Genomic DNA, 72,089 nt, shown 5'->3' with positions numbered 1-72,089 from the left:
TGAGGTTTTCTGCCCGTAAATGCTGTCATAAGGAGCAAGATCAAAATAAAACATCTGGGTATCTGGAAAGCCATTAGGCAAAGTGTAGATTCCTGAATTTAAGACAAGTGGCATATGAAATGGTAGTAACTCCAGATGTTCATATTGCTTACTTACCTTTTCTTTGCATTTTTGTTTTTGTTGTTCAGTTTTTTGTTTCTTTGTTTGTTTGCTTTTGTTTTTAATATCAGAAAAACATATTAGCTGCCAGAAGTTCATTAGTCTCTTGTATACCACCACTTGCAGACCATCACTGTAGGAGCTAAGATGGCAAATTTAATAAATGAGGAAGTCTGTTGTGGTTTATCACTGACAAAGCTAAAGTTCCATACAAACCTTATTACTCTGACTGAATTCCTTGATGTGTAAAGTTATCAACATTTTGTACCATTAATCATATTTTTAATATCTTGTATTTGTAGTAAGTTTCTTCTATATTCTTCTACAAGGCATGTGGAAGTGGTTATTTTAATTGCCAAATTACATAGAAAAGGATATCACTGCTGATTTGGTTTTGGGTTGTTTTGTTTATTTGAGGAGGAGAACCTTTGAGAGTATTTATTCAACAAGCCAAAGGCAACAGTTGTATTCTCACAGACATTTTAATAAGTAAAGTGAAAGCCATGCACACAAGCATAACAAAACAAGGAATTAATTCACCACTTCCCATGGATAGGCAGGTGTTCAGCCATCTCCAGGAAAGTGGGGCTCCATTAGGCGTAATGGTTACTTGGGAAGAAAAACACCATCACTCTGAACATGTATCCTTCCTTCCTTTTTCCCCCAGATTTATATGCTGAGCATGGCACCATATGGTATGGAATATCCTTTTGGTCAGTTGGGTTCAGCTGTCCCAGATGTGCTCCCTCCCAGCTTCTTGTGCACCCTCAGCCTGCTCACTGATGGGTTGGGGTGAGGAGCAGAAAAGGCCTTGACTCTGTGTTAAGCACTGCTCAGCAACAGGAAAAACATTCTTGTGTTATCAACATTGTTTCAAGCACAAAACCAAAATATAGCCCCATACGAGCTGCTATGAGGAAAATTAATGTTATCTATCTCAGCCGAAACCAGCACAGCTGGTTACATGACTGCTCACAAGGATAAATCACCCTTTACAGAAAGTGAATTTTTAATACATTGCATGTGAAACTGAGAATCTCTAAATACACACACACACAATTTCAGAACATCTTTGAAGCGTTTTAATTCTTACATTAAAACCAGTTCAAATATATTTATTTGTTTTGTCCGTATTCCATTGCACATTAAAATTCTTTGCCACAGACAATATTTCTTATTTTTTTTTTTTTTGCTGAAATTGAACACCCTCCAAAAATTTCTGTTTTCTTTAGTACAAACAGTGATTAAATCAAGTCCTAAGATTTCTGGAGCTTACGGTGTACAAATCCATGTAGTTATAAAGATCACCAAATCAAACCACTTAAAATTTTCAAGTCTTAATGAGGACTCTGGTGGAATCAGTGGTTTTTCAGGGTTTTAGAACATGTATGATGACTCAGATTAGTGTAATTTAGGTACATTTTAAATTGACTAAAAAAAAATTGAAAAGCAAATTTTCCCTGCATGTCATCTGCAAAACTATTGATGAGAAAAAATGAAAACTGTTTTTACAATCTCAGCTTGTACAGCTGAGTGCATTCCTTTGTCTTCTAGATGCTTAGGTTGTCAGGAACACAAAGGTACTAGCATATAAATTCTGTTGAAGTTAAGTCTATAAGCCATTTCAGAACACTTACCAAACTGGCAGGATACTCCTGTATTTTTTGCACTGTTTTTCAGGTAAACCATAACAAAAACCTTGCTGATATTAAATGGCAAAAAGTACTCTAGCTCTTAGTACCTAAGACAAAAAAGGGAAAAGAAGCCTCATATAAGAAGGCTTTTCATGGATACTCTAAACATAAAACTCATAAAAAGGACTTATAGTGGTCCTTAAGCTTGAGGAAGACAGTGAACAGTATACTTGCTTAGAGATTTTTGCAAGAATTTGGAATAGCACCTTTTAAGAACACTTTAAGGCAAATATTACCAGGGGGAAAAAAAAAAGAACAAAAACAAAACAGACCTTTTTATGTCTTCTCACAGTTCCTGTAAACAGATTCTAGCATTGACTATGTGTACAGAGGCTAACAAGCAGAAGTCAGTGAGTTTTATTTACTGAAGTTTTATCCAAGCATAAACTGTCTGGTGGGAAAGTGTTTTGCCTGACATCTCAAACAATATGAATTTTCTCTTGCTTTGACAATATAATTCTCAGTAATAGTGAAGCTGGAGTAGGTATGTTAGCAACAAAACCAACTCTTTGACTAACTTGGTGATGGCTCTCATGAAGGCTTTGTTCATGTGGCAGTACCTTTCAGTATTTAAAGAATCAGTGTGTTGTTCACTGTATGTCATGCACGTTTATATCTTGACATCTAGTTTGAAAAAGCAGCAGACAGACAGCTCACAATAAATTCATTTATGAGATTTATTTAAGTGCCATCCAACAACACTAGAGAGAGGCTTTGAGTATTCCCAGAATTTGAACAACACCCTTGAAAGACGAAAATCTGATTAAGGTACCTAGTAATAGCTGAAAAATCAATCTTGAATTCATACGTTTTCAACAAACATGCACATTTGGCATTGAATGAATTACAATTTTGCTCATTTGTTGCTTTAAGAGCAATAACACAAATTAGAAGTATTTTGAGGTTTAACAATACTGGAAGCCAGATCTGCAAGAGTGTTCATCATTCCATCAGTAAATATTGTACAAAGAGCTGCAATTACAGAAATTCTGTAAAATTACCTGTATCAAAGAGCAAACACTTTGTAGTGACTCTAGAATCAGTATGTGACTAGGATATTCTTTCAGATACCTGCCTCAAATCTTTTCTCAAGATGCAAAGGTCAAATGTTTTAGGATGTTACGTGTCATTCAATAGTATGAACCACAGACAATCTTTGTTACTCCAAATTTAAAAAAAAAAAATATTAATTTTGTAGAAGGCCTTTTGTAGAAAGTCCTTTGGCAGCACTGGACCATAATCAAGTGCTGAACTACTCAGTGAAGGCAGGAAGAAATAGTCATTCTAAATAGCAATACGATGAATCTCAGAAATGGGAACACAGGAAAATTGAACTTCTGCAATTACAACTTCCATTGACAAAAGTCACAGTGCACGCACTTATGAATGAGATATAAAAGGAATTCTTCAGATCTTTATAAATCCTGGTGAAGGGCTATGAAGTAGTAAGTGTAAATTTATTATTTTCCATTGTTTTCTGTATAGGACATTCCAATCTCTTGGAAATCTGAGCAACTAGGCAGATTCAGATCAGTATATTCCAGATGTTCTTCTGTTGAGCTCTCAGTTCTTGCATTATGGATCTAAAGAAAATAGAAATAAACATGCTGCTTAAGTTATTCTATTACTTTGTGGTTCAGGAAGAAAGCAAAATGATGAGTTATCTATCCCTTCATTCAATAATATTTCTAAGTTTTATATACTGACAGCTTCAAATAAATTATAATATATCTGCAGAGAAAAAAAATCTGGAAGTTGCATGGGGTGAAAAGGGAAACAATGCTAAGAGACAAAAATGGCTGAAAAAGGAAAAACAGTGTAGAGGGATTAACTGGGTGTTGTTCCTATGGATTTAATTTAATTCAAATAGAAGGATGTGGTTTCATCTAATTTTGAAAAGAGTTGGGCATACAAGAATCAGAAGTGGCTATGTGATTTTTATACAACATACACAGAAAAAATGCAGAAAACTGTCATACAATGAAGACAGACAATATTTTGAAGATTTGTAGAGTGCTTGTGTTAACTCTAGTGCAGTATGAGAGAATTAAGTTCCTGTTTGTCAGCAGATCCTTGACTACTCTTTAAAACATGTTGACATTAATTATTGTTTAATATTCGTGACCAAAGTGATTTTCATACATAGAACAAACTTTTGAAGGGTGCTATGAAAGTACAACTCAGTAAATATTTAGAGTATGTAATACTTCCCAAAATGAAGCTCAAATAACGGAGATTGGATTCTGTCAAGGTTTTTCACAGGACTAAATTTTCCTCCAGAAATTGAGGTAAGATTGTCTCTCTTGCTGTACATATGTTTTTGACAGTTTAATTTTTATTGATCCTTAAAAACTGCCTATTTCAATAAGGACTGATTGAGTTAGTTCATTAACCTGATGTTTTCTCTCTATAGATTAATTCTTCATATACATAGGTAAGTCTTGATCTTAAGTAATTCAATTTTGTATAAATATGAGAAAAACAGAAGTATGTATGTTCCATCAGTTAATGACTTTACTGGCTTTCAGCTAATCGTTTATGTGCATTTCACTACAAAACAGATTTGGGCACTATCTGTAAATATGTTTACTGTTAAGCCAGAAGCCTGAAACCTGTTATTTTTCCACTTCAGCAAGGGGAAAGCAAGTCCACAGGTTGCTCACAGATACACAATACTTCCAAAACTCTTGTAAAAGAAAACGCAAGGACCAGGAGGATTGCTGATTATTTGGTGAAATGCTAAGATCATCTGTTATGTACAGCTGATCCCTAAGGAACACTGACTAAGCACAGCCTATGCAGTTTGCAGTGTTTTTCTGGAAAGTTGATATGAATAATATGGTGTGAGTCTGGAGGCCTGAGACGTTCTTACTGACTGACATAAGGACTCAAAAAAGTATGTTATAAATACATATGGAACATTTTAGTATATGAGACATAGGACAGCCATTTCAGCTGAAACTAAGTCATACTAAGAATTGTAACTTAGAAGAGGAAACCAGTACTTTCAGGTACTGGTAAGCATTCTTAGCTTACTCAGGCATAAAGAAGGTGAATTGGGAGTGTATATGACTCAAATGGCTGTATTGCTCAAGAAATTTCTAGTTAAAAACACTTGTGCAATCAAAGCCCATTTATTCTAGAGAGGGTTTGGCTTGGTATTTTTCACATTTTTCCTGAATATTAAATGACTTCATGCTTCTGATGTTTAAATGTTTTCCAGTATCATTTTTTCTTAAGAGTGGATAGTGTTTGTAATGGGGGAGCGGGAGAAGTTTGTTAGTCTACCTTTACAATGATGGAGATTGTCCTGGGTTCAGCAGTAGCAGTCATTTTTCCCCTTCTGAGTAGCTGGTGCAGTGCTGTGTTTTTTTTTATCAGAGATAAATTCTGATGAGGTCTACATTTGTGACACCTGTATTGCATCAGCATCTAATAGGTAGTTATCTTTAAATGTCTTAAAGTAAACTGTTACTAAATTCTCTGTATACACACATGACAACTTTGTGAGCTAAGCCTGTGATCACAGATTAGCAGCAACTTTTCTGTCATCTGCATATTGCTGTCTGTAGCTGCTGTCACTATTTTTTGTCTTGTGTTCACTATTAATACCCCAAGTAAACCTCTCTGAAATGAAGGTCCTAAGATGAAATTTGAGTTCCACTGCTTGTACAAAATATTTTTATTTTATCCTTTGCATTAAAAATGGTGCCAGGGAAAAGGAATAGAAAACTAATAGAATTTCTATAATCTTTAGATCACAGAGTAGTGATATGGTAGAGCAAATGGGAATACTGTGAGGTAACAACAAAACAATCAAAACTTTAGAATTGTGACAAGAAAGGTGAAACATGCATTGGTGACTATGCTGTCTTCTTGGTATTGACTGTGAAAATGGGGTCTGGGGAAAGGTTATTTACAGTTCAGCAGTTCTTGGCTTGACATTTATTGGGATGCAGATATGCCTTGGCTTCCAAATTTCGTTATAAAATGTCTTTAGTACTGTCATGTAAACCCTTTTTCACAAGGGTGTCTAGGTATGCAAATGAGGCATGAAGAAAAACATCACAAAGATGAAGTGCATAGAGCTCTGAAGTGTACATCATTGTGTTTAAGGAGAAATTAGCCATCCGGGACATCTGTGTAATGGCGAAACTTTGTACTCCACCACCACACTGGAGAAGGTATCTCACACTTTGACTATCTATGATGAATCCTGTGTGACAGATTGAGATATGTACTCTAGGTAACTGTATCACTTACCTGAATATCCTCAACATTTTAATTATAGGTTGGACATCAATCTGTGAAGTAAAATAACTCAGTTTATGTAGAACTAAAATGATTCAAGTGAGTCATGTGTTTGTACCTTTAAATTTGGAGCATTCTTTGCTTAAATAGAAGGTACCCATATTCTGCTCCATGCAATGTAAATGTGAAACTGCATGAAATTCTATTAAGGTTCTAGTTAATTTAAGAAAAAATATCGTCACTTTGGTAAACCCTTTGGCTGCAAAACTGGCTGAGATTACAGTGGAAAAAAACCCTTGGGATTTCTTTTGACATATGTTGTGTACCAAAATTTTGATTGAAAAATTACAATATTGCTGTATTTTAGTAATATAGAACTGTATTTTTTTTTGTTATGATATCATAGATAATGTGTAATAAAAATAGGTTATCCTCAATGCATTTTTTATTTTTAGTTTTGCTGCTTAGGACTGTTTTGAGCTTCTTGAAATCTTTGCTACACAACTTCAGTGTGGGAGAACATGACAAATTTTCCCCTCCTGTTGAGATTTAATTTTGAGCTTAAAGAAGCAATCGATGCAATGTCTAAAATAAGGTTTCTAATTCTATTAATTTTTTTAATTTTTTTTTTAATATACTAGTGGTCTGATTACCTTACTAGATGTCAAATAAGATTTATGAATCCTCAACTAAGATCCTTAATAAGATCACTACACAGAATATTAATTCCTTTCTATGAGGAGTATTGACAAGTTGTGGAGAGCACCCTTTCTGTAGCAATTCAGGCAATGGATTCATAAAATGGATTATTATGACAGCTGCCATCTTGTTCAGAAAAAAAAATAAATCTCTGTAGCTTGAAGCTGATATTTGTAACAGATAAACATCCTCTCTGCCATGCACAGAGGAAATGGTTTGCAAGCTGCCCAGAGGGGTACACAACAGTTACATGTGCAACTTCTTTGTCTTTTATATCCGAAAATCTGAAACCTCCAAAATATTTAAATCCCTCAGCTTCTGAGAGTCTCTAAAAAAGCTAATATCCTTTTAACCATAAGAATACCATTAAAATCTTGTCATGCATAGTAACTTAGTGTCTTGTGCAGCAAGGTTTCTGAAAGGCCTTAATGTTTAAGATAAATTTCTTTTTATTGGTGAGATAACAAAATAATGAGGAACACTGTATAAAAAAGAAATGCATTGAAAAAAAAACAAAATCAAAAACAAAACAGCAGTATCCTGGCTGTTTATAGCAAAAAAACAAAAAATATTTTTGTACAGTAATGTGTGATTGCATTGTGAAAGTAATGGCAAGAATTTCAAATGGTAGCCTTCGTTAGTCCATCGAAAATTCAGTTGAAAATAAGATTACATGTTTACTGTAATTAATAACTTTTATCATCTGGTGATGCTATTGGGAATGGGGCAACAAGAGAAATTTGTTATCCACTAAGACTTCTTTGGTCTTGAAACATGGAACAGAAGGAAACATCAAAGTAAACAGGGTACAAAAATAACAATTTTGGGGTGGCAGTGATGCTATGGAATCATACAGTCTAATGAACCATGGACTTGACCTACTGATTTCAGAATATTTTTCATGTATAAACCTAGATCTTGATACTACTGAAATTAATAGAAAAAAAAACAGGTTCTGTAAGACATTTTTGTATTGAATCATCTCTGCATTCAAAAAAAAAAAGTTTTATCCAAATGAGAAACTGTGACTGTTTCAGGCTTGATTTTTGCTTCCATCATATTTCTTGAATATTCGCTTTCTGACCAGTAACAAATTTTTATTCAGAATCAATACTCTTATAATCTGTGTAGCTTTGCTACAGTGTTTTTTATATTATATCCTGATTTTGCTTTGTGTATTCCCATAAAACTGAAGAAAAAATTAAGTTATTGAACTGGTAAAGATGTGAGAAGCATGAAAAACTCACATGTGTGCTATTCGCTAACTCTAGAGCTAAAACAATTTTCACAAATATTTGATTTCCTACTATTTCATATGACTTTCTTGTGAAGAAAGTTACTAAGTGGATTGATGGTAACTCTCATGTTGTCACAGAAGATAAAGCAAACACTCTGGCATAAAGTTATCATCACATACTATTTACCTATTTTGGGATCAAAGTTACAATTAATTTAGAGGTGACTTTCCAAGATCATAGCAAAGAAATTATGTTATGATGAATGGAATGGAACTAGAGCAGGCTGCCCAACGAAGTGGGAGATGCCCCATCCCTGGAAATATTCAAGGTCTGGTTGGATGGGGCTCTGAGCAACCTGATCTAGTTGAAGATGTCCTTGCTCATTGCAGGATGGGGGGGTTGCATTATATGACCTTTAATGGTCTTTCCCAACCAAAAATATTCTATGATTCTGATTCTCTAATTCTGTGATACTGTGGTAATATAATAAGCAAAAGCCATATTGAAGTGGGAAGCAACTTATTTCTTTTTTTTCTTTTTTTACCCAAAGCTCTGTTTTACCCAAATTGCTATATATGTATATGTTTATTTCACCCTGTTTACTTTGATAATTAAAAACATTATCAGTTCATGGGGACTCAGAAAAAAAAAACAAAACAAAAACCAAAAGAACTCATTCGTAACAAATGGCAATAAAAAAAAAAATATAACATGGTACAGCAACTCTACTGGCATTTTCAACGATAATTAAAAAAACTAAAGTGCAATCAATTATTAGTTTACGTGTGTGTGTGATGAAATGTTCATGTACGTCCTAAGAAATCCAACATTTCTGTTTTCTGGCCTTTGTGATTTCTGTTGGATTTCTTTAGATTTAGCAACATGATAAAATATGTAGTTTGTATGTAACACAGAAAAATGAAACCCAGAAAAAAAATGCCATGCTCTCTCACTACTGTGATTTTTGAGTTTCAATTTCAAAACCCAGCTTTCTTATTGTATCATTTTCCACATTAACTGTATCTTTAAACCACAATGTTTATATGTACTTTAAACTTCTCAGTTTGTATACTTTTACATTAAGTAGACAGAAATAAATTTGTTAAATGAGTTTTACCTACTTTTAGGTATAGCTCATGGTCAGATAAACTGGGTTTCCTTTCCTTCGTATTATCTATGAAGGAAGCTGGAGTGAAAAGTTCAAATATGCATGTTTACCTTTGGTTAAAGTAATACCATCTTTGATCATATGAAAAAGCTCTGTAATTTCCTTTTTGCTTATGGAGCACCAGCAAGAATATGACTCTGGACACATCCCAGCATGGGGGGGAAAAAAGTGGTAAAGAGCAAAAGCTACATACTAATATAAGCCAAAAAAAATCCTAATAGGTTTGGAAATTTTATATTTAAGGAATATTGTGATCTTTCCAAATATCCCAAAGATATTTAAAAAGCTTCAAAATGAACAGTATATACAACACCACAAAAAAAAAATCTTTGCAAAGTCATATAAGATTTCTTCACAAAAAGTGGTGAGTAATCAGTATGAATTTTCTAAGATAGATAATGCCTGAGGACAGCAGCTGATTCTCTTATTGTAGTTATTTGAGAAAAGTATTAAAACCCCCTACCTTTGATGCTGCAGTCTGAAAAGTGCTTTTAACATAGACAACTTCAGAAAATGAAGCCAGTAGGCCAGGATTAAGTTATAGTTTCAGTGTTGACATGATGCATACAGAAAATGAGAAACACGCAAATAAGCAAAACCAGCCTTGCATATACATCCATATTTCTCTATATCCATCTATAGCTTATCTATATACACATTTGTATGATCTACATAATCACATCAGTGATTACTTTGGTAAGTCAGTATCCTGAGTAGCGTGTAAGTGTAACTGTCAGGTTCTGAGTATTATTTCACTCATGGAATCATAGAATCATCTAGGTTAGAAAAGACGCTTAAGATCAATGAGTCCAACAGTTAATATAACACTACCAAGTCCACCACTAATCCATGTCCCTAAATGCCATATCTACACATCTTTAACCTGCAGGCATGGTGACACAATCACTTCCTTGGGCAGCCTGTTCCAATGCTTCACAGCTTTTTTGGTGAACAAGTTTTTCCTAATATCCAACCTAAACCTCTCCTGATGCAACTTGCGGCCATTTCATCTTATCCTATCATTCGCTACTTGGGAGAAGAGACTAACACCCACCTCACTACAACCTCTTTCAGTTAGTTGTAGAGAGTGATAAAGTCTTTCCTGATCCTGCTTTTTTTAAGACCCTTTACATGATCCCCAATTTCATTAGCTGCTCCTCATAATATTTGTTCTCTATATCCTTCACTAGTTTTGTTGTCCTTCTTTGGACGCATGCCAGTACCTCAATGTCTTTCTTACAGTGAGGGGCCTGTAAGAAAAATACTGAGCACAGTATTTGAGGTGCAGCTTCCACATTGCAAAGTACAGGGAGGTGACCACTGCCCTGGTCCTGCTGGTCACACTTATAGATGCCAGGATAGTATTGGCCTTTTTGGCCACTTGAGCACGCTGTTGGCTCATATTCAGCGAGCTGTCGAGCAGCAGCCCCAAGTCCTTTTCCACCAGTCAGCTTTCCAGTCACTCTTTCCCAAGCCTGTAGCATTGCATGGAGTTGTTCTGACCCAAATACAGGACCCAGCACTTTGTCTTGTTGAACATCATGCAACTGGCCTTGGCCCATCAATCCAGCCTGCCCATATCCTTCTGCAGAGCCAACCTTACCCTGCAGCAGATCAACAGTCCTGTTCAGCTGTGTCGCCTGCAAATTTACGGAGGGTGCACTCTTACTAAGCGTCCTCTCATCCAGATTATTGATAAAGATACTGAACAGAACTGGTGCCTATACTGAGCCCTGAGGAACGCCACTTGTGACCAGCAACCAACTAGATTTAACGTAATTCTCTGCCACTTTTTCAGCTTGGATATCCAGCCAGTTTTTTATCCAGAGAAGGGTACACCCATGCAAGCCTGAACAGCCAGTTTCTCCAGGGGAATGTGGTGGGAAACACTTGGAAAGGCTTTAGTAAAGTCTTCCACAGTAGACACAATCCACAACCTTTACCTGATCCACTAAGCAGGTCAGTGTCATAGAAAGAGGATAGTCTTTCATAAAGTCATGCTGACTGGGCCTGATCTTACTCAGCAGAGCTTTTTCTATTACACTGCCTTACTTTCTAGTACTGCTACAACATGTTATAGTCTAGGGTATCTAATCTGGTAATAAATGGATATGTTTAAGGATATGACATTTTTTTTTCTTGTGCATTCTTAAAGCAAGCACCTAGTAGAAAAGGAGGAAATGGTTCTGTAAATATACTTTGGACTGGAAGTTGAGAGAACATGGAGAAGACCGATCGTCATTTCCTGAACATAAAATCTGTGTAAATGCTTTCCAGCTCCTAAGAAAATCACCTTCTACTATGGTACCCTGTGGCAAGCAAAAAAGAAATGCTCTCAGACTCAATATTTCATGGCAAGAACAGATTTCAGAGAGTTTTCCTCCAATTTAATGGGAAAATGTGGAAAATATGCACTTGCTATTTTTGTTTTAAAACAAAAAATTTTACTTAAGCTGCAAAAATAATCCATCTATTGCTTCTCCATGACTTTGTACAATTACACTGAGCTTTCAGATGTCAAATGTTATCAAAATAATAACAATAAACAATCTTATTACATATATACTTAAATATTTAAAGTTTAAATCTTTTAGGTTGCATTGTATAAATGTACATATATATATGTTACTTTGTTACATATATTGCAGTTATTTAAAAAGTGCACTGAAAGAAAACCACCTAAAATCTTTCAGATTCAAAAAACTTACTTTTTTTTCATTTCAGGACTGAGTCAGAATTTTATGATTAGCAAATAAAGGGTTTAAATAGATTTGACTAAAGAGAATATAGGCTGAAACAATACATATGGATTTGAACATTTCTCTTGTGTACCAGATGGTGTAGCCTAAGTACTATGATGGTAATTATGACAGCTTTTTCTAACATTGTGTGTAATAAAAGAACTCTTCAACATCATCAGTAATATATTCCTTACAGAAAAGAAACGGTTTTCTGTTAATGACCAACTATTATTCACATACATAAAAATAACAGCTCAGATTCATAGAATAAAATATCTTCATGCCTCCTAAAATTCCTTTAACTCAGGAATACAGAGTAATCAGTATTTATATTGCATGTTTTTAGAGGTAGTTATATTTTAATATATGTAATACATTCTAGAGTGGGGAGTGTCTTAGCCTCATTTGAATCAAAGTTGAAGTTTTTCATAACACTGGTAATGAAAATGAGAACATAGACCTGAATCACAGCTTGGATCTGAATCTTCTGGAGCTTCTATATTTGTAACTGACATTTGAGGAAAGAAATGGAAAGAAGTAGAGAAGCTTGTTTTGGATACTTCTGAGAGAGACAGTCAGGAAATCCACATTTTAAATCAGACTTCCTTTCCCTATTTCCCCTCTTTCTAAGATATGAGCAAATGATATTTCAGAAACCCAGTAACATGATTAACCAGGAAATACAATTAAATTTCTTTTTGAAGAATAACCTGAACTTTTTATCATATTTTTGGTTTTATTTCTTTGCTGTTGCTTTTATATGTTCCAAAAATTGACTTTTACAGATGAACAACTTTCTGAAAAAAATAAGGAGTAATTAAGTCTTAACATAAAAGTGTTCATAATAAATAAGAGATTTATTCATTTTGAGATGGTAGATTTTACTCAAAAATGTAGTAATAGAAGAAAGGAATGACAATTTCTAATTTGCTTATAGTTCTGCAAGTCTGCTGTGCTACAAAGCTAAAACAGGTGTTAAAAAAACCCCGGACTAGATGGTTTTGCTGTATCTTATCCCCTTCTATTTGTTTCTTCTTTTCCTTTTCCATCTCATTTTACTTGTACAATGATTGTGAGTTAAAAATGTTAATTGAAATGAGCATAACTAATGAAAAAAAAACCCCATGCTGTTCATAGGCCCACATATTTTGAACTTATAATGAACACTAAATGAACACCATGACAAAGAAAATACATTCTGAAAAAAATACATGAGGGGAAATAATTTTAATGAATTGATACTGCTATTTCAATAAACTGCTCTAGCATAATATCACAATGATTTATAAAGGAAAAAATATTTGTATCATACAAAAGCTTTTATTCTTAGGAATATGTAAACAAGCATCTTTTTGTGGCACAAATTCAGATGTCAGTAAAGCCAGCAGTAAAATAATCACGTATCCCAGGACCAATATCTATAATTCCAGTGATCACAAAATACAGACTTCATAACTAGTTATTATGACACAAAAAGTGCAAGTGTCAAATATTTTCTGAAACAATGACAATAGAAAATGAAGAACTGAATAATTGATTTTAGTTACTGATAATCATGTTTCAAATTCAGGATTCATTTATACAGGGATAGATATTTTTGTTTCCCCCAGAGTATTTATTTTATTTTTTTTTCTGCATAATGAACAACAGTGATTACGTCCACATGGCCAATTTCATCTTAATTCTTTAAAAATCATATCCAAATGACAGGAAATCAACGTAAACAGATGGCATATTTCTGGTTAGTGTATAGCATCACAATGTAAGTACTACTCACAAACACTAGGGTGGCTTGTGCTCTGAGTACTTTCACACCCTCAGCCAAGATGGTGCAACAACTGAAAAAAAAACCCAGAACCCCTCAGTTATGCCTTAGAGCTTAATTGAAGATTTCCAGTTTCCTGATGTTTACTGTGCAAGTAGTCAGCTAGATTTTCTAAAACACCTAAAGCAATAAGCACACTGCTAGTCATTAGTGCTGGCTACAGAGAAAAAAGCAAGTGTCAGAGCACTGCTGTCCCCTCTGAAATACAGTTTCACAGAAGTGACAGCTTAAATCTTGGTTAAAGAACAGTAAAATAATAAGATAACATTGAGGCATTATCTTCAAAGGGAGCTAAAGGCAGAAGTTCAGTCAGAAGAGCTGGATTACTCTGTCTTTGCCTCTGGTTTAACTCAGTTTGATTTGGAGTCCAGACTGTACTCAGAGCATACGGGAGTTCTCTTTTCACAAAGTGTTGGGATGCTGAATCTTATGCACTTTGGTCAATAAAATGAACTGAATTCCTGAGTGTCATGTTATAGTAGTAACTCACAAATCTGAAAATGAGAGGCAGCTAGCCACATCAGTGTGATACTGAGGAATTTTAATTTAAAAAACTTTAAAGTAAGAGGAAAAAAGAAATCTGTCTTGTTTGAAGGTAAGTGGTGTCTATTGGCTATTTAGTGTAAACAATGATGATAGATTTCACCATAAAATAATTTGAAATTACATGATACTTAAAAGTTACAGTAATGTTTTTTTCTTTTTTTTAGGAAAAAAGGTTACTATGTCTTAGAATCAGTAAATACTAATTTTTGACGTTTAGCTTTCCTTCCATGTCCTAGTTCTAGTGGAAATCGGAACCTATTACACTTCCTAAATTCATATGGCAGTTTTCAACACCGTGCCTGTAATGACAAATTTCAGAAGTCATGCAGGCGAATCATCTATCACTGCTCTGTCACGGGTTAATTATAGTGCTTTGTATATATTAACCAGCCTTGTCATGACCTAAAAGGTTACCTGGCCTGTGGACATATATCGATCAAGACCATGGATCCACAGGATTCTGTAGTACACAAGGACACAGAAGCTTTGTCCTTTAAATTTCTCTGCTTTGTTGCCACAAAAATCACTAAAAATTATACCTGTTATTAATAAAGTGAATATATATAACAAGGTATTACAAATTATTATTGGCAATCAATAGTAGCAGTGCGGCATAGCAGTGGCTGATTATAACAACAAACAATAATAATAGCACCCAATAATAGCAGCAATAAAGCATATATAATATCACGGGTTACAAATTTATCACTAATGAATCAAGCTTATCAATTATAGCAGATATGATAGGTTACTTATATATATACATACACATACACACCATATATATATATAAGGTAACAAGTGCATTCAACAAATTCCAGAAGGTGTCCAAACCATACCAGAAGGGAGGACAAGCATACCAGAAATGGGAGGATAAACCAGACTGACCCCAGAAGTGGGCCCAGAGTGAGACCAATAAAATGAAAGAGTCTGACTTCAAAGATGATCTGCACCACAGAGTTTGGAGTCAGGCATATGTCCCCAGGGAAAATCCAAGATCTTGCAAAAAGTTCACACAGTTTAGGAAAAGTACCTGCAGCACAAGAAGCCATCAGGGATAAAGCTCAATTTTGGATGAAAATTAAGCCATTTGTATATTATAGAGACAAGAGTGTGCAAGCATTACTGCTTCAAACAGCCAATAAATTATGTTAATTTCTGGTTTTGACCTTGAACATCCAATAGATGATGTTTTCTATGCTCTCAAACAAATTTTTATTTTTTTCTAGATTATTTTCCTGTTCTTGGAGTTAAAACAGCCAATGGCAGCTACTGATTTTTACTTCTTTAGGATGTTTTCCCCTTTTCCAGATTATTTTTCACCTTTTCAGCTGATAAGTCGCAGTTAGAGTTCCTTGTCTTTGGGCTTACCCATGATATCTTGGGATGTCTCCATTTCTGTGGTACCCAGCTGTACTTCAGTGATACCAGATGCACTTCTCAAGGATTCTTCTCATTAACAGGCTTAGTTCCCAGGTTAACAGTTCCCAGGCTGAAAGCATTTTGTCTATCAGTATTTCAGCAGACATTTTCTTCTGTTCAGTAATTTTCCCTTCATAGCCAGGTTGCCTTTATGGCTGATCACATCAGGCTTGTATGCATGTTTGTGTAGTCACATCAAAGTATCAACAATGACACTTAAGTTAGTGGTCAAAACAGTACAGCTGTCTAGCCATTCCAGGCATGCTGCAGGGATTAAGGTGTGTTTCAAAGACATGAATCTTTGGATTAATATTTAACACTTTGTCAAATCATAGCCAGGCTTCCTAAAGCACATTAAAAAAGAGATGAGTAATTTCAGCATGAATTGCATGTGCCTTTTGAGCAAATGCTCAATCTTATAGTAGAAAGCATATGTTAGGAAAATGAGAAGCAATACTGAAATAGCATCTCTTTAATTAAAAAAAATATTGTGTTGATACCTTCCAAAATCTAATTAAAGCATCAGCATTCTACAAATTATTGTAAATTAATATGAACTGGCAAGAGGGGGAAAAAGTTTCAAATATTACTATAGGACCCTGTAATTCAGTAATTGATAGTCTTCACTTCTAAAAAAAATACTAGAAAGCAGTGGAATTGCATTCCAGAACAGGTGTAATAATTTGTTACTGTTAGTCAAAGAACACACTTTTAATAAAATATCTTATTGAAAAAATATGCTGAACATATTCACTTTATCCACCTTATAAGCCTTCAATAATAGCTTTACTATGGAGCATTGTATAAACGAATGAATGCAAAGCCTTTCTGTACACCTGAAGATACAGCTTAGAAAAGATGTTCACATATGGGCTCTCACACAGATCTTAGAAAGAGGTTCTAGGTATGAATATACACAATTGGGAATCCAGGATTCTTGATAAGTTCAAAGTGTCTGCAGCATCCACTTTGATGGATCACTGTAAGAAACACTTAAACTTACAGTCTTACAAAATTACAGTATGGCTGCAAAGTAGTGTTCTGAAAGTAACTATTATGTTCAGTTATTGCTTTCTAGAACTCCTTGATACAAAACAGTAAAAAATAATAAATTCTAAAAAGCTTTGGATATGAGCTGACTGAAGAAACACAGAGAAAATGACAGGGAAGAAAAAGAATGAACAGTGACATGAGAAACATAAGAAATAGTCTTGTAGAGCTAGGTAAGAGTTTCAGTAAAAACCAACTGTTTGTTGCTTGATAATATCCTGGTAGCTTTTCGAGACACTGTAAAATTGGCGTATCTGCAGAACCAGCAAGGATATAGTAGGGATTTTCTAAGCAGTGTTTCTGGTTGTTTTTATCTCCAGGATGGTATCATGTCTTGGCAGCACTGATTATCACTTCAAAAAGTGTTTTCTCTCTTGGCCTAGTATAACACCCTGGAGGCGTTCAGTGTGGGAGAAAGGGGTCTGAGAAATACAACTAGGGGCTGAAAATCATTAATCTAGTGCTCTGTTACTAGGTTTAACCTTCATTCCTCTCAACCTGCAGAGTGTCATTTCTTCTCCTTTGTTTCTCCTAGTGACTTTATACCAAATTACACTGAGATTGAGTTAGAATACCCCAAAAGTTCTAAAATGGATTCTGTAACTCAAATTTTTCCACCTATCAGGTAAAATAATGGATGAAAATAATTGTGTTCCAGTTTTGTTTTTTATGTTAGGAAAACTACAACAGAAGGAAAACATTTCGTTTCATTTGACTAGGGCATCATTCTCATTCAAGTACTTTGCCTGTTTTTTTTGTGCCTCCACTACAAAAAACTGTAAGAAGGATTCAGAAAAATAAGACACTACGATAGTTCTGAAAAGGAAAACAGACTGTTAAAGACAGATACAAGAAGGTACTTTCTATAAACTTCTGAAAGAAAAGTCTTAACAGTGTATGTAAGTAGCTGGAGAGCATAATTTGGCTACTGTTTAGTTTCTATTAGCAGCGAAAGCAAGAAGAGAATTCTACAAAATGTGTAGTTAGAAGAAACAGCAGTTTGTTCTATAGTAATTTATCAGGAATCGTGGTATACTGCTAATAGTTGAAAAAATAATGCAGCTTCCCTCCCGTTCCCCTGAACTGTTTTATTAAAAAAAAACCAAAACACAGAATCATAAAATAATGCGGATTGATAGAAATATCTGCAGGTATCTGGTACAACACTCTGATGCTCTCATCAAAGCAGGAGTAGCTGGAAGTTATATCACATTGATTAAGGTAAAATTTAAAGTATTTCCATAGGAAGAATTTCCACAGGAAAAATTTCCACAGGAAGAATTTCCACAGCCTTCCTGGGCAGTATCAGACCCCCTTTTTTGTCATATTTTTACCCTCCTATATAATTAAAATTTCATTTACTGCAAGTTTGTTGCTTCCAGTCCATTCTCTGTGCACCTCCAGGGAGAGTACATCCCATCAGGTTGTTGAAGACAGAAGGTCTTCAATTAAATCAAAAGAAACCTGACTTCCTCAACTTCCTTGGCTCTGCCCCCACCTCCCCCTCCCCCTTCCCCCGATAGCTTGGTGACTTCCTGCTAAATTTATTCTAATTATTCAATCTTTCTCTTATAATAGGTGGGCCAAAAGTGGATGTAGTGCTCCACATGAAATGTCATGAGGTACACTCCATTGTACTATCTGGGTCATGAATGAGACTATTAAATAGCATCAGCTCCACCATCAACCCCTGAGGATGGTTAATAACTGGCCATCAGGATTCTGTACCACCAATCATAATGCTATGAACTCAGCAGTTCAGCCAATTCCACACTCAGTTAGTAGTCCATCTCTCCAAGAAGTATCTCTGCAGTGTGCCTCCAGGGATAATGCAAGGATGAGTGTTCATCTCAAAAGCCTGGCTTAAGTCTACTTTTCTTTCCTTCTCCACTGAGCCACTTGTTTCGTCACAGAAGGAAATCAGGTTGTCTGGCACAATTTACCTTTGGTAAATTATCCTGGTTTTGTCTGGGATACTGTTTGTTTGGTTTTTCTTTTTGTACAATTTTCTTGCTGGTAGTTGGTGCAGTGCTGTTTTGACTTTAGTCTGGGAACAATGCTGATATCATGCTGACATTTTAGTTGTTGCTAAACAGCACTTACCCTGATCAAGGGCTTTACAGACTCTCATGCTCTGCCAGTGAGTAGGGGCACAAGAAGCCATGAACGAACAGAGACAGGACACCTGTTCCAAACTAACCAAAGGGGTGGGTTTATCTTTTTTTTTGTGTGTTGGGATTGCTTTTTTTTTATTTTTTTTTTCATTTTGCTTCTTTGATCTCTTTTTTATTTTTCCCTTTTCATCATTATTATTAGTACCAATATTAGTATTATATTATAGTGCACATGCATGGTGCTTAGTTGCCAGCTGGGGTTAAACCACGACAGTAAATCTTGTTAGCTTCTTCCAAACACATTTTTTGCCCTTGAAATGCCTGGACATAGTTTCCAGAATAATTTAAGTTCAATTGGCCAACTTGTAGTTTTCCAAATCCTTTCTTCCCCTTCTTGAAAATGATCATGCTTTTTCACATTCCTCCCTTTCTTATTGTCAAAAATCTTCCCAGGTCACCAGTAACCCTAGTGATTGACATGAATATAGTTTGCCCACAGTTATTTGGTGTGAAACTGGTATTAAGGAAAGTCCCATGGCCTAATTCATACTGTAGATCAGATTATCTCATCAAAAGTGCCCTGTTGATCCTACCTGTCAAAAGCTATTATTGCCCTTACTCAGGAAGAGCTGAGGACTTATATCAGTGACCTGGGGGTGATCAGGTGCAATACTCTGCTCCATTAGTTCTGTTATGAAGAATACAGGGTGTCTGTGGGAGATATCTGTTAATTCTTAATCTCTCTGATTGGTAGGGCAAAGCAAAGTCTACACAAAGGGAGGCTATACTCCTAGCTTTACTGGAATATAATTGAAGCAATGGAAGATACACTATACTTCAAACTATCCAGAGAAACACAGGAATTTATAGAACTCAAAATAATATGGCAGGTATAAAACTGTCTCTAAGCCTTAAATGAAATTGATAATAGGACAACATTTCATTAGGATTTCTAGTTTCATATTAAATTAATTCAAGTGCTGTCTTATTTTTCAGGAAAGTATGCATTAACTCCCAGAAGCCGAAGGCAGGGCAATAGGAATAGGAGTAATAGGTTATGCTGTTATGGCGGAAAAAAAGAACACCAAATAATTTGATACTACTAAATGCAATTTATGGAGTGAACCATACAAGAGAAAAGCTGTGTCAAAGAAAGTTTTACAAACACATGCACACACACACACACATGCACACTTACAGTTATCTGAGACCTGTCTCAATCACCTCAGTCTGAGGACACACAACTCTCACTCCTGCCAAGACTGCCCAGCTCTGTGTAGGGCTCAGCTCTGACACCTCAAGTCCCCTGTTTCTATGCATGTTGGACAGTGACTTAACAGTATTCCTCAGCTCCCTATGATTGGGTGGTCTTTATGGGCAGAACAACACAGACTGCCAACCAAATAACTTGATATCCTGGTATACCTCTCCAGCACTTGCAGGTAATGTTCTTTTACTCCTTTCATGGGTTGATCTACCACCCATGCCAGGACTCATCACTCAGGTGGTGTCAGATTTATCTGCATTGTCATGTTTAGCCATAGTCCACTGCAGCTCTGTCATGGTTTAAGCCCAGGCTGTAAATCAGAACCACGCAGTCTACTCCCTCCAGCCCCTTACTTCCCCCCGCCCCCAGAGGGATGGGAAGGAGAATTGAAAGAATATAATTCCCACGGGTTGAGATAAGAACAGTCCAGTAACTAAGGTATAACACAAATCACTGCTGCTACTACCAATAACAATAATGATAAAGGAAATAAAAAGTGGAGAGAATACAACACCTCACCACCCACTGACTGATAGTACCCAGCCCCCAGCAGTGCACTTGCCCTTCCAGGTAGCCCTCAGTTACCTCCTGGGTATGATGTGCTGTGGTATGGAATAGCTCTTTGTCTAGTTTGGGTCAAGTGTCCTGTCTCTGCTTCCTCCAGGCTTCCCCTCTTCCCTGGCAGAGCATGAGGCTCAGAAAGTCCTTGGTCAGACTAAACACTTGAGCAGTAACTAAAAACATCAGTGTACCATGGTACGAATATACCAGAGTCCCTGAGAATCTTGCCCTGATGCTTGGGATTCTCATCTTTTGTTGAATGGACGCATTATTGCTAGGAGAGTGTTATTTTTTTTACTCTGTCTATAAACTGTCAAATTAGCTAGAGGCAGTATTTACCTTTGATGGTTGCCCTGCCAAATTTGTTGTTGGGAACTTTCAGGTTGTTGGTGAGGAAGGGTGCCTTGAAGATAGTGATTTGTGTAGAAAAAAAACACCTTAATTCTCCACATAACCTTGTACAGCACACAAAGAATTTTTCCATTTACTTCAGTTACACCATTTTCATTTTATTACAATAATCTCTCAATTTTCATGGGATATTTTATATAGTACAAAATCTCTGAGTCTCTGAGCTCCTCATGGAGCTGAAGGGGAGTATACAAGCAGAAAAATCCATTCCTGCAAGAGGTTGTTGTAGCATAATAATTTTAGAGATTGAGTTTTCTAAAAATGGGAATTTTTAAATTTCAGCTTTTCATACCAAAGTAGATCAGCATTATTAATATTGTATCTGATAAGCTTTCAGGTGATCAAAATCACTGCTAATCACTTAGAAAAACTGTAAGGAATACAAGGAGTGTTAAAGTACTTTGGCACATTTAAAACTCTTCGATCATTCCAGTAATTATTATTTTTTCAGAGGATGCTTTAGCCACAAAATACTTATAAGCAGCAAATTTTACTCACAGCTGGAAGAGTCTTACATTTATGACAGAAGGAAGAGGTTTCCAAATGATCAAAATAGAGTCAACACCAAATACTGAAAAACCTGCTTCTGTCGCAAATGTCTTGGAATCCTGGTTGCATTTTTATGTCATTACTGGCAATTTAAGGATGGCTGTCTTTCATGTAGATCAACTAACAGCCTATGTTGAAGAGCAACTGGCAGTACAAACCAAGTGAAAAAAAATTAAAATGGGGCACATAATATTGTCCCAAAATATAATCCCTCAATTCCCCCAACTTCCTTTAGTCATAAAGACTTTTTATTTTTTTAGCTAGTTACTGTGAAATTATTTTCAATACCTTTTGTGAATTTTTCCATTAATTAGTACAATCAGACTGAACGTATCTAGACCTTAAGATTCTGGTTTTTTACTGTTCACTGAAATACATTCAGTTAAAGACAGGCATCTGGAAATAACTTGGAGGAACTGCAAACACCTTGGATATCTACAATGTCTTTAGAAACAATGAAATGGAGTGAGAGAGAGAGAAATGGAATATAGAATTGGAAACAGTCTGAAACAGATAATGGGAAAAGAAGAAGGTGAAGTAAGATTTCATAGAGGAGAATAAAATAGATAATAATAACAACAAAAATGTTTATTAACGTTTAATCAGAAAAGAAATAACATGGTGTTAAGCAAGGTGGAAAATTCTGACAATTGACCTGTATTACTTGACCTACAATTCCAGTCTTCTTGTCAAGTTAAGCTAACAGAAAAATGTTAATAGGTATACAAGAAAAAAATAATGCTTGATTACAGAAAATACAGAAAGTCGGTTTTATTTTTTCTTTATTGCATGAATACATGTATAAATTATGGAAACCATTAACGAAGTTGCCTTGTATTGTCACGCATATAGGTTAATCTGTATTGTACTGCATAAAGCAACGAGCAAAGATGTAATAATTTTTTGTAAAACTTACTGACATGTCACCTCTATGTGAATGCAGGTAGTAGAGGCATCCCACATGCGTAGCATTTTGCACAGCAATTTTCAGAGAGGGGCACAGAGAAGGAGGCCATCAATTCTTCCAAGGGCAGTGCACATATTCAGAACTTTAGAATTCAACAATTTTCATAATAATTCATATAGACAACCTAAAATATATTTGCAGAATCTGATAACCAAAATTCTGGTCAACTATGATAAAAGATGATCTATTCATTTGTACGTCAATCCAGTATTTTTCCTACAGACTTTTTTTGAAAAAGAGTTTGTTTTCTGTAGAAATCATTTGAATTCTTTCTTAACGAATAGATGCAGATAATCCCTGTTTTTTTTTAACTACTTGTTATGGGTTGAGCAATAGCAGTCATTTTTTCTCCTTCTTGTAGCTGGTGCAGTGCTGTGTTTTGACTTATGGGCTGGGAACAGTTGCTTGATAGCGAGCATGTTTTGAGGGTGTGTCGTGGTTTAAACCAAGTACCCCAACTCCCGGAGAGTTAGGAAGGAAAATCCAAAGAATGTAGCCCCCACGGGTTGAGATAAGAACAGTTTAATAGCTAAGGCATAACACAATAATAATGATACAGCCAATATCAAGTGAAAAGAATACAACACCTCACCAGCCACTGACCCATAACTCACTCCACCCTGACCGGCCGAGAACCGCGTGCTCCCTCCTCCATTTTTCTCCAGAGCTCTACCCCTCCAGCTCTTTCTCTCCCCATTGCATCCTGGGCATCACGTGCTATGGTATGGAATACCTCATTGGTCAGCCTGGGTCAGGTGTCTTGTCTCTCCTTCCTTCCGGCCTCCCCTCCTCCACCTGGCTGGAGCACGTGCTCAGAAAAAACCTTAAACAAAAACACCCTCAAAACATACTTGCTATCAGCAACTGTTCCCAGCCCATAACTCAAAACACAGCACTGCACCAGCTACAAGAAGGAGAAAAATGACTGCCACAGCTGAACCCATGACAGGGTGTTTTTGTTCAAGGCCTTTTCTGAGCATGTGCTCTGCCGGGGAGGAGGGGAGGCCGGGAGGAAGGAGAGATAGGACACTTGACCCAGGCTAGCCAATGAGGTATTCCATACCATAGCATGTCATGCCCAGGATGCATACTGGGAGAGAGAGAGCTGGAAGGGTGGAGCTCTGCAGGAAAATGGAGGAGGGAGCACGCGGTGCTCGGCCGGTCAGGGTGGAGTGAGTTATGGGTCGGTGGCTGGTGGGGTGTTGTATTCTTTTCACTTGCTGTTTGCTGTATCATTATTATTTGTAGTAGTAATGGAAGTAGTGATTTGTGTTGTGCCTTAGCAATTAAACCATTCTTATCTCAACCCATGGGGGCTACATTCTTTGGATTCTCCTTCCTAACTCTCCGGAAGTTGGGGGAGCAAGGGGGTAGTGAGTGAGAGTACTGTGAGGATTTGGTTTAAACCACGACACTACTCTTCCATTTTTCTGGAAATACTGCTACACCTTTTTCTTCATATTCCATTATGTATATATTGCCAATAAGCATAGAGAAAGATTAAATATACAATTACTGGCAGACGATCTCTTTTTGTCTTTTTTTTATATCTCTTGCATTTTTCTAATTTATTAGTATGCCAAAAAAGGCACATTAATACTTTTTATTCCTATACAGTACCTGTTGATTGATTGTTCCCTTATTGCTCTTCTCCAAGGCTGTTTAAAAGGTAATAATTTCTGAACATCATAGTGGCTTTTTTTTAAAGCTGTATAAGAATAAATATGACTTCTGAAAAAAAATAAAGAAAAACTTATTTCATACTCTGGAAGCAAGTAAGAGTAAGGCAGGTAAGGTTTAAATATCAGAAAAAAGAAATCTGAAAAAAACCTCTCTGAACAGTTTAAGCAAATCAGCTCCTGCAAGAACACTAGTACAGTATAAGAACAAAACTGAACAGAAAAAAATAGGTGTATTATTATTATTCAGTGCATATTTAAACATTTTGATGAGTTAAATGTGCTGTGTAAGAATACGAAAATAAAGTAAATAGCCTATGTGATTTTGTCAATCATAATATACCTAAGATGTGGAGACAATAGCAGAAATCCCTTTAACCATAATTTTATCTTTGAGAGAATATTCAAGCACAGATTTTTGAATTCTGTCAGTGTATACTCTGCCACTTTTCAAAAAAAGCAGTTTCAATACACATATATAACAAAGTTTTGGTTTTGTCTCTGTTTTTGATTTTGGTTTGGTTTTGGCTTTGGCTTTGGTTTGTTTTGTTTGTTTGTTTGGTTTTTTTTTATAAAACATATAATATAAAAAAAACAACAAACAAACCCAGAATAAAGATTTTTTAGTATATTTGGAACTCTGCAAAATAGATGATAGAATTTTAGGAATGATTTTCATCTTTTTCTTTACAGCTTGTGCTCATTACTCCAGATGATGAGGTAAGGTTAAGTCTTTAGTCATGAAAGATTTTCTTTACTTTTCAGTGAAAGCTGAGTATGTTTTATCCATAGGCTTATGAGAAGTGTAAGGCTAGGATGAACAAACTATTTTATTATTGTTTAAAATTAATTTTATGTCTAGTTATTAGATGTTGTTTTGTAGAATATTTCTGTCGTGTAGGTGTACAAGCTCTTTGTGGACTTTTAGGTCAGGTTATGAAGGCAAAAAAATTGGAGGATAACGATGTAAAGAAAATCCAAAGAGTTTCCTGTTTCTGAATATTCAATTGAAATTCTGATTAGAAGTGCAGGACCAGAAACTTGATCAAACCAAAGAAAATTTTTATCTCAGCAGCTATACAATTGACTTCTTTCTTAATTATATATTTTTGTTCTTTATGGAATTAAGCACATGTAATTAAATTGCTTTATTTATTTTTTTAAATCTAGAAATATTTTCTTAATATTTGTTTTAATTTCCTTGTAAGATGCATCAGATTCTTACCTTCCATTGTTAATGATGTTTTGATTTCTTGACTTGAAAGCATTAACATTTCATCTACAATTTCGTAATTGTAAATGAATATGGTCCTCTGCTTCATCATTATCTTCAGATTTTAATTTACTTTTTCAAAATTCAGATATGGCGGTTGAATTGTAGATATTTAGTTTTTATTCACTTGTTTTGCTTTAAATGAAATCAGAAATATAGTTGTAATTCTATTAATGCTTTAATTGAAGTACAGTACTTTTAATAACATGAGAATGAATACTCTAATGTTCACAGTAATTGATTTTACACATCATGGTGACATGAATCATATGAAGAAACAAGTAAAATATCTTATTTGCTTTTATGAATATTTATTTGCATAATAAACTATTACATTTAGCATCTTTCTTTGTTCTTACATTACTGCCTCTTTCTGTCCATCTCCTAATATATGCGTACATACAAAGGAAATACATAAAGACAAAGTTATGCCTTTAAAAGGAAATGGTATTCCAAGGAAAGGAAATAATTATGCCTTATTTATTTATTTTACTGAGTGAAGATTACCACTGTTTATTTCAGTGCACTCCCGTGTGTCTTTGTTCTTTTGTATGTTATACAATTAGCACAGCAGGTATTACCAGGAAAATCAAACAGTCTCTAATGAGCTTAAACTATTTTTTTTTCTATTTTTACATCACTGGTGTTTAATCAGGGCTGAAATCCTGCAGGTTCTAAATACAAAGAAATGGTATCTCTGGATCAGAAATATGCACTCTACAGTTTAAGGAATTTGTTAATTCTGCTACATAAGTGTGTCTATAAGGGTCTTTTAAGGAATCATCTAGATAATAGTTATTTTCAGCACTGATGCCTAAGTACCTGATAGCTCTTTTGTCTGTTAGCACCTGCAAAAAAGATATTTGGACAGACATATTTCATACTTTTACTGATATATTTTTATCTTCAGTTATTTGGTTAAACAGTTTTTCAATTACTCAGATGTTTCATAAAGCCTGTTTCTGAAAATAGATGTGATTTTTAAACTGCATTCCTACAATAAATATATGCTCTTTACGTATTTGACTATAAAATACTAAAATGTGTACATTATCATGTTGACCAGGAAGTGAATTGATTACTAATATTTCAAAATCAATTTTGATCTGTTCACCATGGTGAGATATTATGTTACAGCTTTGTTAATGTCCTTGTTAAAGAAAAAAAATAGATCTCCAAAACATTTCAGCTGCTCCAAAAGTGAAACACCTAAGAATAAGTATATGATTATACACTAATCATTTAACAAGCTGTACGGTATGACTGTAATTTGCTACTCCGAATTTAACAAATTGCCTCCTCAAATCAAGCATCTGCTAGTGTAAGTAACAGTGATTACTAAAAAGGGATATTAGGCATCTGAGCCCATAAAAACATCAGAGAATCTTGATATACTGCAATAGAGAAAGACTGAGGTATTTTACAACTCTATTTTTAACACCTGGGAAGAATACAAATGTTTCTGAATCTTAATAGTATTGCTCTGAGTTTCATATTCTAAGATTCTGTTCTCAGTTGGTTATGTCATAAGTTTGTTAAAATTTAACAATAATCATATCTGGATGATGGTCTTAATACATACTTCTTAATTATTATAATTTCTACCAAAATATTTAGCCTTTTCTGTCACTAATGTTGAATGAAATGGGTTTTCTTTTTTACTCTTTATTCTGCTATCTCCATGTTACAGCTACTTTAGTTCCCACATGTTGTGAAGAAAAGGACTTGACATTTAACAAGGGACAGTTTTTGTGTTAAAAATAAATCCCTTCTCCCAAAAAAGTCTGTTCAAAACTGATGGGATTATGGGTTTTGCAATGCTTTTCATGTCATAGGTACAAGGCATATATTCTTCTGGCAAAAATAAGTCAAGGACAAATGGTCACCAAATCAAACAGTTCAGATTGATTAGCATCTTTGTAGTCAGCATATTGGAGGTCTTGAGCCAAGCTGTGTTCTGCTCCAGATCAGGCTTCTTAATGCTATAAAACTACTGTTCTGATTCCACATTTGAGTCCAAGTGTGAAGAAATATGTAAGCTATTGTGCGTGGGTTTACAGCACATTAAATATGATTTCTTATTTTTTTAATTTCTGGTACAAGAAAGTAAACTTCATAATTAATTTCACCAAGTGGAGTCTAAGGACTAGTCATAGGTCAATTTAACCAAGGTGTATTTTACTTTGCTGTAACAACTATCTACACTGAAGTAATTGTTTCCTGCCCTACTTCATCTTCAGTTCTGTGAATACCACTTAAAATAATGGTCTGGCCAAGAAAAATGGTTATAGTGTAGCAAGCAGTAGCCTTGATGTCAGCTGAGGTTGGGGGGTGCTATTGGGCAAAATTTGTACATTACCTGGAAGCAGGCTAAAGTACAAAAATGTATAAAAATAGTCCCTATGAGACTTGGAAGAATGAGGATGAAGGAACCCTCATTCGTTTGATGCTGGACCTTTCAACATCAAACTCTTCTTACCGTAGGCTTGGGACACACACAGCTCACTAACTTCTTGCTTGAGCAATTATGATTCAGAGGATACTGGAAGGGTGAAAATATGACTGAAGTAGGTATTAGTACATTTTCTTGTGTATGAATTTTAAGAAAATTATTAATGTGACATTTCTGTACTAATTGGGAGTAGAGAGTATAACTGGAGTGCTAATAAATTATTTTTTGCTTAGATTGCTAATACGTAGTAACAAATCCTTGGTTTATAGAAGTGGTGTTCTCCATTTTGTCAATAGCAATACCTGAGACAAAATATGAGCAAAATAAGTCTACCCTACAGAGAAACTTTCCATGCAGTTGTTTTGTTGTACTGATTTATAGCTTACATGAAAGAAGGAATTGGTTATGAACTCTGTTTATGGTTGACTAATCACATTACTGTCCTGAGTGGCAAGGTGAATTTTCCTTAAATCCTGGTTTCTGGCTGATATGAGGCAGGGAAAGATAAGTATTAGAACTGAAGATAGTAGGAGTATCTATTTATATGGAAATATTTTCATCATATTTCACAAACAAGAAATTGTCCTACCTCTGGTATAATACAAGGCAACTCTGATCAAAAAACTTGTCATATATGTAAGGAGTTATCTTGGCTAAATCACAAGCACTGTGGCATTTGCAGGTGTCTATTTCAGTTTGAGAGTTCAGTTTGCAGTATTAATTTTAGGCTTTTTGAACTGGCAGCCAATCAGTTCCCTAAGAGTATTCCCTAAGAATTCCCTAAGAGATAATCCATTAGGTAATGAATATGCTAATTTGATGACTTTTTTTTTTTTTTTTTTTTAATTCCAGATAAGATTAAAAGAGATCCTCAGCTACCTTAACTGTGATGTCTGGGTGTGCGGCTAGTTATGGGAAGTACCTAAATTCTGAGGTTATCTCAGAAGCTGGTATAGCTTGTCAATGTGAAATTCACTCCAAGAGGAGTAGCCATGATGATTTTAATTCAAATAGAATCAAATCATAGAATGGTTTGGGTTGGAAGGGACATTAAAGATCATCTTGTTCCAAACTTGGCTTGGGGTGGGCAAGAGACTGGGAGAGGATAAGCAGGGACAGATGACCCAAAATGACTGAAGGGATATTTCACACCATACAACATCATTCTTAGCAATAAAATCTGTAGTAAAGGAAGAACTGGGGAAGGGAAATTGTCTTTTAACATGGACATTGTTTCAACAGAGGCTGAACATTAGTATGTTTGTGAGAGGGGACAAGTGATTTCTTTTGCTTTGCTGGTCTGTTTTCCCTTCATCTATTAAACTGTCTTTTATCACAATGCAGATTCTTGGAGTGAGACAGGGAGAGCAGAAGGGAATGCCTGTTATGGGTGTTTGGCTGCTGGCTGGAGTCAACCCACCACAAGCAGAAATACATTTCTTCAATCCTTTCCCATCAATTTACTTACTTTCTAAAAAAAATTCCAAAAGAAGTGGAGTCATCACACTTGCTTAATTTGATCAGAAAACTATCAGTGCTAAAAAAAATAGAACTTTTATTTTTATTAATTTAGTTTTCATCACCCTACATTGTTTCTAGAATAGTAATCTCTACCTTAAAGACAAACACAACAAAAGAAAAGCCAGCTTGAAGTGCAGATTCACAAATAAATAAATGACTTCCAGTATAATGATTTCAGGATTTTTATTTTCATTTTGGCAGGGTAATAACTTATGAAAAAGGTGATAAACACCAATATTAACAAAATATGTTCTGGTTTGGCACCTATTACCCCAAACAGCATAATAGGGACATTTCCTTACATAGAATTCCACATTCTCTCAGGCCTCTTTCTTTTCCTCTGTAATGAGGCAAACCAGCTGGAGCTTTCGGATTTCTGAAGGAAAGAAAAAAAAGGCATTGCAAGTGACATAAATGACATTCAGCAGCATTATATTGTTACGAATATGTGGCATGCAGGAGCAGTTTTGTTCACATGCTGTGCAACCATTACAGAGAGCTGTTAGCAGGGTATGCTAGAGAGCTAGCTGTAGCATTTTTTGAGATAGCAGCTCCTCTGAGTATAAGTTATGATTGTGAAATGACTTTTCTGTGCTTAGACTGAGCAGGTCTCAGAGCAAATTTATAGGTGTTATTCTTGTAGTGGCTAGGTGACAAATTACCAGAACTGAAAACTGAAGCTTTCCCTTAGGAAAATAAATCAGTGTGTTAACAAATTGCAGATACCCTCTTGAGAAAATTAGTTACGCTATCAAAGAGAAATTGCACTGTGTTTAGGAGGCTCCGAAGCTCTTTCTGTGGTTTTCACATAACAATATTTTGTTTAGTGTCAGAATTCAAGTCACAAAAAGATGTAACAAAGGAAATCAGTAATTCCAGCTGTACTGGTAGAAAAAAATTTTAAAGATGGTTCATACAGTTTAAGTTTTTTGTTGTTTCTTAATAACTTCAGTGTGTTAGGGCTTTTTGGGGTGTTTTCAAGTTTGTTTTCTTGTCTCTTTGTTCATTTGTTTTTAACATCAGCAGGAGTGGGATTCAGCACCAGGTTTCAGATACCCAAAAAAAGGTGCAAAAGTAAGTGCATATAAATAAACCGTGCTTCTAAATTGCCATTGTGAGCAATGGAAATCTTCATGTCATGTCATACATGCCTGCATTAAGACATCTGAGGTATCTTCATACCAAAATTGGCACTGGAGTCCAGTCTTTAGGAAACTGCTCTAAGGCCATTTTAACAAATTATGGTATTTAACTGCTAACCATAAAGCTCTTGATAAACTGCAGGCTGTACAACACCTCTGGTTGAATCTAGCAGCTATAACACTAGACTTTCTGAAGACCTGGCTTTTTATGGGAAAAAGTTAAAAACCAAACAAACCTCCACCCTGACAAACTAAACACCCCCCCAAACAAACTCCAGCAGATGACATCCAAACAGGATACTCCACAATATCTTTCTCTGAAAGATTCCACAAAGTTCTGAAAGTGGCATTAGACACCTATAGTTAGCAGGAGAATCCTCCCCACTGGCCTTTGTAATCAGCAAAATTTTTGTTACTACATGCATTAAAAAATACTGGGCTCATCAGATTTTAAGCTCTGAAATAATTGGGTAACCTCTTTAACCCAATAGAGCTGTCTACAGAAATAGGTACTGCAAAGGACAATCGACCCCATGCAACAATAAATGACCAGCAGAATGAATCAGCCTCTGGACTAATTTAGAGTTACTCAAAAAAAGCCTTGTAATATAATCTAAAAATAGACCAATTTCTCCTGACTTCTAACATTCAGTAAGAATGTCCTGTTGCCATGGCTCACCTTTTTCAAAATCAGTAACTTCAATGTCTGCAGAAAAGTACTGCATTTAGAAGACTTTGAATCCTCATAGCCTCAACTAATACAGTCACTACTGCTTTCTGAGGACTAGTCCTTCTTTAACTAGCAGATTTAGAAAACGTTCCTAATGTAAATAACGAGTATTTTCTGGTTGGTTAGAACATTTCTCAGAAGCAAAGGAATAAGGAAGCAGAAATGATTAGGAGATCAAATTCCATTTGCAAATGTTGCAAATACTTTTGGCCAGAAGGAAGAAATAAATTAAAAATGTCAAAACACCTCATTCTGACAACTTAACAAAGAAACATTACATTTTGGAGATGCCAAAATATTTGTTTCAGCATTCTTCTAAATGAAATATTTTTCTCAGCACTTTAAAGTACTTAAAAAAAAGGCAATTGTTTCAACTCTAAAAGTAAACAAAATATTTTATTGCCTGCATCTGAAAAACACTTTTTTTTTTTCCTATCCGTGTAAAAATATTTGTTTCAAGTTACAAGGTCTGGAACTTTTAAACATTTTTAAAAAATATTATTACTGTGATCCAAGTTCAGGAGAGAAAACTGGATCACAAAAAAAACCCCAAAAACCAAAAATAGCATAAAATCTGAAGGGATTTACTGAATTCTAGTCTCAAAATTAAAACCTTAACATAGGTATTCTGTTTGCCCTTCCCTTGCTCAGGTATCCTGTCCTCCTGTTTTTTAGTTCAATCTATGTAACCACTGAATAAACTCTAGTGGGCTACTCAGCGTAAAGAAAGATTCCAGCAGATTTTTATAGAAGCAGAAAAACAGATTTCAATAACATTGTTAGTAGTTCATCAGTCAGGAAACTGTGGTAAGGAACAGTTTATACCTGCATAAGAGTGTCTTCATAGAAAATACGTGTTCTTGAGTTTTATTCTCTAGGAGCACTAGGCATCAGTGTGAAGTTAATTTACAGCCATTTGTCTTACTCCTGAAAGAAAGTCCATAGGACCTGCTATCAACACTCACAGATAGCAGTATCCAGCATGACTGAGAAAGGCTGTGGTTACACTGACAGGTTAAACAGCTCTGAAATACAAAATAATATTTAATATTATTCTACTTGCCTTAAAACCTGAGCTGAATGTTTTAAGTTTTCTTCTCTGGAAATATTAGGCTGCTATTTAAGTACAGAATTCTTGTAATTCATATCATGTGGAATACTGTGAAGAGCTCCTAAGAATAAAGTCCTGAGTAGGCACACTGCTTGATCATACTCTGTTCATGGTCTTATTCATACAGTGCTCATGGGGCAGTCAATCCCTGGATTCTCACTTACAGAAATAAAGTTACTAAACTCTCTATTCACCTTGCTCATCCTTTTCAGCAATTATTCAAGCACTTACCTTATAAAGTGCTATAGATATTTTATATAACACTCTCTGGAGTTTTCTTTGTGTTTAGAACTTTTTTTCCCCTAGGTATCATGTCTTAATGTCAAAATTCAAACATTGCTCCCAGAGTATTTAGGATAGAGATACCTGAATGGATTTACAATGCTAAGTAAAACAGCAGTGACTCTGAGTACCAAATGTGAGTGTTTAATACTTTGTTTTGGATATTGCCTCACACTATGAAGCTTTTTACTGCTAATAAAATCAAATACTCTGGAAAGCCACACCTGTGGCTTATACTAACTTGAATAATTGAGTTTTGACACAACATTCAGGATCTCAATAACATTTTTTATTTCTTTCTTTTTGCCCTTATATTCTTTGTCTTTATTAACTTTTGTTTGGGATATTTTTTTCTTTTTCTTAATAGAGAAATTTAGAGGCTTACATATAGAATTGTATTTTATGTGACTGTTTTATATAATAGTCACTTCATAACAGAAAGAATTTGTCAATAATGAAGAAATACTATTGGTGTTTCCATAACTGTTGTAGCAAACAGTCAAAGAAAGCTTGAAAACTCCAGTGCTCCTTATCATGTTTCCAACACTCATAACTATCAATTATGCCTACTGAAGTTGCACACTTGTTTCTTTTTCCGTATTTAACTTTTCTCTCTGGTGTAAAAGGTAATCACAGCACACGGGACAAAAAGCATGACACAAAATCAAATTACTTTGCTAATTTAATTTCATCTTCAAGCTCCTGAAGAGCTACCTTGACTTATATATGTAACTTTCAGTTTAGTTTAGCAAAATGACTGCAATTTTTTTTTTTCTGTCATCAAAATAAGTAAAGGATTTTTCCTGTAACAGATGTTTTTGTCCCTATTCTTCCATTCTGGCAAAAGAAAGCATGAAAAAGAAATAAATAAATAAAAAACAAGCAATAAGAGCCAACCCCATCCCTCCCACCCCCCCCAAACTCAAGCCTGTTTTGACTTCTTTTTTATGTCCCACCACACTTTGTTTAGCCAAAGTCCTACATATAAGAATTATTACTTGATTCCTGTTTTCTTTGAAAACCGTTGTAAAATTGCAATTGAATTTACCAAAGGATTGGTTTTATTGAAAAGTTATTCCTGTTTGCTACCAAAAAAACACAAACCTCACTATTATGTCTTTGTCTAAGTCTAAACCATGGTTCTTGATATAATAATACTCGTTAAATAATACTTGAAGAATGTTTGTAGTGTCTGAATTCATTGAGCGCTTAAATCTCATACAACTGTGTACTTGTGTTTGGAGATGACTAGAGACATTTTATAGGTAATCTTTTTTACTCTGAAATTACATGAAGTATACAGGTGTATTATAGTTTAGGGAACTGAATTGCAATATAGGCTGCATTTATTTCGAGGCATACAACTAATTCTAAGATAAAAAATTCACGTAATGTATATGCACAGAAAAATATTTACAGCAATAAAACAAATGTAATTATCAAAGTGGCTAAAGATATAATGATGCATTAAAAATATTTTGTAGTGAGAAAAAATCAACACTTTTCAATATTTTGAAGTAAACCTGATTTGGATAATTACATAATTACAACAGAAAAAGAACGAAATTTAAAAGATTAAGAAAAAAAAATCTGAACTGTCATCCAATCTTTCTGCCACTCTCTGCCATATGCACACACACACATACACATGTATCTAACAAAAGCAGCAGCAGTATAGAGCTAAACCCCCACATTTATTTTCATTATGGGGTTCTAAGACATTCTGTGGGACATAAGGTGAATGTCTCTCATGGGTCCTTTTTATGATGTTCCAGCCCTCTTCACCGACAGTCACCTCATATGGCAATAATCTTTAAGCATACAAGTTGAATGCAGTCTTTAGTGAACACAGACAACTATTCATTTCTCTTTAAAATACACATGTATTTTTGGCCAACAGTGTGATGGCCAGTAGTGCAATTCTCTAGATCAACAATGCTGACTTGATATGCTTCAATTAAAATGGGATCCTAAACTAGCATGCTGACCTGATGTGCTTTAATTAAATCAGGATCCTAAACTAGGATGTAACTCGTACAAAAATACTTCTGTCACTGACACCTAAGTGTCTGAGTATGAATGTTAATCCTAACAGATGTGTTGCTGAGAAAAATGGCTACCTTTTTTTTTCAAAAAGGAAAAAAAAATCCTGATTTTGAGACTGTAGTAAATCTAGTGACTTAAATGTTAATGAGCAGAATGGGATAGATATATGGGGCTGAAGGTCTATGCAGGAAGTTAGCAAGAAGGCATAAAGAAAAGACACCGAGTAACATTTACAGCAGTTCCAAGAAATTAACTGGAATGGTTAGGTACATCTGTTATTTCAGAGAGTGAAAGCCTGTCTCAATTTAGATACCATAAAACTTTAGATACAACGAAACAGAAATTTAAGTTGTGCAAATGACAAATTCTCCACCTGGAATAGGGCAATCCTGATTGTATGTACAAACTGGGGAATGAGAGGCTGGAGAGCAGCCCTATGGAAAGAGATATGGGAGTTTGAGTTGATAGCAAGTTGAATACGAGTCAAAAGTGTGCCCTGACAGCAAAAGGTCCAATCGTGTCCCGGGATGCATCAAGCACAGCACAGCTGGCCAGTTGAGGAATGTGAGGGTCATGCTCTACACTGCACTGGTGTGGCTCCACCTCAAGTAGTGTGTGCAGTTTTGGGCATTTCAGTATAAGAAGGACATCAAACTATTAGAGTGTGTCCAGAGGAGGGAGAGCAAGACCATGAAAGGTCTTGAATGCAAGACTTATGAGGAGTGGCTGAAGTTACTCAGTTTGTTCACCTTGAAGTAGAGGAAGCTAAAGAAGGGTGCCTTCATTGCAGTCTATAGCTTTCTCAAGGGGGGGCAGCAGAAAGGGAGGTACTGATCTCTTCTCTGGTGAGCTGAGATAGGATACAGTGATGCTATTTCAGGGAAGTTCAGACTGGACCTTAGGAGAAGGTTCTTCACTGTGAAGGTGGCTGATCAATGGAACAGACTCCCCAGGTAACTGATTACATCACCAAGAATGTCAGAGTTCAAGGACTGTCTCGACAATGCTCTTAATCATACAGTTTGATATTAGGCAGTCGTGCAAGGACCAAGGAGTTAGATTCAATGATTCTTATGGTTTGTTTCCAACTTGACATGTGCTATGATTCTATGAAATTTAATGTCTATGCCTACACACACAGCTTCATTATTTCTGGCTGCCTCCCTTAGGCACCCCTGTGTGTATCAAGTGTAAAGCCCATTCTGAGAGTTTATTCTCTTCCCACTTTATATTTGGGAATATAAATATATTCTATATATGAGTTCCTTATTCAGTTTCTGAGAGTAATTCCATTGTTTGCTATTAAGCACTACAAACTCTCTATAAATGTAAAATACATCAGTAACTGTGAAAGGTAAATTTGGCAATAAATCATTTATACTACACTGTTCAGTGTGGGGTTTGCAGCTGAAATAAGAAATTCAGTTACTTGAGTTCAACATTTTCTTTACTCAGGTGTCTTGCACCATTTTTTGATCCTATGACATTGGGGTTTGGTAATTCATTTTCTTTCATTTACAATGGAACTGTAGCAAAACCTGTTCTTGTATTTACTGGATGGAGGTTACACTCTGGTCACATGAACATTTTCTCTAAAATTCTTTTTCCCAAAAATCCTTTTTCCTTCATAAGATGACCTAGAAAATTCTTACTTACATGGGCCATGTGAATCTACATTTCTTTTTTCCTCTTCCATTGCCTATTGCTCATCCTTGCCTGTCCTTTATGGCCCATAGGCATTACACAACTACTTATAGGAATTAACAAACATTTTTTGCATGTATGCTTTAATTGGATTGCATCTTCTGTCTGCTTCATAGCATATCACAAATAACGGTGCCAAGGCATTGTATGAGTATTCCATGCATGGCACAAAAATGGGAACAGGTGGTAAAAGATGAGAAATGCCAAAAACAAGCAAATGTTGACTGATGATTTTCCTATCTATCTTGAAACCACAATCTTATCTGATTGTGAGAAGGGCCCCTAACCTCTCAGAGAAAAAACATGAGCCATATAACTTTAAACAGTTGGAAAACTCTAGTTTGCTACCTTGTTTTGACTGAAAGGCATTGTGAAGATATACAAGTCTCATGACCTCGTAGCAGACTTCCAGTATGTGAAGGGGACCTATGAGGATGCCACGGAGGCACTAGTCATCAGGCACTGGAGTGATGAGACAAGGGAAAATGGGTTCAGACTTAAACAGGGGAGATTTAGGTTGAATATAGGGAAGAAATTCTTTACTGTGGGAGCGGTAAGGCACTGGAACAGGCTCCCCAAGTAAGATGTGGATGCCCTATCCCTGGAAGTGCTCAAGTGGACAGGGCTTTGAGCATCCTGGTCTAGTGGAAGGTGTCCCTGACCACAGGAGGAGGATTGAGACTAAATGAGTGTAACGTCCTTTCCAGCCCTAACTATTCTATGATTCTTTGATTCTAAGTCCTTCAGATCTCACATATGAGATATGGAGGGAGAGTACAGGCAGTGATGAGCAACTGGAAAATGGCTGAGTGTGAAAAATTCATAAACCAGGTGGGGGTAGAAACACACACATATATGAAGAACTTTCAGTTTGTGCAACATTTATATAGCTTTATTCAGGTTAAGAAAAACAAACAAATCCCCAAAATCTAAGATTCTTGATCTTACCAATTCTTGAATCCTGACTCGATTCAGAAAATCTGTCTGATACAAAGCTTGTGGCTGAAAATATAATGAATACCTGACTGAAACATATATTTTAGTTTGGTGCGTTTTGACTGTATCACATTTAGCCTTTTACCTCACTGTTAACAAGATTATAGAATGTTTGGGTACGTTTTTCAGTTGGCAGACCATCTTCAGAATATAATTCTCATATGAAAATGGATTCTAAATGCCATTATTGAATCACAAGTAATGCAGGGTCACAGCTATCAGAAAATCAAGTGTAAATTGAGAAAATATCATCAGCCCTTTGATTAGCAAGTATAATAATTTTCCACATTTGCCAAAAAGAGTGGTGAAAGACAAAGCAGAAATAAAAAGGTTTGCAGTGCAGTATGCCATCTAAGGTCTTTTTGGCTCCGTACAATAAAACCAATTACTTATTCACATCGTATTTCCTGAGTATTTATTTCTCTGATTCATTTCCTCTCTCCTTGATTCAGGTAATAACATTACCTGAAGAGGAATAACATTAGCACATATCAGGAATAACGCATTAACATATCTTAGTCATAACTGTTTCTTGTTTCATGCTCTGCACTGGAATTAAATAATAGCCTATGTGCTCATTTTCTCAGAAAAGGAAAATAAAAGTGAATTATACAATTCCAGGCATGCATTTTTACCATTTTAATAAATACAAGTTGTTTTTTAAAAAAAAAATTCTATCAAAATTATTCTAAGATTCAGAAGGACAGTTTCAGCTATAACAGGCATCTCTGAAGCTTGTATTTTAGTGTTTTTAGCAATCCTAGTCCTGTGCATGCACTTATAGTATAAAGGACACCACAACATTCTAATGAATGTTAGAAGAGCTGCAAGCTGTTGTCTTTCTTATATATTGAGTATAAATTCATCACTAAGAATCTCAAGAATTTTATCTAATTGTTAAAATTATTTCATAGTAAAGATCCATGCTATATCACAGTCCCTGTTTCTGAAATTCAGGTAGACCAAGAATTTTCACCTAGATACAGTTCTATATGGAGGAAATAGAAAATTGTGTTCACAATATCCCTAATTCTTGATACAATTCATTCACTTCTGAATTGTAGGTGAACGTTTCTGAAGCCTAAAGAAAAGCTTACGACATCATAACTACTCTGTCAGAAACAACATATTGTAAGTTGTAAAAGCCAGGGAGTTAGTAATTTTTTATTCCCCAAAAGGTATGCATATGAATGTCATGCATATTATATCTCAAGTTCTTTTTTTTCTTTTTTTTAATTGAAAGCAAAAAAGTGCAAAAGATTAGAGTTTGTATAAATGATATAATAATTTATTATATTAATAGTTTCACCTCTTCCAAGCTCCTATTCTAAATGTTCTTTTTCCTTATATCATCACGAAGATGCTGTATTTTTTCCAGACCCTTATACTGCATGCTTTATTAATACTGACATTGCGGAGGTGGTCAGGTAATAAATGCTACCTTGTGATTTCAACTTTTCTGAAGTTGTAGATCCTTAACAGCGTTTTCTATTCCAGAGATTTTTTTTTTTACAAGTATCTTCAAAAAGTAAAAGGGACTGTGACTAAACATATTCAAAACTCCTTAAAGCAGATACCGAAGGACTAGTGAAAATTGGTACTTGAAGGCAAGTGATCTTTAGAAGCTAAAAAAAGGATAATGGAAATTTCAGAAGTGATTCTTTTCTAAGCACTTGTGATTCGTAGAGCCAATTGTAAAGGCTAAAAGCAAAACACAGACAAGGAATTGATTACATTCCACTAAATACCATGAAAAATACGGCCTGCATTTTTTTATATCCAGGTTACAATAACTTTTAACCAGATATCATCAGTTCTAGATTTTGAGCCAGCTTGCAAAGAGTCACATAACTAAGCATAATATTCATGGTATGTATTAAAAATATTGTTTGTGATATGAACTGAAATGTTCTTTGCAATATCTACACAACAGGGCATAGGCAATTTGGGAGGTTTTATATCATCAGAGTGCATTGATGATGGCTTCCTCCTCCAGGTGACAGAGGAGGCAATGAGACAAGGTGTTCGGCTGGACCTCATACTCATTGACAAGGAGGTACTCCCTGGGGATGTGAAGATTAAATGCAGACTTGGATGCCATGGCAGTGAGTTGGTGTTCATGATCTCACGGGGAGGGAGAAGAGTGAAAATTGTACTCAGAATCCTGAACTTCAGAGAGCAAACTGTGGTCTTTTCAAAGTTCTGCTTGGAGAAGTCCTATGGGATAAGGTCCTAGAGAGATGAGGGGGCCATGAAAGTTAGTAAATATTCAAGGACCACCTCCCCCAAGATCAAGAGAGCTCCATCCCAACAAATAACAAGTTGGGCAAAAATGCTAGAAGGCATGCAAGAAAGAGCAAGAACCTCCTGGATAATCTTATAAACACACACAAAAAAGAAGTGTATAGAGGGTGAAAATAAGGATTTGAAATCTGGAAGGAATACAGAAGCATTGTCCAAGCATGCAGGGATAAAGTCAGGGAAGCCAAAACCAAAATAAAATTTGATATAGCCTAGGATGTCGAAAACATCAAGAAAGGCATCTACAAGTACGCAGGTAACAAAAGATTAGGGAAAATGTAGGCCCATTGCTCAATGAGACAGGGGACTTGCCTGTAAAGACTGAAGCAAAGAAGGCAGTATTTCCATGTCCTGTGTAACTAAATCTGTCCTTCAGGAATCACAGGCACAGAGACTAGGGAGAAAGGCTGGACCAAAGGACAGGTATAGCCTTGATTGAAAATGTCACTGGAATACTTGGACGAACAGGAGATATGTAAGTCCATGGGTCCTGATGGATGCATTCTCAAGTGCACAAGTGGCAACTTTCATTGCTAGGCCATTCTTGACAATCTTTCATCAGTCACTATGACTGGGAGAAATGCATGAGGACTGCAAAAAAGCCAGTGTCACCCCCACCTTCAAGAAGGGCAAGAAGGAGCACCCAGGGAACTATAGACTGGTCAGCCTTAACTCAATCCTTGGAAAGGTGATGGAGCAGCCAATCCTGGAATCCATTTCTAGGCACCTTATGGACAAGAAAAGCATCAAAAGTAGTCAGCATAGCTTCACGAAGAGGAAGTGATGGTTGTCCAACTTAAGAAACCTCTATGATGAATTTACTGGCCAGAGAGATGAAGGGAGAACAGCAGATGTTGTCCACCTGTACTATAGGTAGGTCTTTGACACTGTCTTCCATAAGATCGTATAGAGAAGCTGTTGATGTATGAACTGGATGAGAAGACAATGGATTGAAAACTGGCTGAACAGCCAGGCACAGCATGTGGTAAACATGAGTGAAGTCTAGTTAGAGGCCAGCAACTAGCAGTATATTCCAGGGGTAAAAACTTGGTCCAGTCTTGTTTAATATCTTCAATAATGATGTGGAGGATGAGTCTACTTTCAGGAAGTTTGCAGATGATGCCAAACTTGGAGGAGTAGATGATATGCCAGAAAGTCATGCAAGCTGTGGAAGGTTGACTTGGCTGGCCACCAGATGCCAACCAAGCTGCTCTATAACGTCACCTCCTCATCTGGACAAGAGGAGAAAATATGTTAAAAGGCTTATGGATTGAGATAAGGACAAGGAAATCACTCAGCAATTACTGTCATGGGCAAAACAGACGACCTGCAGACAGTGAATTTAATTTATTATAAGTAAACAATGGATTAGGATAAGAAATTAAAGCAAAACTAAAAATATCTTCCCCCATCCCTCCCTCCTTCCCAGGCTCATCTTCAATCCTCTTCCTGAGAAACACAGGGGGGTGAGGAATGGGGTTGTAGTGAGTTCATCTCACCTTATCTGTGTTGATCCTTCTTTCTCACACTCACTGCTGTTATAGATTTTACTCCTTAACTATGTTACTACAGAGGCACTACCACCATTGCTGACTGGCTCAGATTTGGCCAGTAGTGGAGCTGGCTGGAACTGGCTCAGTTGGACATGAAGGAAAATTCTCACAGCTTCTCACAGAAACCACATCTGTAGCCTCCCTGCTACCAAAACCTTGACACACAAACCCAATACACTGCCAAGTAGAAGGACTTAAAATGTTGAAGAAATGGGGTGATAGGAATCTCCTAAATTTCAACAAGAAAAGTGCAAGGTCTTGCACCTGGATAGGAAAGACTGCATGCACCAGTATATGGTTGGGTACCACCCAGATGGAAAGCAGCTTTGCAGAGAAGGAGTGGATTGAAGTCCTGGTGAACACCAAATTAAACATGAGCCACCAGTGAGCCCTGGTGGCAAAGCAAGCTAATGGTAACCAGGGCTGCATAAGGACGAATATTGCCAGTATGCTGATGGAAGTGAGCCTTCTCCTCTACTCAGCTCTGGTAAGGCCAAACATGGAATACTGTGTCCAGTTCTGCTCTCCTCAGTATAAGGGAAATGCAGACTTTCTGGAGACAGTCCAGTGAAAGGCCACAGAGATGATGAAGGTACTGTACTACTCTCCTATGGGGAAAGGCTGAGAGAGATGGGGTTGTTTGGCCTAGAGAGAAGGTTCAAGGGGATTCTTATCGAGGTATGTAAATACCTGAAAGGAGAGTGCAAAGATAACAGAGCCAGGCTAGCTGCAGCGGTTGCAGGTGTTGGGACAAGAGACAATGGCCATAAACTGAAACACAGAAAACTCTATCTGAACATCAAGAAAGACTTTTTAACTGTGAGGGTGACTGAGCACTGGAATAGGTTCCTGGAGAGACTGTAGACTCTTCATCTTTTGGAGATATTCTGGACATGGTCATGGACAACTGGCCCTAAGCAGCCCTGCTTGGTCAGGGAGATTGGACAAAATAACATCCAGAGGACCCTTCCAACCTCAGTCATCTGTCATTCTGTGATCTTGTGATTCTGTGACTATATCTAAAAACTAAAAGCACTGAAATCAAAATACGTTATACTATGTAACCTTAACAATCACCTAGTTCCAACTCCCCTGTTATGGGCATGGACACTATAAATGACCACAATGCTTTTGTCTGGTTTAAAAGAAATTTGGGGTTATTTGATTATACAGAAGAGAATAAATCTACTTAGCATTCACTTAGAAATAATGATCAATATTTTAGCTTATCTTACCAGTAGCTCCTGGGTATGGATTTTCTTTATAGAAATTATCCTTAATGTTGATGCTCCACTCTTTTCTCTGTTTGTTGGTTGTAGATACCTGTGAGCAAAGAATATAGTATTGCATCCTCACAGGATTGCAACCCCATGACAGAAGCTGCTGAATAGATACAGAGCTCTGCATCCCCATCCTGAGGACTTATCATATAAAGATAACTTACTGTCAGACTAAGCATCTTTGCATCCATGACTCAAAGGTGGTGTTTAATGCTAAGAGGGAAAGATCAGAATTAAATCTGTTGCAATACATTCCGGTTCTTGGAATACATGTCCACATCGCATGTTAGCCAGCAATGAAGGTCTTGTATGTTGCCGGTCCCACCTGGGCACCTCACATATAAGGCAGGTTACTGCTGGTTAAGCTTATACTATCACTGAAAGTGAGTTGCTGCAGAGGGTAGTTTAGTGTACAACTTCAACCTTTGTTCCACCATAGGGGAAATATTTTCAAACCTATCAAGCTCAAGGAATCACGATAAACATGGTGCAAATTCATACTTGAAGATTACCACAGATTATCTCACTAAACCACATCAGCATTCTGTTGAACTGAAAAGCCAAGAAAGAGGTCTATATCTTGTATACACTATATTATCAAAATCAAAAGGTAATGCTTGGATTCTGGTGTAAAAAAAAACCTTCATCAACAATTCAGTTTGTGTCACTCATTCTGAAGAACTTGCATGTGCTGGTGTCATAGTTTAAACCCAGCTGGCAACCCAGGACCACACAGTCACTCACTCACTCTCCCCCTTCCTTCCCCCACTCCAAGAGGGATGGGGAGAAGAATCAAAAGAATATAACTCCCACAGGTTGAGATAAGAGCAGTCCAGTAACTAAGGTATAACACAAATCACTACTGCTACCACCAGTAATAATTGGTTGATTGATTGATTGATTGATGGCTTGGCTTCACAAACGAAGATTTGGGAGGGGGTTTACCCACACTTACTACAGGTATGATGACTAAGGGCAATGTGGGATAGGCAAATCTGGTTGGAAAAAAGGCTGCTTATGCATCCAGGGTGTTTCCGAAGAGGACTGTCATTTCCTGGAACAATCTCAAGCAACCAATTTCCTGAACTGCCTGCATGCAAGGTTGGATCTGCAGCTTCCAATGCACATCGGCACCTGCTGTTTCATCCAGCTCCTGTCGCTACAGGGCTTTTGCAAGTGAGAATAAACTCTTCCTGCCTGCACAACAGATTCTTTAGGTGAGGCACAGCGTGCGTGGGACTGACCCCACCCTTTACACCTGAGGTTTATCTGCCAGGGCCTAGCTAGCTAGGACGGTGACAGCAAAGTCCTCGGGTCGTAGGTTTTTGTAAGAGTGTCCTTTTCTTAGATGGAAGACCAAACATGGCTAGATGAGCTCCATCAGCCCAGGTTTGAAGTTAGGAGTTTTCCTTCTCCTATGAGGATGGCTTGTCTTAGCTAACAAATATTTGGGAAGGGCTTTACCCATGCATTCTGAACAAGACTGTCATCTCCTGGGTCAATCTCGAGTGACCAATGTCGCAACAGCACAACATCAAACTTCTAGGCAGGATTCTGACTTAGAGGCATTCAGTCATAAGTCCGCAGTGGCTCCTCAGCCAAGCTCATGCACCAGGGGTCTGAACCTGCAGTTCCTCTTGTACTGAGCAGGATTAGTATTGCAACAACACATCATCAGTAGGGTAAAACTAACCTGTCTCACGACCAATAATAATAATAATAAGAGAAATAACAAGGGAAGAGAATACAACTGCTCACCACACACCGGCTGATACCCAGTCCAACCTGAGCAGTGATCTAGCCCTTTCAGGTAACTGCCCCAGTTTATATACTGGGCATGATGTGCTGTGATATGGAATACCTCTGGCTAGTTTGGGTCATGTATCCTGTCTCTGCTTCCTCCTGGCTTCCCCTCCTCCTTGGCAGAGCATGAGACCCAGAAAGTCCTTGGTCAGTGTAAACATAACTTAGCAACAACTAAAAACATTGGTGTTATCAGCACTGTTCCAAGGCCAAAAGTCAAAACCATAGCACTGCACGAGATACTAAGAAGGAGGAAAATGACTGCTACTGCTGAACCCAGGACAGCTGGTTATTGGTAATTAAATTTGACACAGAATTGAAGCTCATATGAGGCATGATTTGTGGTACCTGTCATTCTTGAAGGCCTGCTTGAATAATCCAATTACAGTAAAGTACTTGCCTCTAATCCATTTCACAGGAGGCTAAGGACTAGCCTGTAAGCTTAAGCTGTGGTTTAACTCCTTCACAAATATGGCACCAAAGTAATATCATTAGTTATTCTTGGCAGTCTTTTATTATTGTCCTGCTTACTATAAAGAAGAAAAATAAATGGAGAGCAGACTGCCTTACCTTGGTATTCAGGTGTTTACTTATATCATGAGCAGTCAGTGTCTTAAGTGTTTTTTTTTTCCTGGAGGTGCTCAATTTCTACTCTGACACATTATATCCTGAATAGTTCTTTTCCTTGAGGTGTTGTCCTTAAAAACATATGCACAGAAGCTGACTTACTGAGTTATTCATTTACTCAGATTGCTTTTATCTGTCAACTCTGGTTCATTTGATCGGGATGCTTGATTCATAAACACAAACACATGCAACACCAGTTTCCTTTCACAGAATTATTCACCTACTGCATATTTGAAAAATCACTCAAAACATTCAAAGACTATGTGCTCTTGCAATCTATGTTGGCATTATGCAGAGACAAACACCAAAAAAAGAATAAAAAGATTAAACTCTTCACATCTGTAACAGACCCTTTTTGAACAGCTTTCATTTCACACAACAAATCCAAGAAGCACATGCAAAAAAAATCATAAATTCATTAAACAAAAGAGAAATGTATACAATGTATCAACAGCTGAAACACACTAAAATAAATTGGTTCAGAAATCAGTGAAAAGGCCCTAAGGCATCCATCCCTGTGAGAAAAAAAAATCCATGAACCAAAATCTTTGAGGATCTCTCCATTCAGTTCCTCTTTATATATCAAAACCAAATTGCTTGTCATAGTCGACTTTCACAGCTGATTACCATCTATAATTTCTTATTTGTCATTCATTCCAACTCCCCATTTTCCTATGATGCTGTATTTATACTACTTAAATTTTCAGTCATGTTACCACTGTTTTCCCTTATGTCATCTGTTACCCTTTAGTGGATGCCCTTAACTCTAAGCCAAATACTAATTAATTATTAGCTTTTTTAATACAATTTTTTAAAAATAACTGATATTTGATACTCCTATTGAATCAAATGTCACATAACCATTGCTGTGACTGTAAGGCATGTTGTGAAAATGCTTTCTTGAAATAAGCTCCACGTAACATTTCTGAACAGCTCTTCTGAAGGATAGTATTCTTCCTGTGGTTATTTGGGAATTTTCTTCTAATTCAAGACTAGCTACTTGAGATTTAATTCTTAAATTATTTTAAATTACAATATTAATGTTACTATGTATGGTTATTTTAGTAAGCATTGGTAATTAGTAAGCATAGTAAACTTTGTGACTTCGCTTGTCAGTTACGTGGAAACTTTGGGTAGTTTTATTCTTCAGGAAAGAGAATTTATTTTAAAAAATACATGGTAAAATGAAACTTTTCTTTCAGAAGGCTTCAAAGATATCTTTTGCAGAAGGTTTCAGATTGAGGAATGTTCGATGATTTGTCTACTAAAATAATCAGAGACAGACACTCCTTTGAAAAATTGCAGTCTTGCCCAGTAATATACAAACAACTAAAAGCTTTAAAAATAAAAAAAAACAGAAACTGAGGATTGGGGGGGGGGGGGGGGGGGGGGAGCCGGGGGCGGTGGGGGAAGTAGTTTGCTGTTCTGTGCACCAAAGTTCGAAGAAAATCAATTCAAACTGGGGAAAGAACACAGAAGGGCTACATGGACAATTAGGAGTCTAAAGAGACTTCATCTTATGGAGAATGACAAAACTTGAATGGTTTAGCCTAGGCTAGCAAAATGAAGACTGAGCAGAAAGATGACCTCTCTATAAATATACCATGGAAAATGGCACAGAAAGAAAATAACTAGCTGATAAAGACTATTGGCTCGAAACTTAATGCATATAAACTAGTCTTAAGTGAAATGTTACATACTTTCCACAAAATACAGAGTAAATAAAGATATCTGTTCTAAACAGACAATGCTCAGGTCAGGACACAGTTAAATCTGTCAGAAATCTTATCTTGGGGGTTTTGTGGTTAGTTGTTTGGTTTTTGTTTGTCTGTTTGTTTTTGTTGGGTTTTTGTTTGTTTGTCTCTTGGGGTTTTGTTTTGGTTTAGTTTTTTTTTATTTTTATTACACAGGGACCTGATGCCTTGACTTGCATAATGCATTTCTCAAACACTGGCAACCCAAATTCATCGTCTGAAAATGGTGTGCCAGACAAGTCTGCTAAAAGTAGCCACAAGTATATTTGTTTTAAATATTTTATTTATTTATGGTGTAGGGAATGTAGGTTACAGACCTAATATTGAAAACTAAATGCTTTTTAATATGACATCTGTTAACAAACAATTCATGTCGTCTAATCAAAGTAGTTTTCAACATGCACTTTATAAGGCAAACTCTGACTGGCCAGTATGCATCAAAAAGGGATTCACAGTCTGTTAAAAGTATACTTCTGGGTATTTAAGTCAAATTGGTTTGTGTAGGGTTTTCACTATTTACTAATTCTTTGTTTGCTGAACTCTACAATTTCTCATTCTTTCATACATTAAAGCTAACCCTTTTTAAGCTATTTTGCTTGAGACAAAAGACTGGATTTTGGTGTAAATGTGTTTTGTTCAAAACCAGACCAAATCCCATCATGCTCTTTACCTATCCCATCCTGCTCCTTACCTGGCATATTCCCAATTTTCTATTTGGAATTTCTTCTAAAAGTCATTGCATAAGTATATAATAAATTATAAACAATGGGATAAAAGTAATACCTATTGAATTGTTTACAAACTGCTTGGAATCTCTTCTTCAAAGGGAAGCATGAAGTAAAAATTAAAGCAATAGCTTATCAATATGTCAATATCAGGAGGGTCAGACTAAAGTACTGTGACTTGAGAAAATGCTACCCTTGACAAAGAGGCACCATTCAAAACATGAAGCATATAACTGGAGTAAAAGCATAAATAAATATAATATTAATAGTTGGAGGAACTATAAAAATTATTGTAAAATGTTACACTTCTTTGGAAATGTGTTTAAATTGTAACATTTCTTTCGGAAGTTTGGATTTAGCATTATTACTGATTGTAGGGTAATAACTGGTGTTTCATTTAAAAGAAAATAATGTCTTTGTACCCTGTTAAGCATTATTAGAATCTCTTACAATTTAAAAAAAAAAATATCTGAAATATACTAGTTTATACTAAACCAATCCACTTCTGAAGGTGAGCCAAAACCTTTTATCTGAAATTTGTAGAAAGCAACTCATATATTAGGTTTTTGATCTTTTTATTGGAGTTTTTAAAAAATACCATACTCATCGTTTCTGACAAAAGAAATGCTGAAAATAATAGATAATATGGACTGGGAAACATGTCCATTAATAATTAACAAATGTTGAACTTCTCAAAAAAATAAGAGAGTAGAATCAAACATTACGTGTTTCCATACTTAAAGAAAAAGGATTTGAAGAGCAGCCCTCTGAAGAAGGGTTTGTTGGTTGGTGAGAAGATGAATATGAGCTGGCAGTGTGCACTTGCAGCCCAGAAAGCCAACCATATCCTGGGCTGCATCAAAAGGATTGTGACCAGCAGGTTGAAGGTGATCCTGCCCCTCTACTCTGCTCTTGTGAGACTTCACTTGAAGTATTATGTGCAGTTCTGGTGTCCTCAACATAAAAAAGGAAATGGAACTGTTAGAAGAAGTCCAGAGGAGGGCCACGAGGATGATCAGGGAACAGGAACACCTCCCGTACGAAGACAAGCTGGACAGAACCTTGGGTGACATGGTTTAGTGTGAGGTGTCCCTGCTCATAGCAGGGTGACTGGAACCAGATGATCTTAAGGTCCTTTCCAACCCTAACTATTCTATGAATCAGTAATGCAGAAAAGCATAGCTTTTTAGTAAAAAAACAGTATTTCTCTAAAGACTTTAAGGTCATGAACCTGAATATTTCTACCTAGAATCCCCTGATATAGCGTGTGCAAAAGAGAAGTCCCATCATAGAATTTGAAGGTAATGTACCTGGCATATCCCGTGAATATGGAGAAGTTTTTGGTATACTAAATGAAGAACTGTAAAGGTCTATACAGAGATGATGTTTTATTTTTTTTTAACTCTAATTTAAAAGAACTTGGAAATGAGAAATGAAAAATTGGAATAACTATGTATTTAAAATATTTGAAAAAACATTCAAAAACTGTAGTGAATGTATAAAGTGAGGAGAAAGTGCTTTAAGGGATTTTAAAATTCACCACCTCTAATGTGCTAACAGCCATAAGGAAAAAACAGATAAAGGTCTATCAGGTTCAAATGTACTAGCATGTCAGCAATAAGATTGTAAAGTGTTCATGCAGTGTTATTTGTGCACTGATATGTGCTATATAAATTTGAATTAACTAATAATATTTACATGCACTGTCAGCAAAAGGACTTGTCGTTTCCATTATTTGCATAACTTGACCTACAGAGTCTATACAAATATTTCTTTGATGCCTCATCAAAGGCAGCTTAATAGAGGACAAGAAAAAATGAACTTTTGTATTTCTTCACCACTTTTAGACTGCTTATGAATTCATTGGTACTGCATGATCTTCTTTGCCATTTATTTTTTTCCCTCTCTGGTAGTATATTATAGAAAACTGTTCAGAAGGAAAAGACAGCTTTGTGTTAGATCTGGAGACAGACAGAAAAATAATGATAGTTTAATGGCAAAGTAGGCTCCAGTAATGTCAAACGTTTGGGTGCCTTTGGGTATCTCCAAATAGCATACAGATTAGCTTATCTCATCCAAGAATTTATGTGGTGGGTTTCTTTAATATTTATGACAGAACTACTTATACTAATTCCTTTGTAAAGCTAATTAAAAAGAAACAAATGTTCAGGGAAAATATTTCATCTTACTGTAGGCTTCTTAATTAGTCAGCAATCATACTGCTCTATTTTACTTGCTGATTTTAGGGTAAGAGATTTAAATTCTGGAGGTACCCATTCTGTCCATAAAATAGTCTAGAATGACTGTAAAGTTGGTAAGCAGTGTGTGCTTGGAAAAATTTCTGTTACAAGAAAAGTAGAGAATAAGGTGAGAATTAAAAAGAGAATTATTTGCTTGGGCAACAGCTGACAAGGACTTTAAGAAATTAAGAACAAAGAAGGTGGGCATAGAAATTCAGGTAGAAAGTCCTTTGTAGATGACTTTCACTGTTTTGAAAGTCAAAGTCCCGTTTGATTTCAACAGTTTATCTTCATCACACCACACTTGCCATATCCCTCTAACTCTCACTACTTTCCCTTCCATTCATATAGCTCCTTCTCTTTTTCTTTCTCCTTCTCTTTTCTCTCTCTTGATATTAAAAGACTATTTTAAGATAAACACCCAATTATTTTAAAAATAAACAAACAAGGAGATCCATAAATAAGAATCACAGAATCACAGAATCACAAGGAAGATCATCTAGTCCAACCCTCCTGCAAGAGCAGGGTAACAAGAACTATATTTACCCTTAATATAGTACATAATCTGAGTTTTAATTCTATTTGTCTAATTTTAAGTACAAAGAAATTAGTCATTGTAAGAATAAGAAAAAGACTTTTAAGGAGCAGTTCCTTTGATCTTAATGCAGATTCCAAAAAAATCTTTAAACTATCTGTACATCTTTATTTAGCATCAACATAGCTTAAAGGAGAACTGATGTTGATGTACAGCGAGCAATAAGCAAAAAAATCAAGAAACAGCATATGTCAAAGAGAACCTTAAACTTTTAGCTTTGATTTTTGATCTATATTCACCTCAAAATAGCTTCAGGAGAATCAAGATAGACATGTGAAATAGCATGCTGGTAAAGCAGAAAGACATTCAAACTGAATTTGAATTAAGACTTAACAGAGATGAATTAAATGGGCTTCTTTTTATGAGGTTAAAATAAATCTTTATAAATAAGACTTTTATTCAATATTTTCATTATGGGTTTCTGCTATCAGACATAGTTTGTCTTATTACCCTTATCTAAGAAATGTGTTATTGGGCCTTGGTTCATTATCTACATACCAATTAATTCCTTTTTTGCTTCATTTATCCTTTTTCCTCTTGACTTCTGCCTCAGTAAATTATCTCTTCCATGGAGAACAGGTGAACAGAGAGTAAAAAAGACTCATTCTTGGTAACTAATAAAATTATAAGGCTAAGTTGCCTGAAATTCTATAATGCAGTGCAGATGGCACCTTCCCTGTTAAAGTAAAACTTACTATTTTGTCTGCAGAACCAACCTCCACAGGTCAAAAATCATTAGACTTTTGACGTTAAGTATTAAAAGAATACAGAAAGGTACTTCATCTATACCATCAACATCCTATCACATTTAAATGAAATAATTTTGACTTATAAATGTTACATACGTTCCTGCTTTTGATGACTTAATATATGATTTCATGTTGTAATTATTCATTACAGAAACACATGATATGCCAGTAATGTCTAAGATATATAATTTCCCAAGTATTTTGGGTTTTCTTTTATTTTTAGATATGAATGTATTTATCAACTAGGTTCATATAGCATAACTAAATGGATTTGGGATTGAATGTTTAAATGTTTTTTATGAGCTCATAAAAGCCGTCTACATCAAGTGTTTTAGTAAAAAAACAAAAATTAGCCTTATTGTTATTATTTTTATATCAAAACTGATGATCATAACAAAACAGCCAGACTATTTTTGTGTGTGTAGGATTATTTAATAGCATTGGATAGAAATGGACCAGATGGTCCAATAACTTACTTTTTCACATAATGATGCTACCATTTTTTCTCAGCAGTTCATCAAGATTTGATTCATCTGCTTTTCTTTTATATTCCTGAAAATATTTTTTTTTCACAGAATGTAAGAAAAACTGTGAAGCTGTTCTTAGTACAGTCCTAAAAGGGGTGACTTGCTCCCATGGACAGCACAGTTCTCTTGGCTGATTTCTAATAAATCTTTGGTACTTAATCTAGATGAAGTTTCCTATTTAGGTGAAAGCAATTTAAAATGAGATGTTAATTTATATACCTCACCAACAGCAAGGAAAGAATCAGGCTATTGAGCTTGCTCAAATGCAGAAAGCAAAGGTATTAGTCTAGAAGTAGAACCTGTAAATTAGCTAAAAACATCATTTTTCATCCACAGATTTATCTTTTTCAGTAATTGGTTCAATCACCCCAACTCATTGACTTTCAGTTAAACAGTATTCTCATGTTTTTTTATTGAGCTATAAACCACCAAAACAATGGAAGCTTACCTTCTTTTCTAGGACATTCATTTGAGTCATGCTGAGAAGATCCCCAAATTATCTAGTTTTGAACACAATTAAAAAAAAATTAACTAAGCAAACAAAAGCAAGTAACAAAACCTCAGGTGAGATTTTAAGAGATTATGTATATTGAATTCTGTGTGATTTAGCTCTAATATCTGGAAGCTGATCACATTTCTTCAAATTTCTGTCTTTTATATTTTTAGTTTTATTTACGGGTTTTCTTCTGCTTCAAATTATATCTTTTGGAGAACACTGTAAAGAGACAGAAGCCTAATGTTGTTTCATTCCTAGAAACAGTATATTTGCAAGTGCTAAATGATAGAACTGTTCGTTAATATTAAATAAAAAGAAGCCTCTAAAAATACTTACAGTTCAGGCTAAGTGGCTAGTTAGGTAACCGGGGAAATTTTGATAAGCCCTTTATAGCCTCCAGCTGTGTCAGCTAGTTATACTACTGGTGTAACATCTTCATGAATATTTTCTATAATAACACCTTCCAGATATAAAAAGTAAAATAATGAAATCTTTTCTTCATATACTAGACAAAATAAATAGACCTGCATCATGCCTATAAGACTTTCAATCATATACAGTCCAATGCTGTATCAACATATATTGCTGGATTTCCATATACAGCTGAGTTGAAATAATAGTCCACCTAATTCTGTGAAACATAAATAATCTACAGTGTTAAAATGTTTCCTTCCTATCTCATATGATACCATTCTTTCTAATCTGACCACCATTTTAATCTCATAAAGCCTTTTAATTGGCCAAGTCCCTCTTCCTTTCATGACTCTCAAAACTGTAGTTTTTAGAAAAACTTGCAAATTGAGTCACATCAGTGCACTCAAAATATGTTGAAAATTATCACTGTACTTATTCAAGGCTTTTAGTTTATCACAGAGGGTGAGGGGAAAGTGGTCATAAAGCAATGAAACTGATAATATGTTTCCTATCTATCTACTTCACAGAAGACAAATGCAATTGTGTTCATGCTGTCAAGGGGATCTGATTAAGCTTGCTTCTTGATCAGCAAAGGACATAAGCATGTGTGTTGTTATTTCAGACTCCCCAAGTCATGTACAATATCTCAAGGCAGTGAAGAACTTTGTTTTTACCATTGCTGAATCACAGCAGCACAAATATTAAACATAGAATTGAAAACTTCTCTATGTGTCTCAGAAGTTTGTATTTTTGATACATTCTGAGGTGGGAAAGAAAGGAAATTACAATGAAGGTTATGTGCATGAAAAATGTCAATTACCCATGCTGCTGAAAGTCACCTTGCTTTGTTGTAAAAAAAACCCAGAATCAGTCTAGCATCCTTGATTTAAGGACATTTGCTCTATCCAACATTGCAATAGCAAGTTAGTAAAGGAAAAATTGAAAGTATTGCTGGAATGCTTACTTCAGAATTATTTCCCATTAAAAAAAAATCCAAAAAAGAAGACTTCAATGCATGCAAAAGTATTTTGGATAGGAACACATTAAAAATGTGGGCATAATATCTGGATATTTTCATTGTATCACAGGTTTACCCATGAGCTTAACTTACATTCATTGGGAGAAGTGAAATGTTTATGACTGTAAGTTTAAATCTTTTTGCAGTAATGGCTTTAATATCAAATTCCAGTGAGAGATATTTTCCCAAACTTGATAGTTATAGGATGAGCTTGTATAACATATCAACTTCTGTCTCTCTATTAAAACAAACACACTTTGAAGTATTTATATGTATGAATACACAAGGAAATTTATTTCAAAATTTAGTATAGCCTCATAAATAAAACTGTGTATAGCACTCCATTTGTACAACTGCATAGCAAAAAATATAAGATGGAAAAATAGAAATGGTGAAAAGGATCATCAGCATTCTCTAAGACAATAATAAATTCTGAAGACATTACTGGTAACCTTACGGTTGGAATTGGTTTTGATACATGTTGAAGTGATTCCCTAAAGTATTTTAGCATCTGCTTAGATTGTCAGCAGAATTATCTGGGTCAACAAAAAATGTAGGTTAGATGCATACTATGATACTCACAGAGCCTGGGCCTACAGTCATTCAGACTGGACTATAGCTATAACACAGGATGTTTCCTTTTGGGTCACCTCAATAGAGATTTTCCAAAAGACTAGGGACAGGACAAACTGATTTCTGCTGCATCTAAATACAGCATGAATTTACCTGGGACTTATGTCCATACCCAAGAACTGGACAATGAGATTCTGTGATTATATTTTGGTGTCTTGAAAATGACTTTCCATAGTATCATCTATAAGCAAAGAGTCTTATACTATATATCTAGCTTATAGCTAGCTGACAGGAAACGTAAACATACTAAGAATGCCCTCATTTTGCTGAGTGCAGAGCTCCTGACTTTAGCTGTAAACCAAGAATACCTGTCCAATTGGATTTAAAATATCTAGTCAGCCTCTTAAAGGTGATGCTTAAATGAGGATAGCTCACTTCTTAAGACACAGATATCATCAATTGACTTTTGCATACAATTTTGAGGCTAAAGCACTCATCCAGAAAATGAGATAACTGGCTTCAGCTTTCATGCTGCTCTGAAGGGATTCAGATTCATGCAGCATTTTCTAGGAAATTGCATAAACCATTAAGAGGGGAAAGGTTTGCCATTTGCTTTGAGGCAGCTCTCAGTGCTGCCAATATGAGATTTACAGGAATAAGAGAAAAACAAGTGACAAAAGCTTAACCCTACAGTTTCACTTCTAGGACAGCAGTCATAAGCTTGGGATACTACTCTCATGACTGCTAATGTGTTATATACTGGATGGTCATTTCAGGAAGTCAGAAAGACCCTAGCAGCAAAATGTCTCTTCCAAATTACATAGCCATGAGGCTACAGTTTCAAGTCCGCAGGTGGTTTTTGTGTTTCTTTTTTTTTGTTTTGTTTTGCTTTGTAGTTTTGTGGTCGTAGTTCCACCCCCCACCCCCCTCCCTGATGTTTTATATGCTTGGTTGGTTGGTTGATTTTATAACCCCTGTAGAAATACTGCTGGTTACCTCATTGCACAGTGATACATTTTCAAAATCTCAGACATTATCTCTTTCTTATCCTTCCTTACATTTGCCCTTCTTTCTTACTTGTTTGGTATCTTAGCAGTTTAGATAGTGCTTTAGCCACCGTCTCTTACTGAAAAAGTTGGTGGCAGCATGGTGTTCCTTGTTTTTAAATGGAAATGGCTTCTGATGGTATTTGAGGATGAGCAAAATGAGGTAGAAGAGGATAGGATTCAGATGTCTATAATGCTGCTTGTGCCCCACCTCTACAGGATGTTTTGTCTCATTCTACACCATCAGGTCAGGGATCACCGACATCTGTAGTGATTTCCTGGGAGGAACATTTTGATGGGGACAGCTGATTTCTTGCTTTTTATTCTAGGATTAACTTAGGGGTATTTTAGTGAATTTGCCACAATGTCACATTAAACCCGAGCTTACTATATATGGTTTGGTTTACAGTAACTCAAATACTTATTCTTTGTTTTGTTAGCCCCAAAACCGGTTTTACATAACTCTCAAGACTGAATTCCTTCAAGGACCAATAACAAAACATTGATAAAATGCTTATGTCCTTGGAGCCCCCAGTACAGTCCTGGGCTTGTGTTTTCACAGCTTCTACTATCACCCCATGCCTGTACTACTTTATGTTGCATTTTACTCTAAGATCCTGGATACCTCATACCACTCCAAATAATTGGTTGTTACTACTAATTGTTACTTACAAATGCAAATATGTATGTGTGTGTCTGCATATATATACATATGTATACATAAACATTGTTACACCACTCATACAAAGCTAAGCAAAGGCTAAAACAAGTAGGTAGTAGTCACCTGATTGTTAGATAACTGCTGTTAAAGAAGCATAATGAAGCTCCTGACAAGTGATGCTCAGACAAAGCCTATAAATCTTGAAACCTCTGCCTTTACTGTAGCGCAGAGTCTGTTACAAGTAATAGCAGCATCGTATTTCCTAGGCTACAGAGCTATACAGAGCACACTCACTTAGAAGAAACAGTCATATGGCCTTGCAAATTTTATCCTAAGTGGATCAAAAGGCTCCAATCAATCTGGGTGGCATGCTTTCCTGGAGCATCTCATGAATGCCCTTCATCCTTGATTTCTTTTGATTAAGGTTAAAGGTAATGTCTTTACTGGAGTGTGCTGGGAAAAGATACTGCATGGGTCTTTGTCCATGCTGTATTGAGAAGATGATGGTGGTATTCTTGTGAACCTTAGAATTGAAAAATATTATGAGTCCACTAATAGAGTCATAATTTCTTTATTACCTAAATTTGACTGGATACCAAATAATGAGTGTTGGTTTAGTACTTTTAGCTCAGGAAAGATTTAATAGAACTTTAAAAGACTCAGGAAAAGGTAATAAGTCATTCCACATAAAGAGTGCCTAAGTAAGCTAGTCTGGTAAGGAGGCTATTATGGAAAAATAATTGAGGTCTATAAAAATAAAAATCATAAAAGATGTTTTTTTTCCTGTCTTTTCGACAGTAAGAAAAATTCTGAAACACCAGCTGAAAAATGTACAAAGCAAGTTAAAAGCCAAAAAGATGAAATGATTACTCAAACAACATGTGAAGACAATCTTGTTGTCATGTTGTGGATGCTGAGGTTTAGTCATGGTGAAACTGAGACAGATCATAGAAGAGAAATACACCGAGAGCTCCAAAATATGTTAAATAAAGCAAAACTTAGGTTTTGCTGTTGAAGTATATTCTTTTCCCTAGACATCAATTTTACAACAGTTGGGGACAGGACACTGAATGAGATTGATTTTTCCTCTGACCAAGTAAGACAGACTTCTTATTTAGTTCTTTTTCCCCCCCGGTGTTTCTAGTAGCTTGCTCTAGCCTGTGTCCTTCTCGTCATAAGGGTTGTTATGAAATACAAGCACCCAGGCAACACATTCTTAGTTTTGGGATTCTGTCTGAAAGTCAGACACCTGCAAGCGCTGCTACATCAAAGCTGTGCTTACCTAAAACTTCAAAAGGCCATCACAATAATGGATATTTTCTGGCAAACTGTGAACATACTAATAAAATAGATTTTTTTTTCTTTTTTAATTCAGTTCAATAAGAAATTCAAATTATTTCAGGTTTGTACCAAAAAGAAGGGGAAAGGTCATAAAGTAAGCATGAAATAAGGTGGAAAGAAATAGCAAATTTATTTGCACCGACATAGAGTGAAAAAAATGTCAACAGATTTCAATAACTATTTCAAAAGAGTGTTTAATATAACTGCGTGTCTGGAGTTTAGCACTGGAAGTGTTACTATTTAACTTTCAGGTGCTCAGCTGTGTATTCTTCATTCATTTCATATACAGAGCTCTAAGTGATACCAGTGGGCATTTTACACACGGCATAAAGCTGCATATGATGTAAAGATTCACATCATGCATAAGATACCCACCACACATAAAAAAGCAGGTGTCATGGGTTTGCACAGATAGGAAGCATAATATGCTTATTTGTATGCCAAGATCCAAACAGACCCCTTTCCAGGATGACAGTTACTTCATTACAGTCCTGATGGGGATCCAGACCTAAGAGGCAACTAAACAGACACAGAAGATATCTTAGAGCTAAAATTTTTCAGGAAGAACATCTCTGAAGTAAGAAGTGCTCCCTCTATGTGCCTGAGGGAAGTCTGTCAATTGAGATGTATTTTTATTTTCCTTCCCCCTCTCCTTCCGCTTCTTTCCCTTTATCTCTGCCCCTTCTCTCTTCTCACTCTCTCTGTATCCTAAGAAAAAAGTTTCCTCAGCTTGCATTTTTTTTTTAATAAATTTGTGTAAGAAGCTCCTATAGAAGTAAAAATAACTTAACTTGCATGGAGGATACAATTTTCTTTTTCTTCTTTTTTCCTCACAAAACCTGCATAAACATTTTTTAAGGAAACAGTCAAGTATGTAATGTTATAGGACAATCAATATTAATTTTTTATAAGTATTTATCTCATTTTACCTATTTCACATTCTAGAACATTGTTATGATAATATTTTATGAAATGTATTTAAAAAACTGAAGAAATAACTATAATTTATTTTAATAGTATTGAGATAAAGGTATAGAGTAAATAAAAATATCAAGTTTGACCTTGTCATACAAAGAGCTATCATCCAGAGCTGATATCTGTGATATTTGCATATGATTTTCCATTCTTTCATTTCCTGACTTATTTGTTCTTGGAGGCAGAAGGATATTTTTGTCTTATTTTACTTTATTTGAAAACTGAAAAAGAGTGTATAATGGGAAAAATATTTCTGACTCTCTGATTTTGAAGATATTCTTGGAAACATATAAGTGACTTTTACACTTCCCCCACCACTCAATTACAACAACTTATTTGACATTGCTGCTTTTCTGCATATATACTTCACTATAATGCATTATAGAAATACACATCTTAACTATTCTAGTCTAATGCACTATCACTTTTTAGCTTTTTTTTCTGCTACTTGAAGAATGTGAATCTTCACACATCTAATAACACCTAAAAGGTAAATCAGCGATTGCTAGTTTAATAGCTGCTAAGTGCAAACTTATACAAAATGCAATTACTAGAGTTCAAAGTCTTTCTTGCTTCCAGTGAATCATAAGTTATTCATGGTCTCTCCTGTGACATGTTGTTATTCATGCTAGTCATGTTGAGAAGGTAATGCCTTTTTGTTCACAGAATTTTCATCTGGCTTTTTGCTCTCACTTTGAGACAGTCCTTTGAAGTCAAATGAACATTTCTATGAAACTTAATTGTCATTGGATCAGGGCTTCTGTATGGAAAAATCAGGTAGGATAGAATAAAGAAAACTGTACTAGCACTGAGTGGTTTTCTATTAGTTTTAATAAACTCATACAACACAAAAGATTAGCTAAATGCACATTATCACTTGTGCAATTGAAATAACTCTCTAATAGCAGAGTAAACAATAATTTTAATTACATGTTTACTGCTGGGTATATTCTGTCTTCATTACTTTCAGATTTCAAAGGTTATTTATATAAAGCAGAAAAAGAATGCATCTTTAATACCTGAAGTTCAATTCTGTTAATTTTCTAAATCAAACAGCCAGATAAAATGTACAAAGCACTTTGATCTTCTGATACAAATTAAAACATTAATTTCAATTCACTGAGATAAAAATGTTGCAACATTTCCCTCACTGCAGAGGCATTAGAACAACAGAAGGTGATTTGCATTTCATGTACTTTAGATGCACATTTTCTTTTTTCATTACAGAGAGAACCCAGGACATAAACTGACTTATGTTCCCCAAATAAGGAATTCATTTGTACAGCCTAAAAGGATCTTTGGGGGCTTACTTCAGAACTGGGACTGAAACAAGCAAAAGACTCAGATGATAAGTCACAGAAACCAGTTAAGGATGCAACATCTGCTAACAATGATACATGGAGAAGACTGGGTAGATGTGAGACATGGTGTATATGGAAGGTATCATGGTACAGGAACCACAGGTGAAGACATACAAGCTATTTTAGAGGGAGTAAATAAGTCTCCTAAAAGGGGTACCAGAGGATTAAGTGATGGGAATACTGGCAGGAATCGAAAGAGTAAGGAGAGGATAAAAATTGGTATGTTGTCTTTCACCAATACTTTGTGACAAAGTTGAAAGTCAATGGGAAGTGAGGAAGAATTACAGTACCTGCTTTGTGACTTCTCTAATATATGTTCCAAAAAGTTTTGAAATAAAAAGACAGCCATATAAAAAGAGTAGCAGACTACTTGTTTGCAACCTCTTAGACAAGATGTTAATCTTTTTTTGCTTTTATTAGCTTCCCCTGAAGCCCCCAAGCTACAAAAACCTTGCCATGTAAACTTAATTCAACTTTTCTACAGATTTTATTTTATTTCTTCTTACAAAATTCTGAATTGTATGGAATGTATGCAACAGACTGCGTGGATTTTTTTCAGTAGTTTTGGACACTTTCACTTTCCTTATGCATTTCTAAGAATTCTCACTTTTACATAAAGATAGAACAAAGCAGAAAACTATTTCTCTGTGTTTCTCCAGTGTTTTTCTAACTTCTATATAAATTATACCTTGAATGACTTTGCCATGCTTTCTGTTTAGTCCATAAACAATTCCTTCCTGAAAATAAATCTTAAATTTGCATTTGTTTTACATTAATATTTTAATATGATTGTCACTTGTAATCTGTAAATCATTTGTATGACCTTTTTGTCTCTTCCAAGAATCACATCCTGGATGAAGAAATATAACACAATTATAAAAGTACAATTACAAAATATTTTTATTGCTAAGTATACCTTTAATCTGATATTTGGCTTTATGTTTAGAGTAAGTCTTCAGCTTTATTTTATTATAATACCTATTTGTTATCTTTGAAATCTCATTAATCTTTCACTGAATTTTTATTACATCAACACAGATTTTCTCTCTTATAAATGTAATTTAATTTGTGAAAAAACTGTATGGATAACACTGTCAGTGGTTAAAAATTATTATAATTGCAAGTAAAATCATCAAATTAAAACTGACAGAATAGACTGTTTTGTGTTCACAATCTTTCTGTCATCCCATCACTCTTCTCACTCACACCAGTTAGAATAACTAAATTTTGTTTTTCTCATTGTTTCTGTGTTACATTCTCAAGAGCAGGATTTCCCCAAATTACCATTTTCCTTGATTTTACAACTTCAATTAAAAATTCACATTGCTTTGGAATTCATAAAATCATTTTGGTTGGAAATAACCCTTAAGATTCAATCATAAACCTAGCACTGCCAAGTCCACCATTAAACCATGTCCCTAATGGATTTCCTATATAGCTGTCTTCAGTATGTTCAATTAATCACAATGAAATCCACTGCAAGTTTTCCAATAACCTTATTATTAAATAACATCTCACTGTGTGCATATTCCAGGAATCTTGCCCTTGAATAGTCCTCCTAAATATTTTTATTTCATTTTTCCGTTTTGCCATTAAAAATATTATTCAGCTTTAGAAAGCATGTTTTATGCTGAAACAATTTAACAACTTAAAAAAAAACCCAACAACCAAAACCAGAAAAGACCATTTGCCAAGTCAAAAACATGGGTATTTCATTTGCATGATTCTTCTGTGTATTCATATGTGTGTCTCTAAGTAGGTAAGAAAGACAACATCTTACATTCAAATGCAAATTTACATACACAATTAGGGTAAATCTGAAAAAGGAAAGTCCCTAACTGCCACACTTACACATACTTTAGATACTTCCAGGGATGATGACTCAATCACATCCATGGGCAGCCTGTTCCAGTGCTTGAAGACCCTTTCAGTGAAGAATTTTTTCCTAGTATACAGTCTAAACCTTCCCTGACAAATTTTTTATTTGCAACAATTTCTTCTTGTCCTATCACTCTTTACCTGAGAGAAGAGACTGACTCACCTCCTCCTTTCAGGTTGTTGTAGAGAGTGATAAGATCTTCCCTGAGACTTTTTTTCTCCAGGCTAAACAAACCTAGTTCCCTCAACTATTCCTCATACAAGTGAAATCATAATTTTTGAAGGAAATTTTGACACAACAAGCGTTTTTTTGAAATGTAAACATGCATAACTTCAGTATATTCTTTTTCCCCACCTCTCCTCTCTGGTCCCTTCCCCTCCACTTCTTATCTATGTTACACATGAATAAGCTAATAAAATTTCAACTATTTTCTTTGGCCTCCCGAAATGTGAGAATTATAAATTCAAAATTATTCATTCTAGATAGTCTTGGTCTTTCTTTTGTACTTTCTCAGATGTAACCTTACTTTTATAATTCAATGGGAGGGAGAAAAGAAAAAGAAGTAGGGGGTGAGATGAAGGAGGGATGGGGAGGATGGGGGAGAGAGGGAAAGGGAGAAGGATAAAGAAAAGGAGTGGGAAAGGGAAACGGGAAGGAATCAGTGGAACTGCATTATCCTAACTGAAATTTTCTATGAGTACTCTGCAGTTACTTTCTTCTTTTTTTTTTTTTTCAACACCTTCAAATTTTCTTTCATTTTCCTTACATACATACATATGAATGGTCTAAGCATGCTACAAAAATCAGGATCTTCAGAGGACTTTTGAAGCTCCTAGACAAAGGGAGATGAATGATGAGCATTCTCATGGTCAGTTTAATGTCACGCCCTCTTCATTACATTTCAAAACCCACAATTGTAACCCCCTTGGATATGCTTGTACCTGAAATATTAAGCATCTGAATTGTGCCAGCTGACTATGCTGATTGAATGGAGTTGTCCTCTGTGGTTCTCTTGAATTTGGTTTAGTGTTTCCAGTAGCACATAACCCTCTGAGGCACTTCATTGAATAGCTGTCCCATACTCACTCATAATTCAGCTTGAGAGATTAAAGCTGACTGCAACATCTGCATATGCTGCTCCAGATGTGCTTCTGCATTGTGGTGAGCAAAGCCCTGGTGAAAGGATCTGCTTCTAATACCATGTATCAACACCCTCATGTTTCTTATTTGGATGATCCATTAAGAATTTGAAGTATCATACATTCTATAAATGCTACATGCTAATGCTAGCAATACACAGTATTTTAGAAGATAAAAGCCAAACCACTAAGTAGAGAACAGAGTGATGAAAAATGATAATGTACATTAAAGATTGCATTTCTATGTTAGTCTAAGCCTCTCCTGGGCTAACTTGTTATGCAGATATTTCCCTTTTGGCTGGGAGAGTACATATGTTTTTGCTAGTTTCCTTGTTGTGCACAGCATATTTTACAAACCAAGCAATTAAGAAAGGAGAATTTTGTCTTGATGCTGTCATGACTTGTTATTGGAATAAGATATATTGCAATCAATAGCTTATACTAAAATTATATCCAAGAAAAACACGCATTCTGGATGCAATTATTATACGTCTTGTATATTTTCATCAGAGAAAATAACGACACCCCCTCCCCACACACACATTCTAATTACAAATTAATGCAGTAGCTGAGAAAAATGTAAGTATGCAAAATTAGGTGAGTCTTGATAATAATGTGATTTTTCTAGAAGCTGTTATTTGTAAGCCCATTTTTTAATGGGTATTGTATTGACTGTGTCAAAGACAATTGTTTTCATCTCTGCTGTTAAAGAGAGTATAAATGTTTAATTCAGAAGCAGACTTTGCTTCATTTATTTCTTCCTTTACAGTTCCTCCACTACAGTTAGGTTCCTATGATTTAGTTTGTTTAGGCTACACTGTATCACCATTTGAAAATTGAAGATAGTCTAAAAATCTGCATCTTTTTTATGCAGCAATGAAGTAACACCCATTTTATAAGCTGTCCTACTGTTGGAGCTGGTAGGATTTTGATTTGAGGAAAGATTCATATTCCTGACTCTTTAAAGTATCAAATGGTTCAGGTTTGACTCAATTTACTTTTTAAATTTTTGTAAAAGGTTTTTTAAATTTTTTAGAAAAAAAAGCGCTTTTTAATTTTTTTGTAGCTTAAGTGAAAAAAAGAACACAATTTTTAAAAAATTTGTATTGCAATACCTTTTTACCTCTAAATGACCAGACAACAAAGTGGCTGTTTCAGCTATTGTAGACTTCATTCTCCTACACTGCAAGATATGAAATGCAATAACTGTCTTTGAGTACAAGATTAATTATTTTTGTCTTGGAAAGAGCTGGAGATTTTAGAGATAGATTTCATTTGTATAAACCAAAATAATTTTTATATATAAAACCTTATTTTAAGGTCATTAGAAGGAAATTCTTCATAGCATGTTTCCTTCTTATTGTGAAATAGACATTTATACAAGTGAGGTGGATCTGTCTGCCTACTTCTGTTGGTTGACTGCAGTGTCTAGAAACTTAGCTGAGATAGAAGGGTTATTAAGTTAGTTGACATGTCATTCTAGGTGGCTAACAACATGTAATATGTTACTACTATCAACAGAGCTGATGTACAAAATAAGAAAAATTCAAGGTACTAATTTACTCATGAAATACATAAAGTTGTTAAAATTTTAATTGTTTCTGGACATTACATGAGAAATATTTTATGTTTTTATCAATGTAAATATTAGGTTCAAAAATGAAAGTTCATCTCTCTGATTGTGTGTAAAACTGGTTAGAATAGAATAAAGCAATATATGAAATAATAGGAAAAAAAGTAATGGTCTTTGTTACAGTCCTTTAGATTTAATACTGTTGTCTACTATGTTGATTTGCCATATCTGCTGCCAAATATATCATTAGTTTTCTTATCAAAGTGGAGTAGCTGGGGACAGGAAGCCAATCTTCAAACTCATCTAATAGTGAATTGTACTTTTTAAATACAAGTAGTGTTTCTTCAACACACTACAAATACTTCACAATAAGTCATCAAAGGCTTAAATCTAGTTAGGCAAAATGTCTACTCTTCCAACATAAAAGCTTTCATTTTCCAGATTCACCCTAAGTGTGTGTGTAAATTTGCATTTAAATTTGAGTGTAAGATATTGTCTTTCTTACCCACTTAGAGATACATGTACGAACACATAGAAGAATCATTATGCAAATGATGGACCCATGTTTTTTACTTGGCAAATGGTCTTTTCTGGTTTTGGTTGTTGGTTTTGTTTTTTTTTTTTAAGTTGTTAAATCGCTTCAGTACAAAACATGCATTCTAAAGTTGAATAAAATTTTTAAGGGCAAAATGGAAAAATGAAATAAATATATTTAGGAAGACTATTCAAGGGCAAGATTCCTGGAATATGCACACAGTGAGATGTTTTTTAATAATAAGGTTATTGGAAAACTTGCAATGGATTTCATTGTGATTTATTGAACATACTGAAGACAGCTGTATAGGAAATCCATTCTGCAGTATTTCTCTAATGTATTTGTCCTTGTTGACTAAAACAGCTAGACAGCATCTTAGCATCAATACTGATGTGCAAATATCTGCACCAGATCATATGAATCCCAGTGTATGAGTCTGAGTTTTTGTCATAAGAATTTGAATTATTTGGCCAATTTTAGCCAAACTGGACAGAGGATATGATGGCTCAGTCATAACTATAACATTGATATGACATTATTACTGCCTTCCAGAGGGACCTGAACAAGCTCAATAAGTGGGCCCATGTGAACCTCATGAGGTTCAACAAGGCCAAGTGCAAGGTGCTGCACTGGCTAAAGGCAACCCTTGATATCAACACAGGCTGGCAGAGGAAGGGACTGAGAACAGCCCTATGGAGAAGGACATGGGGGTATGTACTGGTGGATGAAAACTGCACATGACCTGGCAACCATATCGTTGGTTGGATGAAAGGAAGCATTACCAGAAGGTTGAGGGAGGTGATTTTGCCCTCTCTGCTCCATGCTTGTGAGACCCCACCAGAAGTAATGTGTTTAGCTTTAAGGTCCTCAGCATAGGAAAGACATAGACCTGTTGGAGCATGTCCAGGGGAGGACCACAGAAATCACCAGAATGCTGAACCACCTGTCCTGTAAAGACAGGCTGAGAGGATTTGTTTAGTTTGAGAAGAGAAGGCTCCAAGGAGGCCTTACTGTAGCCTTTCAATACTTAAAGGGGACTTAAAAGAGAGATGGCAACAGACTTTTTATTGAGGCTCATAGTGATAGGACAAGGTGTAATAGTTTTAATTTAAAAGAGGGGAGATTTAGATTAGGTGTTAGGAAGAAGTTCTTTACTGTGAGGGTGGTGAGACATTGGAACAGGTTGACCAGGGAGGTGATAGAAGCTCCGTCCCTGGAAATACCCAGATTACACAAATGTAAAGCTGTTTGCACCTGCAGTGCTTACGGCTAGCTTCTGCTAGAGCAGACTAGTCATGTCCACCCTAACATTCGATATTGGGAATATTTAGGCTCATATAGGCATCCCTTTGACTCTAAGAGCTAATTTATTTTTGTTTTGTATTTTCTTCAGTTCAAAATACCTTAAATAATTTGAAGATTATATTAGTTAGTCACCAAAGCGTGCCTGAAAGTGATGGCATATGTTGCATGTACTAGCTTCTGATATAAGACCTTATATCCCTTATGTTAAGGGATCTTAAGATGGCCATCAAGCCCCTCTTCCTCGTGGGCTGGCAGAGGCAGACGGTCACTAGCACAGCATACACACCATACTCTCCCGGTTGACAAGCACATGCACATTTGTGGATCCCCTGAGCACCAGCAGAGATGCCCTGATCACCTGACACACCTGCCCACATCCTGACCACTCTTACCTGGCCCACAGGTTCCCTACTCAGCAGCTGATCCAGCTTGGTGCTTACAGGAAACATACACCACTCACATACTTGTTACACAGGTTTCCGTATCCTGCAAATACCATCATGGACCCCCTCCCACGTGATACCCCTGCCTGGACACAAAGCTGCATACTCATTGCTGAGTACCTCTTAATTTTTTTCTAGTGAATACGCATGCATGCACCACACATACCAGGATTTGGGAAGATGCTGACACACTCTGCCTAACAGCTACCACCAAACACAACAGCTGTCAATTGTGGTCATGTTGTAGCAACCAGCATGGAGACCCTCACTCACCCTTTCCCTACATATTGCCTCATCAGTTAGCATGGTCTCAGCGACCACTTCCCAAATATGCAGAATCCCCTGATTTGCATCCTCAGCTGTTGCAAGGTGCTGGTTTACCTGCAGTTTCTGGATAGCACATCAGTTAGTGGGACCAATCAAATTTATTTCTGGTTACTGTTTGTTAATGCTAATTGGCCAGGTTTTATGTCTCTGCGTGTTTGTTTCCTTCCATTTTTTTATCCCACTCATCTGAAAAAATAAACTTTTTCACATCCCAAACACTCTTAATGATCGTTTGTGCCACTGATCATATTTGTTCTTTTAATGACCTTCCTTATCGTGTCGGTCATGTTTTTCTCTATATGTCGTGGTTTGTGACTCCTTTGACCAGATACCCATAAAGCAGCAGACATGCTCCTCTTACATATTGTTACAGTATAAACTAACATTTCTTTATTAGGAACAGTGAAAAATCTAAGACTGAAAAGTGAAATGGGAATTTAAGATGACAGTATGTGATTTTCTTGTGACTGATAAAAGGACTGAAGCAGTACAATTTTCCAGTTAAAGCAGAATTGGAATTGGAATATAAATTTCCCTGAAACATATAACTGATAAAGATTAGAATTGACATTGATTTCCAGAGTAGGGAGGCTCTGTCTAAACTGTGTTGAAGAAGACTACTCGCAAATCCCTTCTCAATGCACGTCCTAGCTACATCCTAAAAGCACCCCAAGACTCTATGAAGATGGGAGACACTGCATAGTGATCTCCCTTCTGAAACTATGGCTCATCAAAATGCTGTGCAGCCCCTGCAGAAACACAGCCAGACGCAGACAAATAGCACTATCCTAGGCATCTTCCTTGGAAATGCTAGGGCCCTGATGATAACACTGGGTCTTACTGACCCTGACCAGCCTCACCTGGAGCCTCCCCTCATCCACAGCACCACAACAGCACCCTCTTTTCAGCTCTACCCTGTCCTGACCTATGCCAGGTTTTTTATATACTCATGTACTGGGTAGTAGATTTATGCATTGTGGTTTTGGCAGTTGGGGAGCTGCAGGAGTGACCTTTCTGAGGAGAGGCTGGGGCTGCCTCATGCCCACACAGCTGATTCTAGTCAGCTCCAACAGACTGCCTACAGGATGCAGCTGAGCCCCTCAAAGACAATGGTGCCTTGGGCAAAAGCTATTTAAGAAAGGGAAAATGATATCTGAGAGAAAGGAGGGAGGAGAGAAGAATAAAAAAAAAAAAAAAAGAGGAAAGAGGGGCTAACAATAATGTGAGAAACAGCCCTGCAGATAGCAAGGTCAGTGATAAAGAGATAAGAGGTTCTTCAAGCACCAGAACTGTGATTCCCCTGCAGCACATAGAGGTCCAGGGTGGAACAGATACCTGCCTTGTGGCCCATGGAGGTCTTCATCCTGGAGCAGGTAGATGTGAAATGTGTGAGAGGAAGAAATGGCAGAAAAGAAGTGTTATCAATTGACTGCAGCCTCCATTTACCATTCCCTCACACTGCCTTGTCAAGGGACAAACTTAGAGCTCGTCTGGATGAAGTATATACTTTCTATCTGGATTAAAAAAGAAATAAAAAATCTGTAGATACCAAGGTATGTGTGAAAAGAGAGGTACTGTTGCTCTTAATGGAATAAAACATAAGAAAGTGTTTTTAGTAGTATTAATAGAGAAGAGCAAAAGACCAAAACAAGAGTAGTAACATAACATTATACTGAAGAGTTAGGGAGAGCTGAAGAGAATATAGAGCAATATCAGATACCAGGATTCATCTTTAGTAAGATATTGCAGCAAGCATATCATTATAATCATATATATCATTATAATATCAAATCACATAGTTTCCAAATGTTTCCAATAGTTTCTCCTAACAGCCCACACAATGAAAGTGAATGTTTTAACTTCTGAAGCTCGGAGAGGATTATAGTGATTTGAGACTATATTCTTAGTGGAAAATTTAAAGAGTTGTCTTCAACATATATTTTGACAAATATAAAAACCTTGTATAATTAGATGTGCCTTATAGGATGTTTACATCTAAAATGGGCAGAAAAAAAGATGATGTTGATAATGCAGTGACTTTGTATTTCCTTGAGAGAAAAAGATTGACCCAACAAAGATTTTGTAATAAATATGCGACAGTGAATTGTGCCTACTCTATAACATCATTATTATGGAGATTAGTGATTTCTGTGATTAAGGTTGCCTCCAAGTTTCAGTGTAAAGCTTTGCTTTAATGTCTTTAAAAATCACCCTTGAAAAATAGCTTTGTCTTGATAACAGCCAGCTATAATCTAATTGCAAAGGAAAATGTTTTTTAAGGTTTGAAGAAAACCTAAAAAATTCATATGCTTTAGCTTTTCATTGTAAAATAACTATTTAAAATGTTGTTTCAAAATCATGTTCATTTTATCATAGCTAAAATAGCTTCTTAAAAGTCTTATGTTAATCTTTTAATATACATCTCCTTGCATACTTTTGTGTGATCAGTTTGTTCCAGTTATACCATAGTTCTTTTTTCTTCGTAGAAAAAAAAACCCAGCGTTGAAAAAAAAAACAATAAAAAATCCAGTTTTCTTGGTATTTGCTATTCTACTTAGAAAACAAGACTTCTGAAAGATTCATATTGGAATTGTCTGGCATGTTTCATTGTGGGTCTGGTATGTTCTATTGAAAACATATAGCAAAGTTTTAAAAATGTGTTTGCAATTAAAAAAAAAGTAATTTAACAGAGAATATAATTTTATTCTGTGTGGGTTTTTTTGTTCACTCCCCCCCCCCAGTAAGCGCAAAATCTGATAATATATGTGTTCTCCATATTTTGCAGGCACACTCTCCCTCCCCCCCAAGGTATTTGTGAGTGATATTCCTCTCTGCGACATTTTAAATCAAAGATCCTTCTGAATAAGATCCATTCAGAATCCATATGTATGTAATTAATAAAGTGAAAGTAAACCCTTGATATTCCTGTTCTCCAAGGAAATACAAAGGGGAAAGACCCCAAAGAAATGAGAGCATACCAATAACATTAAGTGGAAAGAAGGGGAACTAAATAAAACATAATGATATTGATGTTCCATTATGTATGAAAGACAATTATTTTAAAAGATAGTTATGTTATAAACTGAAAAATTTTCTAATCTAACTTAGCTTTTGAACTAGCAAGACATAATAACCATCTCCGGGGTAAGTACTCATTCTAAAGTAAAGCTCAGACTTCCAGGATTAGCACAAATTACAGCCCAGAAAGGAAAGGAAGAGGGTAGTAGATTTTGTGTAAGGAATGAGATAGAAGAAACTGATTAAGATTTTTTTACCAACTGGGAGACAGGAGGGGTTGTTAGAGAATCCCACACTGTGGGATGGGGTTAATTTTCAGCACTAGAGATAACTTGCTTGTAGGTGACTCATGGAGTTTAGTTCTTGTGGTTAATCAGAAGAGAGAACAGTGCCAGCAGCTGTTTGTGTGAGTGGAGGGCAGAGAATGGGGCAGTCAGCAGAATCAGCAAGAAGCAGGAAAAAAGGTTGCAAGGAAGCTTGACAGGGTGGCCGGCAGAAGAAACAGAAAGAAGCAACCCATGGCACAACTGAATAGAACTAATGGATCAGACAAGGTAGTTTGCTGGCTTAGATTAAGCTTTGATATACTGATGGGTCTTTAAACTATTATTGGTTTATTGCAAAAAGACCAAGTTCCCACTTAGTCTAGAAGCTGCCTCATTTGGGAAAAAAGGAAGCTAACCATAGTTGTATTTTTAGCATTTAGACATTGTAAACTGACCTGTTCTATCGCCTTATTCATTCTTTCTTATTTGAGACATTTGCTGGATTTCCCATCCAAAATACAGGAAAATTAGGCTGAGCTTCTTAATGCTCAGCTCATGGTTATGAGTGAAGAAAATTTGGACTACTTTTCTAATGTTTTCAGGTGGGAAATCTGCCAGAGTTTCCAAACTGAACCCGATTGATGGTGTTAGCTATTAATACTTGGCAGTGGTTCTATAATCAAAGCCTAGAGTCACAAATCTGAACTGCAAAGTCATGAAGATAGTTCGCCGAGGTGACTAGTTTATTCTAACTGCACAGCTAAATTGATGGATGATAACTGATCAGTGAAAATCTAACATGGGGAGAATTCAATCACAATATTATTGTATGCGTTGAAGGGCTTCATAGGTTCATTTTGTTAAAAAAAAGGAACTTGTTTTCCTAGGTCCCACCAATGGCAGGCCTATGGTATGGTCCATATCACCCCTCTGATAATCAAAAGTAAACCTAACCTTAACTCATATACCCAAAAAAACCTTCAAGCTTCATTTAGCTCTCCCCACGAAAAAAAAAAACCCTTTTAAGCTGAAATGATGACTTACATGAGACATGAAGACTTTGTCATTTGAGGGTGTTGTGCAACACTTCCTGTTTTAATTAAAATCCTGCTAGTATACTTTGATGCTTTTTGGTTCGTTTTGTTTTTGGGGTTTGGTTTGTTTTTTTTTTATTTCCAAAGCTAAATGGAATCTATGAAAATTTGTTTTCTTGTGAAATCAAATTATTTAAGAAAAATCGTATAAAGCTAATTTATGCTTTTTATAGATGTTCACTCTTGTATTGCTCCAATACAACTAATATCTAATGAGAATGATGTAATGTATAGAGCATGAGACAGAAATACTTTATGGGAAATATAGTTTAGGTCCTTTCTTATTCAAATGTTTAGTACAGTCACATACTTAGGAAAGACACCATAGAACATCAATACAGATTTGCATCTCCTTTTGCATCTCTGAACTAAAGCCAAAACTCAGAGAAGTGTGACTTTGGTGAATGCTTCTCCAGTCTGCCCACTAGCTAACTCTGACTCTATAGGTAGGGTTTTTTTTTTTCCTTGATTTTTTTTTTCTTTTTTTAGCCAGAAAACAATGAGCACCTTCCTTTTTATTTGGAATTATACTTCACAGCTACCATACCAACACATTCTTTAGCATTCAACTTCTTTGTTGAAGCAGACCTTTCTACTGAATTGGAAAATGGGATTGTTTTTCAAAAACGAAAGCATCTCAGCTTAAAAGATACTTTTCTTGAAATATGAAATGTTATGCACTGGAAAATTTTCTAAAAATCAGGTCTTAGACTATCTGTTATTGGTTATTCCAAAATAACCTTAGACACAATATGCTTCAGTTCTCTTCCAAGGTGAGAATATGATCCTTCACCGTCACCTTCCCTTCCATTCCAGGCTCCTTACTGTGTAGTTGTGAAGATAAATTGTTTGTGAAGTGCTTATATAAATTAG

The sequence above is a fragment of the Melopsittacus undulatus genome, chromosome 2 (assembly GCF_012275295.1).
Source record: "Melopsittacus undulatus isolate bMelUnd1 chromosome 2, bMelUnd1.mat.Z, whole genome shotgun sequence".
In the NCBI taxonomy this organism is placed as follows: domain Eukaryota; kingdom Metazoa; phylum Chordata; class Aves; order Psittaciformes; family Psittaculidae; genus Melopsittacus; species Melopsittacus undulatus.
The sequence above is the reverse complement of the archived record's forward strand: the minus strand, read 5'-3'. Positions refer to the sequence as shown.